The following is a 72,089-nucleotide window of genomic DNA, read 5'->3' on the forward strand; positions in this document are numbered from 1 at the left end:
TTCTTTTTCTCATTTGTCTTTGTACTGTGTCCATTAAATTTGGTACAGTTAATGGCAACCACCTTGCCCATAAAGCCAAAATATTCTCTCATCAGCTCTGCTATACCAATTTCGTGAGTATTCAGCTCCTCAGCCCAGAATACCAATTGTGTAAAAAGTGTAGTGAATTACAATTTACTTTTGATTGCAATGATCTGAACCAAACACTAAACCTAGTTGATCCAAGATGATTTGGGCTTTACAATTTTGTGCATTATGTATGTGGTCTGCACGTTCAAAACAGGAGTATCTTTGAATTTAACATATTCTTCTTTTCAGAAAACAGAATTCTTTTAATTAAAAACGTTTTTAAAAATTTCAGTATGTGTAATTGTTAACACCTGCTATGTGTTACCAACAGATGTTTCTTACTTACCTAAGGGAACTGTTATAATTATTCTATAAGCTTATTGGAATGGCATTTACCAAGATAGTTGGGAAACTTTAGTTGGTGACTTTGTATGCAATATTTGGCATTTCTTTTCATCTCTTCCCCTATTGCTGTCAATCTCCACACCCCCGCCCCCAAGCTGGATCTTCCAAAAGCAAAAACGTCCTTTTGGGGTACCAAAACTTTTATACGACTGGTTATGCGTATTTTAGTCTTTGTTAAAAGTTACCAAAATTATGTGTATTCTAAAGCACTGTAAATTTTACTTTTAAGTGTTTTGGAAGCTAATATTTAATGTTCAGCATGGAAGTCTTTTAAATGTAAAAGTATACCTTTTAGATAGATAATGTCCTTCTAATAGCTTGGCCTCAAAGGAAGCTATAGTATAAATGAGAGTTGTCTTTATTTTTCTGACCATTTCTAAGGCCATAAACAATACACTTTTTGAATTCTTCATTTATGATACTAATCACACAATTACCTACAGGCCTGTGTTAAATATGACACTGGTTTCAGCCAAATAATGGGCCAATTGCAAACAATGAACAGAGGCAGCTCCATTTATAACCGCTGTTTCAACAGAGCTCTATTGTAATCATAGTGATCTGAGGGTGACTCATTAATTAATTGATGTTCTTTTTTATTATGTGCTATTGAGTTAATGAGTAATTTGTGTGAGATAATTCTCTGAACACATTGATTACTTGAGATATTTTCTGGGTCCTTCATACCAATGACATGCTGAATACGTAGAAGACGGTGTTCGCTTTTCTGTGCTCATTATTCGTAGATTTGAGATGAGCCCAGACCAGCGCAGAGATGCACTAAGATGTTCTGACGTCTGGAGGACCCCAAGTCAGCCCAGTAAGAAGCTCTCTGAATGCTCAGGGCAAAGCCCGTCACATGGTAGGTACTCAATAAATGTCAATTAAAATAATGCCTATATTAACATTTTGCTCTCGATTGCCTTAACTTGCATTAAAATCACATTTAAGGAATATCTATAATGGTGTATTTAAGAAACAGTAGTAATCAAAAGGCTTTTGCTAAAATTGTATTCTGCGCTAATGGCCTATTACAATGAACATGCAGATTGTTTTTGCAACTTGCTGAAGTGAACGCTAAACATGTTTGGCCTGTATCATTTCTATGAAATCGTTTAGTGTCTATGGTGAGAGGAGCTTGCTTTAAGTGATAGTTAAAAGGAAACTACTTGTACATGGTATGTTTTACCACAGATAGAATTTTCAGCCCCGTTTCATTGCAGGCACAACATCTCTTCCCTGTAAATGTAGGATTTAGTTGTTTTTTGTTTTGTTTTGTTTTAATTCATTATGAAGAAAATAGGAAATTTGAAATTGATCTGACGACAGCAACAGAGTTGCTTTCAGGCAGATCACTAGAAATTTGTGTAAATGTATAAAATTACACCCAGCGATTGTTACCTTCATTTTTGACAGTTTTATTTTCCCCACAGAAGTAAATAACAATAAACTACCTAGCTCGAAGATCTTAAATATAACATATGGAGAAAGCGCTTGAGGTACTTTGTCTATGCTTGTTATGATTTACCTTTGAAAGTAAGTGTCCTTGCACACTTTATTCTTTTTTTTCAAGTGGACTGACTCAACGTACGCTTTCTAGATATAGTCTTAGATTTTGCCAATTAAGCGCAATCAAAGAGTATAATACCCCTTTTATTAAAAACATAAATCCAAATATAAAAAAATGAATGAAAGAATCCAGCAGATATTTATTAAGCAAGATGAAAGTGAAATTACAAACACAGGTCAGCTTTTAAACTCAGCCAGCACTCTGGGGGAGTGGAGGTGCGCTGTCCTTCATCATAGGCAGCCTCTCTGAGATGCATGTTAGGAAGGGAGGTTTCACGGCTTGAGAAATCAAAGCTCTTTTGGAGGTGTCCTACTGGAGGCGTCGGGGCAACAAGCTAAGTGACGTCAGGGCTACACAACACAAAGAGGAAAGGTGATGACAATTCAGGGACTTTGCGTAGTCAAGACAATTAGCTTAGTACTTCAGGTCAAAAATGCTACTGTTTATGGGCTATTAGCTATAAAATGACCCATTTCTGTCTGGTTTCACAATTTCATGGAGATTAGAGATAATCTAAAGAGATTAAGGCCTTAATCTTTAATCCAGGTAATTTTGCTTGTAGTAAAAAGCATAAGCATTAATTCCCGAAGGATTTGAGAAAAGAAAAGGCGATAAAAACTTGTTTGGTCTTTGGGTGGCAAGAATAATTGAACAGCTTCCAGGAGCTAAGAGAAGTTGGTTCCCAATTTACAAGTATTTTGACATATTGATAAACATAGGCAAAACCATTTAAATCTAAAAATGATAATTTGAAAAAGATACTGGCAATTATAATTTGACATCCACATGAATTTCAGACACCCTCTAATGGGGACTCACTGGGCTGCTTGAGAAAAACCACTTTTCACAGATGCCCGCACCCCACCGCCTTTTGTTTGGCTTGGGTTTTGGTTTTGGCTATGTGAGTCTTACCATGAAACAAATGTAAGACCCCAAGGCTAAAATAGTAATTTCATGGGCCCCAAATAGCTATTTTTGAAAATTTTTTTCAATATATCTCAAATCTGGGGGACAAGTGACTTGAACACTCTTAACCATGAAGTATTTGTAAAAATACATATCATTCACTTTTCACAGAACCATTTCTTAAAAATGAGAGGCAATAGCCAGATTCACATGCATGTTCATAATAAAGCTTTGTTTTAAAACAAAAATCCACACCAGCATTACTTTCAGTTTAATATTTTGGCCCCAAACCAAGAATTCAGGTATCACATTTCATTTTCATCTGCAATGCATCTATTGGCAGGACAAAGTATGTATGCAAATAACACCGGGAAATATTGTTTCCTATACAAGTGATAAAAAGGAAAAAGAAAAGAAAAAAGAAAACCCACAGCACTAAATTTGCTCTAGCAAAAATATGCTTCACTGTGCCTGTGTCAAATTAGATTTGTTGAAAAGTAGTTCTCTTGCCGGGAGCAGAAGCAAAGAAGCAAAGTGTGAGCAACCCAGAAGAAGGGATCATAGTCTTATTTTTATTTCCTTAATTGTAATTGAAATAATCGGTCTCCGTAATTTGTTTCTAGAAAGCTTTCTTCTTTATCATCTATCATGTTAGTAAGGGAAATTTTTCAGCTTTATAAAATGGAATGACAGATTTCAGCCTTAAGTGTGATATATTCTGAGCAGGTTAACTACTTAAAGAAAGCAGTAAGACATGTCAAACTTTTAAAGTCTTCACTTTTGAACACTAAAATAATTGTCAGGTAAATACAGAAAAATATATAATCACCAGTTCTCAGCTCTTTGACAATCCCTTTGTTTCTCTTCTTCTAGAAGATTCTGTGAGCACTATGTTGCTCTGATCAAAAAAGTAAGCTCACTAGTCAAATATCATCACAGCTTCAGTGTGTATTATCATGGTTTCAGTAGATTTGCACTCAAATCCTTCCAGTGCCAGAAATTTATCAAGCCATAAAGTTATTAAACCTTTAGCTCTTAGGGAGAAATCTGGGCAAAATTTTACAAGAAATTTATCGTTTTAAAATTACCTCATAATTGTGGTAACACTTGTCTCAAGTAACCCTTTGGAAAAATTTTACATGATACCTAAAGGCACTAGTTTACATAAGGGGTAAGTGGCTAAAAAAACAAAAAACAAAAAATTAAAAAAAAAGCCAAAGCCTTTGTGTAGGCAAAGAACACACACACACACACACACACAGGACATCAAAAGGATAACTGCTAAGCTTTAAAGTTATTCTAAAAATGGCACTTTTCACGTTGGTATAAAATGAAAGTGCTTTAAGATGAAATTCTTATGCATTTTTTAAAGCTGATCTTTAACCCCCTGAAAATCGGGGGTTATAATGACAACACTGATAGACTCTAAATCATCATGGTAATGATAGTGGAATAGTGGATGTTGCTAAAATGCTTTGTGTGTGTCTTCATTTCTTCTTCTTTTTTAAAGTATTTTAATGCTGATAGACTTGCTTTATATGTGTATCATCAGTGAAATTTGCTCTTCAATCCTTTACTAGAAAGTTACAGCTCATTTAAAATAGCTGGTAGATACAGAAAGCATAAATATACAGTAAGTTTAAACACTGATTGTACTGAATGCAACCATACAAAGAAGCAAACAGAACACAAATGGTAACACAATAAAACTGTATTACATTTGTGCTTCAAATATTACAATACATTATATACAATAGTCGAAAATAAACATCTCATGCCAAGTGACACAAAAACGAATAGCAAGCAAAAAAATCCAGCAATATGTACAGTACTTTTTTCTTTAATAATAAACATTCAACTCTGAACTGGGGCAATTTCACTACGTACAGGTGCAGTCCGCCTTTTATTCCATATAACCATCCTGCTTTCCTATATCTACGCTATTCAGTAGGTTCCTGTGTCAATTCTTATATACATGTGGAGCAAAAAAGATAAAAGAATGTAGTGCTTTGTATTCTTAATGGGGTGATGTTGATAGATCAGCGAACCTGGGGTGCATAACCTTCTTTCATTAAACCTTCTTCGTAGTCCGTCTGGCAAAGGATCATGTTATTCTTTAGGAAAAATTTGTCTCCAACGCAAAATCTGAAAACATTAAAAAAATAAAATGTGTTAAGATCATTTCACTCCCATCTATAGATTTGAAGATTTCTTTTCCTTGTAATAATGTTACATGGTAATTCCCTGAATTTGAAAGCTTGGTTTAGAAATTTGCCTTCATTGTCAAAATTAAACGATGTAGATCATTTAATGAAACACTGCACACAAAATTTGATATCCTACAGTTATATATAAAAAGCATAGGAAAACCGAGGAAAACACCTCGGGCAGCAGAAGTGATTTTTATCATCACTTTGGAAAGAAAAAAAAAAAGAACTGATCTATATTTACAGACATTAAAATAAATGAAAGAATGATAATAGTATTTCACTGCAGTGATTATGGAAGATTTCACGAGTGGCCATTTATTCACTTTATTAAAAAAAAAAAAAGTAAAAGGCATTAAAATGTATCAAATAATTAGAAAGTGGCCCATTTTTAAGCTTCCCATTTAAAGTTCCTTTTGCTCTGTTTTATTAAAATGTGATTAAATTCTGGTATTCTGGAAGTGATTGTTTTGAAGGAAAAGTTGTTTTAGCATCAGACTCTGATGCTGGGCCATAATCTTTTATTTGTGGCAAGTTCACCAACTATGAAATATTAAATGTCATTTCTTAGCTCACTCCCAATTAAACCAAAGGGAGTAACCTGAATGAACTTCTTAATATTGATGTGATAAATAAACTAGTTTCCAGTAGCTAATTATGTATTTTATTCTATAAAACATTGTTTAATATACAAGATTGTAATGTTTTTAATAAGTGCCCTTTTGTATAATTTCCCAGCGGTGACACTTTGGACGCAATTAAGGTCAGAAATAAATGCTTGTGCTGTTTCCAGTACATTTAACAATAAAGTAACTCTGGGGAGATCTGTATATATTTTTAATTGTAACAATTTAACCTTCAAACAGCAGTGTCTAGTAGAGTTGACCCAGTAAAACTACTTGTAATTATACAAGTTGACCTCACTGACCTTTGATAGTGGTCTCTCTTTATCAGATAGTCAATTTCGAATGATGTTCAAGCAGAAATCTTAGTGGATAGATTAAATTGTGTAGTGAAAGCAACCCTTTAATGTTTTGTGAAGTTGAAGGTTTAAATGAGGAGCAGTTGGACTGATTTACATTTGCAAAGATTGGAATGCTAGACAAACAGTGAACCTATTTATTTTCCAACTGGGTAGCTTTGGAAATTTATCCTTATTCTAGCTAAGTAGATAGAGGGGAAAATAGTGTAATAAAAAAAGTAGATTGAAAAGAATTAGCTTTCCTCTTAAAGGAAGATTGGTCTGTTTATTTGTGGAATTTACTTTTTTTCCCCAGGATTACTGCCTGCTGATGATGTTGATTGAAAGTACAGACTAAGCACTGATCTTGAAATCCTGGAGTTTGCTGTCAAGGCTATTGGATAGAATGAACATTCAAGTTTGAACCTTAAGTATATCTTCTTTTTATTAGTTGAAAACTATAAACTTAAATATTGTGCTTAAAAAGTGGCGTGAGAGTCAACGAGGTTTTGTACATTATCCTGATCATTAAGATCCGTTGAATAAAAGGAACTATTTCTTCTGTTGGGCAGACCCAAGTAGTCAAATTAGATACTTATCTTTCATGTGAGATTACATAAAATAGCATGTAGGATATATCTGATTACTGCTCAAAACTTTCAGTTCATATTACTGTTGAAATTAATTTGAATAAGCTAATGACAGAATAGCACATCAAAATAAATAAATTCAACTAATACTCCTGTGTTCTAGCTAATATCACTGAATTTGTTTTTTTCCTAAAAACCAACTGAATTGGAAATACTCTTTCAACTCTATATTGACTAAAACCTTGCTTCAATTTTCTAACAAGCCCCCAAATTCTATTCACTATCAAACTTTTTTTTTTTTTAAATATGTTCTACTTAGGACATGAGCTCAGAACCCAGAGGTAGTCACATGCTCTACCGACTGAGCCAGCCAGCCACCCCCCAAAAACCATTTTTTGTTTTTGTCATGTGAAGTTATGTCATTCTTACCTTCAGAAGCCTTGAAATTTAGGTAATTTTTGTTTGTGGATTAATAAATTTGGGGTAATGATCATGAGAAAAGCACTGAACCAAAAGCCTGGAGACCTAGTCCTGAGCCCTGATGCTACCCAGTGCAAGTTATAGGGTCATTTCATACTCTCTGAGTCAACTCTGTGTGGTTATGATAAAAGAGCTGCAGCACTGAATTATGTTAAAATAAGAAATATATGAGCAGCAGAGAGGTATATTGCAACAAAAAGAGTTCAAATCCCAACCTTCCACTTATGATATTGAAGATGAAACTTTATTTTCTCTTATCTTTAATATAACTGACTATTTAAAGTGTGTGTTAAGAATAGAATGAAGTAGGCAAAGCATTGACTCAGTGTTTGGAGTGTAGATAATTAAAATAGTCACCTTCTATAAAGTACTTACTATGTGCTAATGCTGAGTATGTATATGTACGATTATTTCTATTTATGTTCAACTGAGAAAGTACTTATTGCCTTTTTCAAATGAAAAACCTAAGGCTTCCTCCCAGAATTTTAAAACACCTGCCAGTGCTCCATAGCTAGAATGTGTATGTTGGAGGAAGGAAACTGACTCTGGTCTCTTTGGGCTCAAGACCCATGCTTTACCTGGAAACAGTAAAGCATAAGGCTTTGAAATTAATATGGGTTTTTTGTATCGCTATTATTCCTTTGCATAGCATTAAAAAAAGTCTACCTACCATTCAACATCAATGAGATGTTGGTAATATAAATGGAATTCATCTAAAATAGTCCTACCTAAAATATTTTGTTGCTAATGTTGTCAACTGGACAAAGTACCTTTTTTTTTTAACCTTTTATGTGCATTTCAGTTTATGCTGAAAAGTCAAAACAAAACAGGATGTGGGTGAGAAACGTCACACTTACACATATAACTTAAAACAGCTTTGAAAGCTATGGCTAAAGCAGATTATAATTGCTTTGTGATTAGGATTGGTATACTCCTTTTTAAAAAAAAGATTGATTGATTGATCAATTTGAAAGAGAGAGAGAAAGACAATGTTGGTGGGGGGCAGAGGAAAAGGGAGAGAGAAACCCTAGAAGACTCTACCCTAAGCACAGAACCCAGTGCGGGGCTCGATCTCATGACCTTGAGATCAGGACCTGAACAGAAACCAAGTTGGACATTTAACTCACTGCACCATCCAGGTGCCCCTGGATTGGTATACTCCTTTAAAATGTTCCATATATAAACATGAAGAAATTAGAGAAACAGCAATGCAGATGTTAGATATTTAACAAAATAGTCTATAACTGATTTTGTGAGAAAGGCTAGTTTTCCAATGTTATGAGCTCCTTTTGAGATTTAGCACTGGCAGAAAAAATATTATAGAAGCAGTGATGGCCAGAGAATACTGTAAGTATATTAATAGGTCAGGCTAAAATTCCTGAAAATAAGCTGATAATCTTCCTTGTAATCTAATCCTAATTGCTTGTGGTATAGTCAGTTCAATTAATTTTGCCTTCATTACAAAAAAAAAAAAGTATGTTAAGGAATAAAAAGATGCTCAATCAGATTACTCATTAATCTTGATGTTATGGAGTTAATAATAAATTTAATTTCCAGATATTTTGGAATGATTCTAATCGTACTCACATGCAGTTTTAGAGACTTGGGAAGTACAGAAAATAAATATAATTAATTAATCACCCTTCTATGGGGCTTAGCATAGTTTTAAGCAGTTATCAGAAGACTGCAAAGAAGCCTCCATTTGTAACCTTTTCACATCCTTTCTAAGATTGAAAACGTTAACTTAGTCATCTTATTTCCCTAAGGGCAGTGGCTATCAATTATAATTAGTTCCCAACTCCACAGTACTTTAAAAAGGGTGGGGGATCCAGTCCATATTTCAAATGTCTCTATTTTCTATGTAGCACCCTCCATTACTACAGATGGAGACTTTGATGCTGTACTTTGTTTTCAGTGAGAGGTACTGATTATATACCCATCGTCACACCACTATACACCGTGAACAAATTTACTCTCTTCTCCCAAAGACTGTCCCATTGTCATTACATACTTCATTCCTGATCAGCTTTTCTGCACCAACTTACAACACCCATATCCCAAATCATTCAAAGTCTACCTTGCTTGAATTTCACTATATCTATTCCCATTTATAGTTATTCAGTCAGAAAATAAAATACCTCTCTTGAAGGAGTCCAGGGCTTATATCAGATCTGAGTTGAAAGACTAAAACCAGACCCTCTGGGTTCAGATTTTGAGTCTACCATTTTCTATCATTGTTTTCTAGGGCAAGTTACTTAAATTTTCTGTACTTCAGTTATTCATCTATAAAATGAGGGCAATAATAGTATCTCACTTTATTGAGTATTAAATGAGCACATGTAAAGCAGAACAGTGTCTAGTGTATGATGGGCGCTATAGAAGAATTCTGGTATCATTATTTGTTAATGACAATTTTTTTTTCACCTCTGCTTAAGCTGTTCCCTAACCATGACTATTTCTTCCTGTTTTTTCATCTGTTTAAATTCTTTTAAAAAAATTCTTTAGTTTCCATTCCCTCCATCAATACATTCCCTGGCCATGCCAACTCATTCTGATCTTTCCCAAGGCACTTATTTATTGCCATATCATTTACTTTGGCATTTCAGATTTCCTCCTGAATGGGTAACAAGTTTCCCAATGTGCGCTGCAGTGCTGGGGTAAGTGCCCATGAGTTATAGCTCTTTTGAACCCTCTGAAATACCACCATAAATTACATGACCACTTGAGGTGGGTGGTCAGTAAATACAGGTTAAGACAGATTCATCCCCGAACCAAATAGTTTTAAATAACAAAGGTATTTTTAGATGGATAATATAAATTCGTGTTCATTTTGACTCATTCGTTGACTTCCTACCTTTAAATTTCACCTCCTCCTGATCCTCATGCCATTCCCTCCTTCTCCATATCCTGAGTAAACTCCCTCTAATCTCTGAGCATTCTGAGCTCTTTTCATTTCCTGCACACATTAAATGCTTTCACACTTCCATGACTTGCATGATGCTTCCATCTGTCTGGAAAACCCTTTCCTCATTGCTCCTTGGCTTCCTCATCCTCCCCAACCCCCACCAGACACAATACCTACATTCCAACCAGTCCTAGGGAGTTCCGTTTTTAAAACCCAGCACATCAACCCTTTGATGCTTCTCTAAGACTTCAAGAAGGACAGACCTCTCTTTCCTCAGTATAGATCTGTTTAGCATCGATTACACTCTTCTGTGAGTCTTTGATGTCCTGTCTCTCCCATAGCTTTGAATACCTCTAAGAGAGAAACTGGTTTTTCTTCACCTTTCTTTCCAGAGCCTAGCATAGCGCTTTTATTCTTTAGTGTTAAACAACTCTACGTCTTTGAGGCAGTTTCATTACAAACAAACATGTTCTTTCCTTTTCTTGTAAAATCATCGTTTAGTTTTATAGAATTGTCTAAGGAGGAGGGGCTTGGTCACCTTTAAAAAATTAACCTATTACACAGAATTCTTCAATTCTGAGTGAGATACAGTTATCATCTAAGATGCTCAAAATAACATTCCTCTGCTTCTGTTAATAAAGAAAAACAAACAATCAAACAAACACCTTAGATGCTTAATTCAGGATTCACATCTTTAGCCATACCCCCCTCTCAAAAGAGCGAAGAGGGTATACACGAGAAACAACCAATCCTGAAAAGTTATTTTTACTACCATTTTGCAAACACTGAGAAATGCTTTCGATCTAAATGATCTTTTGATTTAAAAGTTAGGATGAAATGACTGCTAAATAAAATTCATAAGCATTTATAATACCACAGTCTCAGATGCCAATAAAGTTTGCTTAAAGGAAAGTGCCTATAAATTACCTGTTTGCTTTGTGTTTCACTTGAAAAAGTACAATGCTATAATAATAGTTTGGCTACTGAAAGTATAGGCTCATGTGGCATATGGCTTTATTGGAGAGGATTTCCCCAGCAAATGTCAAAGTAGAAAGAAAATCTCCTATGTTGAAAACCTTCTGTATTCAGAGTAACAAAATTTGTCTGCTTTGCTTGACTGATGAAGATTAGCTGACTTCTTGCATTAAAGAAGTTTGTCTTGTAGGGGCTGAAGTGACAAGACAATAACTAAGTGCTAATTGTGCATAACCAGCACTAAAGATATGCAGTCCCATTATGGCATGTAATAAATGAAGCGAACATGGAAATATATTAGGTACTTTAATAATGATACTAGAATAGTATTTTGCAGCAATAAGAATGTGAACAGTTTTAGAGTCAAAATTTAGGAGTGTTTGTCTTACTTGACTGAGTTCTACTGAGGAGATAGACTTAATTGTGAATGCAACTTTTTATTTCAATGGTCAAATAAAATTGATATATGCTTTGTAAATAGCATTAACAACCTACAATTACTTTGCATCATAATAGAATTTAGGCTGGATTTAGCCCTTGAATGATGTTTTAATTTTCTGTGTAGAACATGGATAAAATAGGGGAGACTGCCCTAAAGGAAAAATGGACATGGGGCATAAACAGGCCATTCCCTAAAAGAAGAAATAGCAAAGGACCACTAGAAATCAAATAAATACTAATTAAAAATTATAATGGGATACCATCTTTCATCCCTCGGGTGACAAGGGTTTCTTTTTAAATAATAACTCCCAATGCTAGAGTGAATGGAAGGGAATACATAGCTTTTACATTTCTGGTGTGAGAATAATTGGTATAACTGTTGGGGAGAGCATCTTAACAATATATAACATTTTAACAATACATAACATAAACCTTTAAAAGGGTTATATACTTTGTCCAGTGCTCCTGTGAATTTATCCTGACACATACTTGAATATTGTTTGTTTGTAAATATTATGTTGATAATATTATGTCGATAATATTGGTAATATATCAAGTTGAAGAAATAGCTTATACATCTGACAAGAGAAGACTGATTTAACAATGAAACTCTACTCATAAAATAAAACACAAGAAGGCTTAAGATATCTTAAAGAATTTGAAAAGCATGCTATCATAAATGAAAAAGTCCAAATATCAAACACTAGTATTCTTCCCTGTTCTTTTTCTTTAAGCTGCTCAAATGTATCATAAAATATATGCTATATAACACCCATCATATATGCATAAGAAAACATATGGCTAGCTATACACCAAAATATTAAAATGCCTTTTTTTTTAGAATAGTAAGACATGGGGCAACATGATTCTTTATCCCTTTTTATTTTCCAAAATTTCTACTATGAATATGTAACCTTTCATAAAGTAGAAAAGAAGTTAAGTGTTATTGTTGCATGAAGATAACTGTATTTGCATGGATGCTGTTAGTGGATCAATAGGGCAAGGAAACGGAAGTATACTAATGCACCTTTAAAATATATACACATACATGTATACGTGCATATAAATGTCTGTATAAATGTGTAGATATTTATATTCATGTGCCTATATCTTTACACACATACTTGTCAATTTATTTTTGGCTAAAGGTCACCATGGACTGAATTAATCAGCTTTGATTCCAAAAGTTTGTACAGACTTAAAGTGCCTATAAGATGACTTTTTGAATTATTTCCTGGATAAATTAGATATTCAGGTATACTGGCTTAGGTATACTGGCAAGGTATACTGTGCACTACTCTGAACATCTCCATTTAGCAGGAAGTATCATTGAGATATATCTTTTTTTTTTTTTTTTTAGATACATATCCTGTATATAAACCAAGTTAGTGGCATATGATTTGGTAAAAGTAAATTGTAAATATCAAGATAAAAAAGCCTATTTTTTAGGACCAATTGTGCTCTGGTATTTTTAATATAAATTATTTCATTTAATTTTCAAAATCTGTAAGATAGGTGTTAGTGTCTTCATTGTCAGGGGGTAGAAACAAATCTCAGAGATGAAGTAACAAGACTCAGGATGTCGTATCTAATATACAATGGGGCTGGAATTTGAATCCATTTCTTCCTGTAAAAATCATGTCCTCTGTGCCGTTCTACACAGGGCCTCATAAAAAGACGCTGCATTGAACAGTAAAGTAGTACAAATCACAGTAACTGAGAACATGATATAATAAATGTGGCCTGATTATATAGTATGTCCAGGTGTTGTCACTCTTGTCTTGAATATATTTTCATTAATATCCATCAAGTGTAGTAAATTTTTAAATATATTTTAATGATAGATACAGTTTCATATTCTAATATCCTCTGCATATATCATATAAAACAGGCATCAGTAGTGTATGGGTCCCACTGGAAATAAAAGTTACAACTTTCAGAGGGAAAAATGGAATAAAGTGATAATACTTTTAGATGAAAGAGTTCTCTGATACTGGCTAATCCAGCTCCTTTTTGTTGTAAATGAGAAAACCAAGATCCAGAGAGCTAAAATGCTTGAAGGATGGTTATACATCTTGTGAGGGGCGAAGCCCAGCCTAGAATTTAGGTTTCTAGATTCCTTGTGCAATACTCTTCCCCTTTGCCTATGCTGCCCATCCAATGCTGATAAGTGTTAAATTATTAGCTATTTCTGGCCTCATTCCCAAGGAAACTTAAAGCAACTTAAAAAGTACATATAAAACAAGGTTAAAATTCAAGATGAGAAATCAAGAGACAGGGCAACCAAAAATAGGAAAACTAAGATAAGACACATCACCTCCTACAAATTCCTGTATATTTGACTCAGGGCAAATGTGTTGGGTCACAGAACAAAAAAGTGAAGATTTTAAGCCTACTTTTAAAAGAATATTTTCAAGATACTTTTAAAGTTTTAAAGTAAATTTTAGGGATATTCTAAACCTACTTTTTAAAATGACAGAAAAATAATAAAGAATGAATAAGAAGAAAACTAAAATAGCAGTGTCTTCATTGCTTCTCACATTCTGCTATAGGTTGCTCTTTCTGCGGGTAGAAGCACAGTTTTAAGACCTTTCCTCCTCAGTGCTTTCTTCCTGGCACCCGATGAATGTTTGCAGAAAACAAAATGCTGAGATTAATAGCCTTAAGTAATATATATAATTCCCATCAATTAAGTAAATAACTAGCAACTAGAGGTTTGCCACTTTTTAGACACGGGAATGAAACCTGCTTACCTCTGATTACAAAGCTGACATGCAAAGCAGTCCAGGTGGTAAACGTTGTCCTTGGCTCGCATCACCATCTCAAAGGCAGGGATGAGCTTACTGCAGGCAGCGCAGTTCCCCGTTACACCAAAGAGCCTGGAACAATAAACATTTTTCTCAAACTCTTACAGGGAGATCTGAGATGATGACTAGAGAAGGTGCCAGCACACCCTGCAAAGCTATCAACAGGCAATGCCTTATGATGTACACAAGCACGTTTTATCCTCGGCAGATACATAAGTATTCCTCTCTGATACATACTCCGTTGACCTTTCTTGATGAAAATCACATCTCGTTTGAGAAGGAAAGGAAAAGACAAATACATCAGGAAGCTTACATAACCACACACAAACAAGTCAATGGAGGTGAATTCGTAGCAAAAAAAATCTTCCACTTGATAGAATATGCAGTAAATAGAAATGCAACGTAACTTTGATCTCACTGACACGTAGTAGCCGTTTTCATTGGAGAAGAAACCCATTTGAAGGACTCACTGTTTTCTGACATCTAGTTACTAGGAGGTTTGCCATTATTATTAAAAGAACATTTATGTACAAGCCATTTAAATAGTCAAAAAACATCAGAGGTGCGTGCACCTTATGGCCCCATACCATAGTTATAGCTCTGATTATGTTATTCAAGTAGCACATTAAAGTAAATGAGGCTGTAAACTACACAGAGCTGGACCAGGAGTTGAAACATAATATATTGAAAGAACCAGTGGAACTGTCCAGGGAAAAGGTATTTTTTAAAAATCCTATTTGCGATAGATTCCTGAAAATAGTTATTGTAATGACCTAAAAAAATAGTACAAATTAAAGTGTCTCTATAGTTTCATAATGGGAGGAAATAAAATATTTTACCCATTTGCACTGGCAATATTTAAACCAAGTTTTTTTAAAGTTCTTAATGGTGGTGAAGAGTTATTATAAATAATATTCCAGGCATAGCAGTTAATGCACTTTTTAACTAGGAAGCAAACTAGATGAAAAACACCACATCTGCCAGTTTTCTTTTTTCTCCAGCATCAGGCTGACAGGAGAAAAATATAATGGTTCTCATGGGAAAGACCAAATTAAAAGCAGTTCTAAACTAATGAATTCAAAGGTGCTAGGGAGAAAACTCATTTTATTTATAAAAGTGTACTTTAAAAAACTTAGTCTTTCATTTTATTGAATTTAAGGATTACGCGCAAATGTGCTGAAGTTTCTCTTCTTGTAGTTTCTAAATACTCCAAAGACAGGTCTTTGCTTAAGGCATGCATATTCATTCTCAAGTTCATAACCATTTCCTCTTACCAGCCTAATGACAACTGTTGGAAAGAGCTGTGAGAATGGTTTTCAGGATCTGGCAAAACATGTAATAAATGTTCATGCTTATGTTTTTCTTAGATTGTCTCTTGAAGAACATAAGCGCCTTGAGGGGAGAAGGTGTAAACGCTTTGCAAACAGCTTGCCTGTATAATCCGTGCCCTTGATAAGAGGGGAAGGAAGGTTTATATTCAAGAAGACTAAATTCAGGATTGTTAGACGCTGTTTTCCTGCAGGAATTAAAAAAAAAAAATTCTAATAAGGAGTCTAACTCTAATCACCTTTGTGTTCCTGGTGTACAATCCCTATTTCAGGAAATGATTTTTCTCTAAAAACAGCTTCATTGAAAACAAGTATCTCACACACAGCTCCTCCTGGCGTCATTGCAAACGAAACCAACCCAAGGTAAAGCTTTCGTCCTGTTCTTCTGGAAGCAGAAATTTCCCGTCCCTCCTACCATTTCACGTTCACTTTTCAGGGCACTTCACGTGACCCACTCAAGAGTCACGACCCTGACGCGTGCCATTTGTTCCTTCCATTCTTTCATTATTATTATTATTTTTTTTTGGAAACATAAGGAAGTCTTAAAAAGTTCTTTATTCTACGAATATAGATGCACTGTGGGTTAGAAAATGTGGCCGGTAGGCGAGGACGCGGTTTTTGAGAACTACTCCCTCTGCTTACACCTCATAAACATACCCACACAATGCCATTTTGAAATTCTGGACATAGTTTCCCCCAATTTCAATTGCTCTCGCTAGCTGAGCATTTATCAGCTACCTGATTAGAATTTGTTTCCACACAAACCATTGATCATCAGCCTATTACTAGGCAAATGACAGTTAATTACCCACTACATTAACCACTGGGACCTGAGACCTGCTTCTGCTGCCATCAGTCAACATGATAAATGTGGCAAGTTCAGTAATGCATGGCCAGCCCCGAGCTGCCTGCTATACTGCGAACAACCCTCAATCTCACTTCCAGGCCCAGGAAAATCTATGGCAATCTGCATAATTACAAGCTCTGGGTTAATAACAGACAAATGATTTGTTGCATCTAAACAAAGTCCTTGGAATGGTCCTGGACTCTGGTGGCTGGCCGTCCAGCGTGCCGCCTCCAGTGTACTTTCCAGCGCGATGTGCACAAAACCGTTCTCTGACGCTACAGCCTTCCAATTTGTTGCCCTCCAATTTATGGATTCTGCATATGTGATTTTTAATCATTAAAGGACTCTTGAAGCAATATTATCTTAATTATTCTCTGCTGTAACCAGGGAATTAGGCTTCAGATAAAATTTTCTTCTTCCACGCACTCTCCCTGCCTCGCTGGAGGCCCCATCAGTTTCCATCTACACCTGGACTCTGAAATCCTAATGATGAATTATTGCCCCTTTTCCTAAGAGGGCGAACCTTACAAGGGAACATTTTACTGAACTGTCAGCTCACAGACTGAGTGCGGAGATGCGGAAATCTGATCTAATTTACTGCAAAACGATGCATTTGTTAGACTTTTTCCTCAGTTTTGTCCAAGGATCAAGAGATCATTCTATAGCCACATTCGTGTTCTTTTTTGCAGTTGGACGAACCCAAGATTCTCTGAGAAAGGAAACGAAATCCTATTTTACAAAATCGGGTTTTTTTCAAAGCCTATAATGTTATCCTTTGGTTTTCAAACATGACATTTGGATTCTCAGGCAAAAATAATTGCCATATAATGTATCAATTAAGCTTAAGGCATGCATAGTACTCATTTGTAAGACTTTTTTTTTTTTTCAGATATGTCTAGGATATATTCAAGAAGAGTCTCTTAATTATCTAATTCATTTAGACTATTCATAATCCTGGAAATTCTTGTAACCCCTTCCTCTCCACTCCTCACTCCCAGATTCATTTACAGGGATGTTAACACGGATCCACTTTTCTGTTTAAGTGAGAGACCTCTGTAATCTCTTGTTTCCAGTGCTTATAAGATCTCATCCTAACAGAAGAGGAGGGCCTAAGTGTACTTAGCAAATAGTACACTGAGACAGACAAAGCTTTATTTTCAAAAGGAGTAATTTTGAAACTCTGACCTAGATTCAAAATAGAGTATCAGCTCATAAATTTATGGTAAGGAAAACAAAATTGATCCATTTTGCTCAGCTTAAAACGTCTTACAGATTATTAAAGCATGGCAAGGGTTAATTTGCCAATTTATGGGCTAGATTTTTCTCTACCATTTATGCTCATAATAGGCTTTAAGCAATATGACTTTTGTCTTGTTTCTGACACACTACAAAAAGTGGACTTACGAGATACAAGGTGGCAACTACCATCTATACAATATCAATGCAAGTAACTATCTGTAGGAATCCCAAAGGGTGTTCCTGTCCTCTTCATTCTGTTTTCCTTTCACTACCTGGCACTGACAATCTAAACACAGACACGAAGGTAAAAAACAAAACAAAAAACAAACAAACAAACAAACAAACAAACAAAAAAACCCCAAAACCAACAGACAACCTATGGGTTAGAACTCGGTCTATCTGTATGCTATATAACACTCCACACACTGTGGTGCGCATGCAGAGAACTAGTGTTTTTTGTGTGTATGGGTGACAAAGCAAGAACTGAGACTAAACACATATTTTTTTAAAGGTACTCAGAAAATTTTGCATTTTTACTAAATGTTCAACAGCTTTTGCAACATAGTCATAAATCAGGTGAATTCTGTATAAGTTAGTATATATCCATTACTAAAGTTCCTGGAGGTGGGGGTTGAGAAAAACTCAAGACATATAATCATTTAACATAGCAATAATGAATATGGTTTACTACAGGCATCCGGGGGAAAATGAGTGTTCATTGTATTAGTGTCTTTTATTTCACAGCACCAGATGTTTCTATAGATTTTTTACCAGGTCAGTGGCTCAAGTCACTAAATCAAATTCCCCCAAGCCATGGAAAGCATAGTATTTGACTCAAATTAATTTATTATTTGGGGGGAAATGCATAAATAAATATCACCGCAGTAAACCTTAATTCTGAGCAAAGATCAAGTGTTCTCTCATATTCAGGCAACCCTCATTTAGCAACTTGAATATAACTTGAACACAGTAAATTCAACAGTAATTTTTTTTCAATACCGCAGAGAAGACTTAGTTATCATCCTATGTGTAAAAAAATAAAAGAACACCTCTGTATGGAGAATAACTAGAGATGAACAGAGAAAGAAAAGTTTAGTTTTCTAAGAATATGAGGTTGTAATCAAAGGAAAAGATCTTTAACTTTACTGCTGGATGGTGAAGTTTTATTGAACATGTTATGTGAGAAGGAATAGAACATTTTCACAGATCGAGAAGGGCAATTGCTTTTTTTGTCTATTACAAATACACTTCTCATCTCCTTTCCTATTTCACTTTTTAAACTAAGGAATGTAGTGATAGAAAATGAAAACACTTTAAACTTCCAATTCTTTTGTTTTAAATGTAAAAAGCTCACCCATTACAAGGGTGAAGAGAGTTGAACCTATTGTTTTCTTCCCCGGTGGGTCTTAGCATGTGCTCCACTGTCACAGAGATAAAGAAATTGTGGGAGTTCAAAGAGGGAAAAAAGGCAACATTGAACATTTGTAAATGTACAAAGGAGAATATAAAAAATGTTTAACATTAATTTGAACCATACTTCTAATTGTTACGGTTAGACTTAACATATATTTTTAGTATACATTGTGCGAATAGATGAAGTTGGAATTTTTCAAAAGTTAAGCTAAAAAAAGTTGGCCATGTTTTAAAGGCACTAGATACATCACCTGTTAAAGGGACCTCAGAGATTATTCCTTTCAGAGTTAAGTAGTTTTATTCTATGAAATTAACTCTAATTTGGGCTGTTAAGTTCAGTCTTTGCATATATTTTTACTAACAAATACAGATCATGTCAAACAGACATAAAAGCCATTTGATGAATGTCAAGTTTAATATAAATATTAATATATACCTATATAGTATGTATGTATATTCTCTCTATATGCATGTGTATATTCTCTCTGTATAAAATCTTATATATAAGATAGAAAAGATAGGTATCTCCTATGTAAGATCTCTAGATAGATAGATAGATGTCTTTATATAGATAGATCTACAGGGAATACACACATACTCTGCCCACTAAGTAAGCAGATGTTACAGGGTGAGTGGGAAATTTAAGTCAAACTTGTTAATGCCTAACTATAATTTCATAAAACCTGCTAAGGGCCATGCCATAGAGCTGTGTACATGTTAAAATATGCAACTTACTACCTAAAATCACAGAGATAGCTTATGGTACGGACAGAAAGCTCAGGTTCAATGAACCCTTGCTAATGACAGTGGAGGCCTACTATGTGCGTGGTACTGGGGACAATACGATGAATATCAGCGGGGCGTGTGCTGTCAAGGAACTAGTGAGAAGAGCAGTCCAGGGGCGGGATGTGAGAACCGCCATGTACAGAGGGGGGCGTCACTGGGTAGGCCTGTGTCAGTACCAGGGAAGACATGTCATCTGAAGCAGGACCTGAAATGACAGTTGGCTTTTCAAAAGGTAGAAAACTGGTGGGAGCTTGAAAGAAGGATTTCACGGGTTGGTATTAGAATATAAACAGAAGTCTGGAGATGGTCAAAATCAGAGTTATTTAAGGCATGTTTAAAAAGTGGCAAATTTGCTACCAGTCAGATAGGCTGAGGGTACGGTGGGTAGGAAGAGAAGCCCAGACAGACCACATAGGTGACTCTGGCCTGGATGACTAAGGCTTCATGTTTGGTACAGTAATATTTTAAGAGTATCTTCAGAATGTGTCCTTCTCTATGCTCAGGCAAAACTCCCCTCTTCCTTGAATCAGACAGAATAGCCCTTGGCTGTTGGGTGCTGAGATCCAACCCAGATGGCTAATTCCTGAGTATCTGCCAACCACCAGTTGGACTAACTGAATATCAGCTCATGATCCAACCCATTCAAACAACAATATGGTGGGGATAATAAAATTATAGGTAAAAAGTTATCCCTGAAGAGGAAGGAGAAAGATTTCACTTCTGGGTTTTTGTAATTCCTGTTGTCTGTACTTAATACTACATTCAGACTAATAGAAATATAAAAGATTCTAACGGTGAAGAAACAGATTTTGGTGGAAGCCACTGTCATCCATCTCTCTGGGGAGTACATTTTGGGCAAAAGAAAGACTAAGGAAACATTCTAGGAAGACTTTTTTCCCAGAAAACTGTACTTGACTTATAGGAACCTATCATTCTAGAAGAACCAAGTCAAGACCCATGAATGATCAGTTAGGTGTCTGTGCCCTAAAGAATCACAAAATCTACTCCAATTTGAAGATGGTGATTCAGATTGCTGTAGACTATCTCAAGATGGTCCAGGAAAACAGGACAAAACAGCCAACACTGTCCACGCCTTGAAGGCGGACCTTTAATTTCACCATAGAGCTGGTTCTTTTCCCCACCTTCACTCAACTTATAAGCCACACTAACTTTATTTTTACTCATAGTCTATCACTATGCTGTCCAATATGGTTATCATTAGTGGTTACTGACCACTTAACATGTGGTTCGTCTGTATGGAAATATGCTTTAAGTGTAATATACACACCAGATTTCAAAGCACAGGACAGTAAAATATGCCATGAATAACTTTTAAAATATTGTGTTTGGAAATGATAATCTTTTGAATACATTGGGTTGAAGAAAATATGTTTTCAAGTTAATTTCACCTTGGGGCACCTGGGTGGCTCAGTGGGTTCAGCCTCTGCCTTCAGCTCAGGTCATGATCTTAGGGTCCTGGGGTCGAGCCCCACATCAGGCCCTCTACTCAGTGGGGAGCCTGCTTCCCTCTCTCTGTCTGCCTGCCTCTCTGCCTACTTGTGATCTCTCTCTCTGTCAAATAAATAAACAAAATCTTTAAAAATAATTAATTTTACCTTAAAGAAAACTTGCCTCTTAATGAGGCTACTAGAAAAATTAAAATTAATATGTGAATCAAATTATATTTCTATTAGACAGTGCTGGTCTATTTTCCTTGTACCCCTGGATACACAAGGCCTATCACAGTTAAATGCAAAGAAACCTAGAATTTTCTAATTGCAGCTCATCCTAGAAATCTTTCTTCCAGTGTTCTATGCCTACAGATAGAGAAAAGTAAAGGCCAGAGATATTTTCTTCTAACTTCAGACTTAAATGCATGTATGCTAACAGTGTGACTCACTATAGCACCCCATCGATGACAATGTCCCACCAGTTCTAGGCTAACGGGGTCATCTCCTTTCAAAACTTACCACTTTCTCCTCCGTGCAGTCAGCAGCAGGGTAAGATATAAAGAAAAAGGAACCAATGCCTGGCCTTTCTGGTCCCTATCCTAGCTCTGCCACGAAGGGTAGGAGATACCCCATGTCTACATACAGAAGCCTAAACCATTATTTATTATCTGCCCTTCATGATGACCTAGACCTCCTTATCCACATATGGTCTCTTCCTCACTATACTTCTCTGGTTTGCCCCATCAAAACGGAGCAAGAAGAGGCTGCACTGGATAAAAGTCTCTAGCTTGCTGAACTGAGAGAGAATCGATTTACTTAGAATTATCATCTGTCTCCACATCCAACCCAGTCAAAAGTTACAAACAGCATTTCAATACTATACTTTCACTTTCAACAAATCACTGTCAATTTCTCCTATACCCATTTTCCAAAGCCTTCCAAGCAGGTGTTACCGCTACTTACAGCGACCTATTGGGAGAAGTGATTCAGAGAAAAGTAAAATTGAGTATTTTTCCTTCCACATTTGATGAGGATAATACTTCTGGGAAAATATGGCAATTGTACCAACATTTCATAGAATCATAAAATCTTAGTCCTCAAAAGAATCTTCCGTATCTAAAACAAAAGAAATGTATCAAACTTGCTATTTATTGTCGGGATATTAAAAGACAAGTTTTTTCAAAAATTTAGAGATAGCTATGGAAAAAGCTAGATTAAGAGGATGTAGAGAAAAGCAAGAGACAGTGAAATAAGGGAAAACATAAAATGATCTGAAACTAGAAATACACATTTTTAAATAATTGAGGTAGATATTTCATCTAGTCACTATAGTGACCCTGCTCTAAGTTTCAGGTAAGTTTTTAATGGAGGAGAGAACAAATCAGTCACAATTATATGACTATCAATATCTATGACTATTTTTACAGATATTGTGGGCAATTTAGTTACTGTCTATCCCTCCCTTGATATAACTGAGGAAGTTGTTGGTAGATCAAAATAAAGGATTTTAGAATTAGAATCAGAATAAAGGTTTTAGCCAAAGTACAATAAATGCTAATTAGAATATGCTATGTACAACTGTATAATAAAAGGCTTTTAAGACGTTCTTAAAGCAATAACCTGTCCTATTGTAAGTTTCAACAAACTTCATCTACTTACAATTATACAGGTTTTTAAGGGTGGAAACTTTTTTTTTTAAGATTTTATTTATTTATTTGACAGAGATCACAAGTAGGCAGAGAGGCAGGCACAGAGAGAGAGAGGTGGAAGCAGGCTCCCCACTGAGCAGAGACACCCCCCACCCCAGATGCAGGGCTTGATCCCAGGACCCTGGGATGGTGACCTGAGCCGAAGACAGAGGCTTTAACCCACTGAGCCACCCAGGCGCCCTGGGTGGAAACTTTTGAAATACTTAGTATTTTCCTAAAAATCAGCCTTACAGTCTTTTGCTATCTTTACAGACTTCTTGAGGCCTATAATTACCTTTTCTTTCATCTTTCATTTTCACACTTGTGTAGTATACACTCTATATAAAAGTGAGCAAGAAAGTGGAGAGGTATCTTATTTGAAAATATGATTTTTACCCATCTCATAACTGATGAAGTACTGAAATGTTTCAACAGAAAAAAAAATTAATAAAGAGAAGGGGGGAAAAAAAAGCTTTTATGGGAAGGCGATGGAGGTCATTTTGGAAACAATTATTTGAGACCTAATCATGGGAAAGACCTTTTCTTTGATCTTTTTCAAATAAGCCACTTAATATCTTCACGTGTCAATTTCACCCTATTTGCAAATGCCACTCACTCATTCATTCAGGCACTAACTAAGACTCACTAGAACTCCACTGGGGAACACTGACTCCCTGACGACAGTGTAACGGGGCCACAGTGCAAACGTATCTGTTCTGATCTAGAGTGCTTCTCTCATACCCAGAGGTTATGATTTTGTGACAGTGATTGCCAGAGTATTTATAAAAAGTAAACAAATCACTTACATAGAGTTAGGTAAGGCCTTTATTTATTCTTGCAACTAGCCAGTAAAATTTCCACACAAATTTTTCTTCTAGGATTAATTATTATGGCTTACTTCAGAGGAGGAAAAGTGCTTTGTAGGAGTCCAGTGACAACCCATATAAGGACCTGTAATCTTCAATGTAGTTTCAAATTTTATTTAAATCTTTTACCTTACTTCTTTGAAGAAATTACCTAATTACAGTATTTCTTTTTAAGGTAGATGGCAGGATTTAGGACACTGTGTAATTCATATGTTTAATTTACTAAAAATAAGATGCGCAGAAAATGTTACCAGAGACAGTCATCCTTGTTTTCTTTTAATTAATTAATTAATTAATTTCAGAGAGAAAGAAAGCACGAGGGGGAGGGAGAGCAGAGGGAGAGGGAGAAGCAGGCTCCCCACTGAGAAGGAAGCCCACCTGGGGCTCGATCCCAGGACTCCTCTGGGATCATGACCCGAGCTGAAGGCGGATGCTTAACCCACTGGAGCCACCCAGGTGCCCCAGGCATCCTCATTTTTCACCAAGGATCATTTATTATGAAAGCATCAAAATATATCCTAGCTCCAAATTCCATGAATGTTATCACCAAAGATTCATGGAAGGTATCTTATTAGTTCTCTTTTTAAAATGTATTTTCTGCAAAGCAAATTGGACCTCTGACATCATTTGTCTTGAGGATTTTAATGGACAATTGTTCTTTAAATCTTCTAAGAAAGTACTCTCAAAACTACCATTTTAAAAAATTCACATGTGGGTTACTCTCTGTTATTATAGAGAGGGTATTTCCATGTCATGGTGTGTGTAGAACAATCCTACATACGTACCCGTGGCACAGGATAATTATTAGCAGTGCTTTCTTTGTCAAAGTGCTCTGGGTTGGGTAGAAAATTATATGGCAAATATAGCAATGGCCAAATATCAATTAGAATTCAGACATTTCAAACTGTTCTTCAGTTCCTTTTTTTTGACCCAAATAGGCAGATTGAACTAAATATCCTTTAAGGGCTTTTGTATAATTTTAACATTCAGTGATTTTTCATTCTAGCTGCAGTGTAACTGGATGATTCAGGTAGAAGCTAATTTGGAGAATTTGATTTCTATTTGTCACATGGAATTTGTAACATTCTCTTAAAACCATGTTAAAAGGGAATGTATACAACTTTTATTCAGTACAAGTTGGTATTTTATATCTCTATATATGTATGTATGTGTAAATAAATATATATATATGTATGCATATATTTAACTTGAAGTTTAACTTGAGAATATTTTCAGAAATTTTTGAATTACTTTAAGTTGGATTTAGAAGAATTACCAAAATAAACCCATGAAAACAATTATCTGTAGGATGAGACAACTTCAATTTTTGGAAAAAGAAATCAACAAAATGTAGAAAACTCAAAAGGAAAATAGTTTTGTGGAAAGAAGAAGTATAATTCTTTAGTATTAATTAGTCTAAGCTCAATGCTCTCCATAATAGATTTGTACAACATTAATACAATGCTATGGAAAAACACTGAAGTTGAATTTCTGTGTAGTGAAACTATACAAAAAGAATTCTAAACAGACCTATAGATTATATTTTTGTATCTACACATATAAGGCCATTCATACACATGATGCACAAATAGTATCATATGAACATGATGTTTCTGTGTAGGTTTTAAAACATTTTCTTCTGTAAAATGTTATTTCCATTGCACTGAGTTTAAGTCAAGACTTCATTTTTGGAATGTATATGAATTTTCTTTATAAAAAGGAAACGTTACTGAGAAAGTTCCTTGTTATATCACCTCTAGGACTTATTATCTGAAGTACTTCTTAGAAATTGCTAAGCCACAGTGTCCAGAATTTTAACTATTCCTTAAACGCTTCTAAAACTGGATGTCAACCCTTCATAAACAGAAAGTGTATTGGGGTGTGTAACATCAATATATATCCCACTTCCAATTTTATAAAATACACTGAGTTATCTCTAGAAACATGCATATATTATTAACCATAAAAGCTCAGCTCAGTGTCAATAAAGTAAATATTTTCGTAAGAAACCCAAGCAGACCACTTTGGGAAAACCTGTTCATGGAATATATGTTACAATAATTTGCTCCAAGAATATTACCTTAAGGCAGAATCTGCTAAAATACTTGATATTAATTCATTCACCTACTTTTCTAACACTGTGATAATACCAAGTGGACATAAAAATAGGTTATCAAAATGGAAGTTACAAATACAAATCCTATCCTCAAAAGGACAGATATTTTCCAAGTAATTAGTACAATTCTCAAAAATACTTTTCTGCGCTTCTATTGCATGTGTTTTCTTATCCAGATCCATTTTGTGAACAACAACAAAAAAATGCTCAAAAAATCACTTGAAATTTTAATTGTTAAAGTAAATGTATTAAAGTTAGGAATCAGCCATTGAGTCAAATCATAGAGGGAAAAATCATATTAAAAAAGTCTGTTTCAATATCTGTTCATAAATGCCCATTGCGTAAACCTCATAGTAACCTCTATTACTCATATAAATATTATCTGGGGTCAAGAGAGAAAATACTGAAGCAGGCAAAATCTAAAATCGTTAGTGAACAAAATCAGACATAGCAGAAATAAAGATTTTGAACTCCGACACACTGAATATAGAAAAATGAGGCACTGGCATCATTGACAGCTGATGTTACTGGTAACCACAGGCCCCGAAAAGACAACTTAAAAGATATTTGAACTTAACGTGCAAGCGTCTGTGTGCTTGTGTGTCCACATGTATAAATAAAGTACTAACCTACTAGTTATCTCTTTTTACTCTCAGCCTGTCAAAAAAACCTGTCAGCGGCAAAGGCGATAAGGGGGCAGTTTAAAGAAGATACTGGAGCCTTAAGCTTCTTAATGTGCCAAGAATCAATCCCATGAAAGCAAACAACTTGAAAAAGGGTTCTATGTATTTAGGAAAGCTCTCGGGCTCCCTTCCCGCACGGCTCCAGCCGGAGCCAGTGTTCAAGTTTTCTCACCCTAATGACCCCTCAAGCAGCCCTGAGGGATTGCAAAACAAGGCCGTTACACAAGGCAGCTTGCTAATTGAGAAGTTGATCGGGGGTAGAGAAATCCTGCTCTACCACGTTAAGTGTCGAAATCAAGCATGACTAGATTGACGTCGCCAAATCACCGTCTGGAGGCCACTCCACGCCAGGAGCAGCCGGGCTTTTCACACCTGATAGGCCCTCACTCTATCTACATCAAGTCACATTAAGAAAGGAATGGATTACGGAACCGGAGCTGGCGCCCCGAAGAGCATTACTCCACTGCCTAATTGCTGCTTCTCCGCTCCCCCCAAGAAACAGACCCGTCGGGCAGCTCACCTGTTCCCTTTGGAGAGCCCGCCCTTCCTCCACCCACCCTGCCTAGGGTTGCTACTGTAACAAGGTCAGAGCCAGACCCCAGGACGGGTTGGAGGGAGACAGCAGGCTCAGACGTTTCATACTACACATCTCAATGACACAGATTCAAGCTCCAGAACCCCCCGAACAGTGTTATGAACAATGTCCCCTTAAAGCTTTCTTTCCTCCTTCCTTCCTTCCTTCCTTCTGTCCTTCCTTTATCAATGAAGCTGCAGATTCACGGTGTATGGTCAGTGAAATGCCTGAAAACAGAGAGTGACTTAGATGCCAGGCAGTAGGCGGAAGAGAGGGGAGACCTTCTGCTTTTGAACTCTGAGTCCCCAGTCACGGATTTGCTGCTCTCCAACCTAAAATCCCCTGTGACAGATGGCATAATAGATATTCCCGACAGCCCACACTGGCAGGCTCATGGTACTTGGTATTTTTTCCTACACTCTGTTTCTGACAGGTTCAAAGCACTTAACCAACAACGTGGGTTAGGTGGAGGGGGGCGTGCAGTGAGAAACTGAATTAGGAAACCCCCCCCCCCTTATTTCTATTACTTTTAAGTTAAACTTCTTCTTATTATTATTATTATTTTATCACTTTTCAAATTTAAATCTCATTTTATTTACTGAGACAGTGGAGTTAATTTCAATCCATCCTCCACTAACTACAGGGCATAGATGGAAATAAATAGCTTTCTTTCCAACTGCAAAGATTTTTGGGGGGGGGGGTCATTAAAAAAACAATTCTTATATAAATTTGTGCTATGAAAATTAACCTTGACCATACCTATTGGTGAGGTGGTAGGTGACAGTCATTTTACAGAGGAAACTGAGGTACAGAGGTAACAGTGACTCACCTCAGATCTTACAGTCAATTAGTAGTAGTGATGGAAACCAGGGAGTTTATTATCTTTCTGATACCCAGACTGGTGATCATTCCGTATCAGACTTCTGGCCCTTAATCCAAGTATGATGGATAAGATAGTGTGACAAACTGGTAACAAAGAAACAAACAGAAAACATACAAGGGGAAAAGGTATTTTCTTACCTTCCCAAAGATGACAGGGCAGTCTCCTATACTCTACAACCCAGTCCTGACTTCCAAGGTATAATCTAAATTTATTATGATATTTGTCACGGATTTATAAAAAGCACAACACTCTTTTGGAGCTAAAAATTAGCAAACAAACCTGCAAGAATAAAACCCCACCAATATTGAGGCTTTATTCATTTTAGAAGCCACAAACATAAGATAAATTTCCATGCAATAACGATAATGCTATCCACAAAAGAATTTGTAATGGAAAAAGCAACTAAAAGTCTAACCCCTCTCTGAAAATAATACCTCATCAAATTAGACAAATCAGTCAAAAGATTTTCCTGTGCTTACACAGAAGAGAAACACCTCAAATCAACATTAATATAAAATTGGTCCATTATGGAGGGGCTTAGCCTATAGGGTGAAAGTTTCTTGAGCCCTGGATCTGTACCCAACACCATTGCGAGCATCTAACATGGGTTGTCTTATTTCCTCCTCACAACAGCTGAATTAGCAGGTGGCAGTTTATTCCCCCAGTTTATGGATGAGGAAAAGGAAGCATTCAGAATTATGTCATATGCCCAGAGGAGCACAGGTAGTTCTTGGAGAGGTGAACCCCCCAGATTCCTGCTCCTGCCTCAGCAGAACAGAAGGAACCTCAGAGGCAATTTACCACTTCTTAAAGATCGCTTTTCACTTCCTGACCTCTCAGAAGTGCTTATATTTAAAGCCAAAAATCTGTGTTTCGAGACCTTCCACTTGCAGTAGCCATACAGTGCAAGTCTAGGTCCCTTTACACAGAACATGCCTGTCTTCTGCAGACTACACAGCCACACCCCTTCATGGTCCATGCTGACACGCCAGGACAATCTGCAAGTCCCTCAAACCAGAAGTCTCACATTCATCTCTGACCGCTCCTCCCCTCCCCAAACCCTCCAAGTCGATCTTGCCAGTTCTCTCTAATGCTCTATGGACATGTTCCTTTTCACTTCCATCTCAGAGACCCAACTCTAGCATGCGTGTTTTCTCCCCTGGACTCACGCTATGACCTCCTAGCTGAACATCTTTCCTACCATCCCGCCCTGCCCTGACCCTCGCTCTCGATGCTGCAGCCTGTTACCCGCTGTAGTTCCCACCACATGAAGGACAAAGGCATGAAGGCATGAAAGGGCCAACCCATTTGGCCCCAGTCTTCCTTTCTGTCTTCTCTTCCACGACGGTGCCTTGTGCCCAAAACTGCTCTCTTCTCTCTCAATTTGCCATCTCTTTTCATGCCTGATATCCTATCGGTCCTGAGTGGTAAGCCTCTACTACATCTACTACCCCCTTTGGGGCTCGTGCTTCTCCCTCTCTCTCAAATAAACAAATAAAATCATTAAAAGAGATAGTCTGTGCACATCTGGAAGAAGATTTTTCTTTAAAGCACTATGTCTTCTTTTTATCTGTTCAGTGATCTACAATTGCTCCGTATTACTCACATAATAATATTCATTCTGTCCAGTATGCCTCTCTAGACGGATTCTATTGGATCACAATTCTCTCTTTCTTCTAAATGAGCCACCTAATTAGAGTGGCCAGATTTAGGACTCCCAAATATTGCATGGGGGCATACTTATATTAAAAAAATTACCCATTACTTACCGAAATTTAAATTTAATGGGGATCCTGTATTTTGCCTAGCAACTCTACACTTAATTTGACCAGCCCATTTGCCTTACTGTTAAGGTTACAATGGTCTGCAGTGCTCAGGTAGGCAGCTACTTGCCTCTGAAATGCGTTTTATTCTCATCTCTCACGCCAATCTCATCTCTTATCAAAAGTCTAAGTTACTTAAACTTATGGAAAATATTAAACATATTAAATAATCACCTAAAGTGACAGTACTGAAATTTTCTCAGATTCATTGACATTGGTCATTTAGGAAACTAAGAGGACTTATTTTTCTTCCAACATTCACATAAACTACTCAAGTTTGAAAAATACTGTTTTGCTTAGTCCACTTGAACAATATAATTTCAAAATAACTTCCCACCTCTTTAAATGTTAAATGGGTTGGGGAAAGAGGGGAAGGAGTTGGGTAGAAAGGGGGACAAGTGGAGAAGGGGAAGAAGTAATATTCTGTTTGGTACAGACCTATCTCAGCCTGGCCCAGGCTCACGTCTGCTTCTAAAAATTTCAAAGAACTACAGCAATCACATTAATTCATGAAAAGAATGTATCCAAAAAGAAATAATTCATAGCTCTATAGTTAATAAAGTCTCAATTTGAAATAAAAAGGAAAAAAAAAGGTCTCTTATTCCAATGAAATATATTGCATTGTTAAGGTCTAGTATATTACACTTATACACACTCTTGACAGAATATATCATTGCAAATAGGTGACCTTTTCCAACCCAAACACTCTCTAGAGCCCAGTTTTTAAAAAAGGCATTGATTACAAAGGTCATAAACTTCCAAAGGGATTTTTTTTTAAAGAGAACAAAATGTCTTTTCAAGCATTAAATTATATATATATATATATATATATATATATATATATATATATATATATAATTCCCTTACATACACGTTATTAATATATTTAGGGGGACCATTGTGAAATGGCTTGGCTGTTTTCCAACAGGCTTAAGAAACCAAAGAACAAAGAACTGCCTAAATTTCTCTATTCATTCACAAAATTATTACCTGAAAGGCAACGGGTAGGCTTCGCAGGGACCCGTTTTGTGAGCCTCAGAAGAAAATAAAAATTGGGTGCGTCTGATGTTACTACTAAGAAACAAGCTTCCTGGGAGGTAGGTACTTCACATCCTACCAAGTATGTATTTAATTGACTGACAATTTAGCAGTGGTATACCAGTAGCTTACAAAGATAACACAGATAGGTAAGGGAATAGCTCCCTTTGTTCATACTGGCAACATTATGGCGTTCTGTGACCCATGATCACTGCACACTAATGCACAGCCAGTGAGAATGGGCTCTGGAGACACTGTCTGGATTTGAATCGTAGCCTGACCACTTGCACCTTGGGAACTCTGAGCACATAACTTAATCATCCAGTGCCTCAGTGTCTCTAAGGTAAGGGTAATAATAGTTTCCAAAGACTGAGTGCAATTACATTTGTAAAGTGCTTATCATTGGGGGCACCTGGGTGGCTCAGTGGGTTAAGCCTCTGCCTTCGGCTCAGGTCATGATCCCAGGGTCCTGGGATCGAGCCCCACATCGGGCTTTCTGCTCTGCAGGTAGCCTGCTTCCTCCTCTCTCTCTGCCTGCCTCTCTGCCTACTTGTGATCTCTGTCAGATAAATAAAGAAAAAATCTTTAAAAAAAAAATGCTTATCATTGTTCCTTGCTCAAGGAAAATATTTCATAAATAGTACTAAAATATAAGATACACAGGGACAAAGATTTTTGTCTGTCTTCTCACCGCTGTGGCCCCAGTCCTCAGAAGATGTGTCTGGAAGATAGTAGGTCCTAAAAAAATCTTTGCTACCATCTAAGTCTCACTTTGGTTGATTTCATTTCACAATGTTAAAATCAATCCTCATAATTTCATTGCTATTGTAACAGCTCTCAGTTTAGCTGAAATTTTTTCTGTATTTATCCAGTAAGTATAAACAGAAAAATGGAAGACAATTTTTTTAAGCATTTTTCCTTTAAAAATATTTCTCATATGAATGCTGGAATCTACAACCTATGTAGTTTTAGTGGTTTTTTTTTTTTTTTTTAACCATTCAATTAACTTCTTTTATTTCTAAATAAAAGAAGAGTAAAAAAATTTGCAATAAAACTACAAATTCTATTTACCTTGTCTTTTGTTTAGCTACTCTGACAAATTTTCTTATTGATTCTTGAGTTTTCCCAATTATCTGCAAAGCAAATAATTTGCTTTTTAATATTTATACTGATTACTTCATTTTCTAATGTTATATTAGCTAGAACCTTTAAAACAACATTAAAGAAAAGTGACAATAGTGGATATCCCTGGCTTTTTCCTGATTTTAATGGAAATGACTTTGGTATTTAACTAATGTTAAATACTAAAAACTTGTATTTGCTATTAAGTTTCAGTAAATATTCTGAACTTATTTAACTGTTTTCCTTCTGTTCTCTTTAGCTAGAAGGTTGGAGTGGTGCTGAATTTTATCCATTGTCTTTTTGTCACATGTTGTTATCGCCATGCTATTTCCCTTTTAGTTTGATAATGTAATGAATTGGGTTGAAGCATGTTCTTGAATTCTACAAATAATCTTACCAGTTCATTCCTTGCATTCTAGAAATGACCTTACCTGCTCCTAGTATATCATTTATTTTACACATTGATAGACTAGTTGTTAAAAACTTCTAAGTTTTCAAATCTGTAATCATAAATAAAGTTTGTTTCTACGTATTTTAATATTCTCTTGATCAGGGGAAGGCACTCTCTTAGCATTACGTTCATTTCTTCTAAGTTGAGTTTTAGATATTCTGAGCTTGTATTTCCTATGGAACGTTCAATTGCAGATGCCAAGTGAGTTGCTAGGCCTGGTGGTGTGTAATGGAAGGTAGGAGCAGAATTAACCGCCACTGCAATATGACCAGGAATTACAACCACGAAGACCACTATCTACTAGAGAAAAGAAGCTATACCTCAATACCTCAATAACTCAGTCTGCCTTTACTTTTCTAAGCATCTGATGAGGATGGGGCACCCAGAAAAAACTTGAACTATGTAGGATCATGGCCTGCCAGATAGTAAGAAGCTTTTAAAAGGGTGATCGGCACAATTAAAAGAGAAAAGAAAGGGGTGCCTGGGTGGCTCAGTGGGTTAAAGCCTCTGCCTTCGGATCAGGTCATGATCCCGGAGTCCTGAGATCAAGCCCTGCATCAGGCTCTCTGCTCAGCAGGGAGCCTGCTTCCTCCTCTCTCTCTGCCTACTTGTGATCTCTGTCTGTCAAATAAATAAAATCTTTAAAAAAAGAGAGAGAGAGAGAAAAGAAAATATAAGATGATCCATGAGAAAATATCTACTTGGTTTTAGCAATAATTAGGTAGCAGAGATGGCAACTGCAGGAAAGGTCCAAGCCCAGTGGCAAGTGGATGACACAATGAGGCTAGGGAAGTTTAGATGAGGAGGCTAGATTAGTTTTTAAAAAATTGGACATTAAAAGAATTGGAGAATACCAATTTTTTTCTCCAAGAATGGGAAAGTCTATAGTATATGCAGGTGTCAAGATTTTCTAGAAGTTACTAAAGATACCAAAAAGGAGATACTTCATAAAAAAGACCCACAGGCTGTTGTAAGGAATGGAGCCCAAGGCCATAGGATTGGTCTTAAAAGGAACAGGGAGACCACCCACACAGATGAGATAAAATAATTATAAAATAAATGGAAAAGTAGATGAAATGTAAATAATGGAAAGAAACTGATTCATTTCAAGCCTAATGTCTTCAATTTTGAAGGAGGCAGCAAAGACATCTGCTGAGAATGAGGAGACAAGACAATTGTCCGAAGAAAGGGCCTTAAGGGGAGCTGTAAATGTTTAGCAGAGCTTTAGAAGGTCATGGGTACAGACAGTGGCCAAGGACAAATAAATGATTCATCCCTAGAGGCCAGGTGACAGGGGAAACCAATTATTTGTGGGAGCATCAATCTGTATGCTATTTGTTTCCAGCAATGCCCAGCCATGCTATTGGAATAGGAAAAAAAAAAAAAAAAAAAGTGCTTTCCCAATGCCAAGTTGCCAGATTAGAGCCTTGGTGAGCCCTGCACTAGAAGGACAGGCACAGTAGAAGAGGATGGAAAGGAGGCTCAGATGATCAACAGTGGGATTCAGTGCTGGGCTGGGAAGGACAGAAGTGTGACAGACTTGACCAAATCAGGAGAAAAAAGACATACTGGGAGAGCTGAATGTCTGAAATCAAACAGCAGTTGGATTGCAAGTGAGAAAAGACAAAATCCTGGAGTTTAGGATTCCTGAGATGTAATATTTTAAGGACAAGAGCCTGTTTGCAAACCTGGGAATGGAGGGCTGATGTTCGGTAGTAGAGAGAAAGAAGTTCCATAAGTTAGGGCTAGGGTTCAGATGAATCAGCTATAAACTTTTATAATCTCCCCCAAATTATGGCAAGAGAGAAATGACAGGAATGAAAGAAAGGGTAACAGATCATGTCACCAGATTGTATGCATTTTATTGGACAATGCATTTTTATTAATGAGTGGTGATGGCCGTGTGTTTTCTTCTTGGCTTCCGGAAGCGCGAGATTTCAGAGTAAGGAGTTCTGTGCCCTATTGACAGCTGAAAGGAAAATCACCCCTCTAAAGGAGAGGGAGGTTTCAGTTAAAGCAATAGATGAAACTCAGTTAATAAATGCTTTGATGGAAAAAACATCTTGCTAAAGACTGTGGATATAGCAAAGATTATTGATGGAGACATGAGGTTTCCAGAGGACTCAGCAGAAAAATGTTGAATCAAGGTAATGGTAGGAATATCCAGCAAGCGAGGAAAAGAATGGAGATAAGAGGACTAGAATTAATGTTAGCAGGTGACAGGGCGGTGGTAGTGAATTTACCTTGCACCGGGTGATGAGTAACTACAGGGTTGAATTATAGGGCCGATTTAGAAGTAGATGGACTCAAATATCTTAACTCTAGCCCACTGAGGGTTCCAGAATGTATCTTGCTTAATATCAGGGAAATTATAATGGCCATGAGGTTCAAGAAGAGGCAAAAGAGCTCTTTGTTCAGGAGGGGCGGCCTCCCATCTCCCAGATCAGGGATTTTTCCACTGTTGCTCCTCCATTCCAGTTATTTAAAGTATTTCACTTTGGGGATGTCCAAAATCACCATCACAATGAAATATGTAGCTCCAGATGTCATCATAAAAGTATGGTAAGAGAATAGAAAAGTCTGTAGAAGATATTAACACGTCACGCAGTCCTAACAGTTGTTAGAAAGTAAATTTGGAGTTGAGCTTCCCAGAAGACAAAGAAAAGAGGGAAAATGTAAACAATACGTGATTCCCAAGACCCAGGAAAAACACCATTTAATCAGTTAGAACCCAGGAACTTTTCTTACTCCAAGATGGAGAGACACTTCAGCAGTGAGTCTGCAGGACATTGTGTGGTACAGTAAACAACATCCGCAAGAGCATCCCTAAGACACTGACAATTCTGCAGCCGCTTATTAAAATGTTCTTCAACACAGGATAATGGCAAAACCCTGAGGTACAATCCTGTGAAAAATTTTGAGGTGTCAAGGTCAAGTGCAATAGCTCTCTAGAATGATCCAAATGATCCTTTCAAAACTATCAGAAGAAATAGCTTAACATCCAGTTTTTTCAGGTAATCTACCATAAATACTATTTTCTTCAGACAAGAAATGAGAATTGAGAAAAGAAGCATTTGAAGTTAGAACCTCTAGCAAGAACAGAGTATGGAGACACCATGATATAAGAAAACCTACATATGGAATTTTAGAAATATACCTAAAGCTCACACGCAGGTGGAGAGCTGCTGCGTGACTGTGGCAAACACAGCCAAGGGTCAGGTCACAGTGCTCCTCAGCAAGCATTTCTGGGTTTTCTTCAACACAGCTGAGTCACAGAGGCCCTGGACAATGTGTTTGGACAAATTTCACAATAGCCATTACCTTCTATATTCAGAGAAAAAATCTGTTGTATAATATTCAGATTCAGGCCAACTGAATTCTAGAGGACATCTGCAAAGGCACCGTGTTTCGTCTTCGGTTATCCTTTCTTGGCAGGACCAAGGGCCCAAAGCCCAGTCCGGAGTGTAGCACACAGACTGTACCATTGGGATAAGGAATGTAAGATGACATCTGTGACTCTCCAGAGTGGGGGACAATGTTTTTCTATTTCTCCGATACCCAAGTTAAGCTCCTTGAAGCTCAGATTATTTATTGCATTACTTGTGTAACCTTTCTCCCAAAGGAACATGTAATCCGTACACAGTTGGCATCAAATACTACTGGATGGCAGATTTGTTTTTAAAATGGTAAAATTAGATAATACATCTCATTTAAATTCATGGAATTTTCTCCCCTAATAATAGAGCCATGTGATAGCTTAAAAACACATGCTCTATCATCATTCAGTAGCAGTTTATTCATTAGAACATTCCGCGCTCTTCTGAAATTCAGCATATTTCATCTCATCTCCTATTTGGTTATTTTCCTTCTCAAAAGGCCTTGTTACAAATCCAATGCATTTAGCTACCAAACTATGCCCATAAGGGTACTTGGACAATAGCTTACATTTTAAATTGTAGTAATTGTGGGTGCTGCTGACCTGTCAATCTCAAATATATTTATAAGCTGCACACACAAAAATGAAATGAACAAAGTGATTCAGATTAACCAGCTCTGACTACACATTTTAAGAAAATCACTGGGTGTGCCTGGGATCCAATGCTAACAATTTGTTACGCATCACAGTGTTACAGCTTTCTAAATGGTAAGTAACTGTTTAAAAATTCCGAAGCATTCTTAAAATGTTTCACTTAAACATTTCTGCAATAAAATCTTATTGAACTGTTGCTTTCATTAATTTTCTACAGACTAGAGAGCAAGGAATTCAAGTTCGATTTTTTTTTTCTTTTAACTTTGCCTACTACCAGCAAATAAACTGTGCCTCTTTTTTAAATAAACCCCTGGCCTTGAGTTTTGGCCCCTTAATAGTAGCCTACATGGTTGACTACCCTTGGTGTTAAATTTTCTTAAATTGTATTTCTGTCAGTGTATCATTTTTTTAAGCAATGGACCCTATAATAGCAAGCACTGGTCTGTCAGGAGTGCATTTTAACAGCACGACACAAGTATTTTTCACTACAGGAGACAAACAATGATATGTATTACATGCAGTAAACACTGCCTTTGGTACATAGGGTTCTCTCAGCATTTATCTGTCTAAAATCTCACTGTGTTCCTGAATAGGGGGCTTGCGGGGGAGGGGGTGAAACCCTGCCTCATATTAATGTTGCCAGTGGCTACGGGTACAGCATTAGGAAGAGTCCACTGCCTTGCCACATTTCTCATGAAAGAAAACCTTGATTTAATATTAGAACAGAACAAGGCATATTAGCTCACGCTTGCAGAATCCCTTCCTTTCAACAACTACCACATCTTTCTTGTACAACTCTTTCCCCAGGTATCCATACTTGTCCCCTCGTAGCCACGAGTATGCGTATCACTCCCAAACAACTTTCAATCAAGCTTAAAAAGCTTTTAAGAAAGAACAGTGCTCTCCAAATTGGGCGTGCATAAATCCCAGGGATGCTTAAGCAATGATCAGCGTTTCTATTTCTATTTATTGTATATCTTATCCTTTAAAAGCGTTTTTTTAATTGAAAAATTGTGCAATGGAGTATTTATGATTTGTAAATATACATTTTAAAGTGAAGGTATATACTTAAACTTCTTTAGGGATAAAGGTACATAATCAAAATGCTTAGAGAGCACTGCGAAAAAGAACCTCAGTAAGAAGGTACTAGCATTCGGCTGTCCTTGCCACCTGAGGAAAAAGATACAAACATCAAGACTGTGCAGGAAAACTAAAGCAAACTGAAATTTTATGTAAAATTCTTCTCTAGGGGATAGTTAATGTAATGCTTCACAAGACCATAGAACTTTCTCATGCTAATACATGGAGAGCATGGGCAAGTTAGATATTTCAGAAACCTACATTCTCAGGGACGAAGAAAACCGCACATTCCATAACTCCCCCAAAGATTCCAATTCATCCTCATTTATGTAAAATAGATTATAATCCTAATTTAACAAATTCTAATAATCTCCACTGTGAAATATTTTTTTCCCATATGGCTTCAGATGCACATGGCATTTCGGCATTTCTTCCTCCCTCTTCTTTGTAATTGAAAAGTTGGTAAAAGATCTTAGAACAGTGGTAGCTTTTCATATTGTTGATTACTAATCATTCTTAAACAACATAACTTAATCCATTTCCTTAATCTTCTCCTAATGTTTAGTTTTCTAACTATTTTATCTTCAGAACTCAGTGCTATTCTTTCTTCGTAAGAACAGAAATTCATAGTGGAGGGTCCATCAGTGTGTTCACATCTTTCCCTGTTGGTGTTCCCTTGACACTCCCTGACAATTCTATGAATCGGTATATTGCTCCTATTTACAGATGAGTAGACTGAGGCTTGGAGAGGTTAAGTAACTCGTCTAGGAATATACAGCCGGGATGTAGCAGAATAGGGCAGATTTCAAATCTGGACTCAGCACCATTATGCTATTTGACACATCAAAAATCGAAGGATTAGATCTAACCTCACCTAGTTTGGGAGATGCTAAGGGAATTAAGAAGAACTGGTGTGACTTTTATCCTTTTATAAAGTGACATAGAAAGTAAGAACCAGCAGATGAATGCATCAAAATAGCAACAGATAACTAATTTGCCATTAATGATAGTTGGTGGGGGAGGGGCAACACCCAATGTGGTAGAACAATAAGAAATACACAGCAAAATGATTTAAAATACACTGGCTGTGTTAAAAGGAATGCAGGATAAGCTCGTGACTATAAAAACTGAGTTGTGGTTAAAAATGAAAGGCTTTGTTTACTACCCAGCAGATAAATCCTCAAAGGAAAATAATAAATATTTTTTTCAACTTAAAATCTTCTGAAAACATATAACTTTTTCCTCAGGTCACTGCAGAAATCTACCACTGATCAAGAACACAAGTCATTTAACACCTTTAGCCAAAAAAAGTAAGTGATCTTTATGGCAAAGATAATTGCTAGTTTAATAACTACTATTAACAACATTATTTAAATACCAAGCAAATTGCCAGGTCAAGATCGAGCAACTCTTCCTTAAAATCAAACTCAAACTGATGCGCTCTGGTAGGTGAGAATCACAAAATGATTAGGAATACAGGTCATCAACTCAACCAGGACAAGATGTCAGGGACTACAGACGTCCCATCTACCAAAAAAATAGGAAGGTTGCTTAAAATTGTAACAAAAAGAAGCACTCTGGAGGTACGAGATGACAGTAGAAATTAAGACTTGTAAAGCCATTTGGCTACCACCTTCTTCTTGCTTTCTGAGAAGTCGGTTTTGGATTTCTTTGTGATGAAGTGTATATGGCCTAGCCACTGTTCTGAAAGCTCACCCATTCACGCCTTGCCTCTTTGCAAGATTTCAAGGCAAATTAGTCCATCTTCTCAGTCAATACTCATGATGCAACCTGGTCCATTTTATAAACATAAATACAGGCTCAAGTACTTTGATTTGTATTTAAAATTTAAAGTTTTTTTTTTCATTTTTCAAAGTAAAGACAGTTTGTACATAAAAATCCCACTCTCACAAATAGAAATGCATATTCATCTCTTAGTTTTAAAGATGAATCCTTAGGACTTCTTGATGTGAAACTAAAATTAGTGAACTGGGGTTAGGTTAGGAATGGGAAATAGGAGTATAAACAGAACACTTATGTAACAGTTGTCCTATCTCATCAAGAATACAATTAAATAAGTTTTAAGTAATGATAGGACTTTGATGCATTTTCTCTCCATGCTGGATTTGGAAACATTTATGATAATTAAATATATTATTTTAAATATTTTATACTAGAAAATAATTTAATAAGGCTTGGCTTGACTTTAAAATAATGAAAGTAATCACCTGTCAGCCTTGAAAAATCCACCTCTTTGCAATTTTTATTGCCCAAGTTTTCAAAAAATATCAAATACATGCATATGTCCTGTAATCAGGACAGAGCTTAACAACACCTTTGGCCATGGTGTTGCACTCCCACATGTTGTGTTATGACATTCCTTTGCATTTCACCTTGAAGTACTACCATGTATACATTGTCCTGATGAGTTCTGTAATCCCAAATGGAACTCAGTCTGGAACAGCCTATCTGAATGTGCTTTACAGCAATTCTCAAATAGAAGTATTATCGCTTCCTTCTGGAATATTTAGAAAAGAATAGGGGCATCTTGGTCATTAACAGCAATAGGGAATACCGTAGGACCACCTACTGGTTGTTTCTAATCCTGTCTCTTCTGCTTTTATACATTCCAACCATACTAACATTGTTGTATGTTCCTCAAACACAACAGAAAAGCTCCCATGGCAAGGACTTCGTAGGGGCTGTTCCCTATGCCTGCAATGTCCTTCATCTACAACCCTATGGCTGACTCCTTCACCTTCTCAGTTCTTTATGCAAGTCACCACCTCAACAAGAACAATGTTGAATGAGAAAATGGGGACAGATGACGCTAAGCGTTTTACAAGGGGTGTCAATTGTACCTCTGTTGATTGTACCAATACCTGTGATAAGAGAAGAAAACAGTGCAAATTGCATGAACGTTAACAGAGCTAAGTCTATCTTACCCTGCATCCGGAATATAACCAGGAAGCTCAAAGCTCAGCTTCTGTAATAGGACTACTGGCTTACAAAAGGATTTTTACAGAGTCCAATTTTTACATATTATTTATAGCCTCTCTTCCTCTAGAATTCTTCTAATCTCTTGACTATATCTCTTTTCATTCTCTATATTGCTTCCTTGGGACATAACTAGGCTATACATCTTTACATATTTTACTTAGTTATTGAACAACAAAAAGTGACTATGTCAATTGTAGAAAATTTGAAAAATAATTTGCTCTTAAGTTCTTCCCAAATTTCTCCTACTGTCTTTACATAGTAAAATATTAATAACTTTATGTTTATATATTATATAAAATCAATTAGAAGTATAATATTCCACATTTATTATTTATAGGAATGAGGTATTGGCACTCCAATATTTGTTAAGTAACTAAATGGTTTCATTTTTTAAATGTTAGAGGGACAGCAAAGCATGTAATCACAAACACAAACTACCCACTCAGCAAGGACGTGCTGTGGAAAGAAGGGAATCTTGTAGCTCAGAAATTTCCCCCAATTTTTGCTAATAAATATCTACAGAAAATACCAGTTTATGAGTTTTAAGGCAATTGAATAACTTATAATTTCTTTGTATCTCCCAAAGCACAAATGATCGCTCAGTGGAAATTCACATGCAATACTTACAGGCTTTAAAATTATGTTCACAGTATAGTTGAACTTCTCACCTGGAGCATGCAAATAAACCTGCCTACTGAAACTAAGACTCCTATTTAGTGTTAGAAGTTATGACTGCTTTTTCCATTCACCCCTCTTACACCTTCTCCCATTCATCTAAGCAAAGAAACAAGTATTAATCACTCATCTCACCCAGTCTCATCTGCAGCAATTGGTCAGAATATAATTTTATTGAGTAGTTGATATATACAAAATAAGCATCATGTTTGCTGCCGTAAGTATTCTGGAACCTAACAGCCCCGAACCTGCTATTTTGGGGGAAATGCGAGCCATCTATTAAGGGACATCACTTAAAGAGATTTTGAAATGTTGTAAAAACAAGCGAACAAAATAATTTCAAAAACAGTAGGCACCTCTGTTAGAATTTTAAACTGAAAACATAGTATTGTTCTGAAAGTTTTAGAACATGAGCATAAACTAGCAAGTCCAAAATGTTCTTTTTCCTCCTGAAGTTGCCTGTTGGGATCCCACATCATAAATGAGATGGGAATTTATTTTTTCTCAGTGGTATTTCGATTACTGTACAGTGTTCGCATTAGCACATTTTATGAAGTTTCCTTCCCCTTTACTAGTCCTTGTCATATTTGATATTTATGTTTACTAAAGCGGATTTTCTGTTTTTATTAGTAGAATGGGTTTAATGCAGACGATGCTTTACTGCATTAGTAATAACAATTTTATTTAAATATGGCTTTGTTGTACTCCTCTGCAAATAATCTTTAAACTCCTAAGAGTCTTTTATTTTCCCTGTAGCCCAGTTGGAGAGTTTTTAATATTAAATTGAATCATAACAACACATGCTGATTAGAGTCTAACTTAATACACGCAGCTTAATGTTAATTTTCCAACTTCAAATCAGAGATCTGACTATTCCAAGATGATTATTTATCTCAAGTGTGATTTTGTTTTAAACTAGTGAAGTCCACAGCTAGAGATTTTTGCATCCTCAAAAACTGGCACTCTGAAAGAAAAAAAATCTGCAAAAGATTTAGAATCTTTATATAACTCAAAACTATCATTGAGGCAAAGAAAGTCTATCCAGAAGTTATGATAATAGAAGGAGAAGGCAAAAAAGGCACAGGTGACTGATGTGGCTAGTTTGTGAATATAGTAAATATTTTTGATGAATATAATAAAAAGGTATGCTCAGGTCCTAATTCCTTTAGAGGAAATTCATCAAGTAATATCAATAATAAGGGGCAAAACCTTCAACAAACTTTAAAGTAAGAAATAAAAATCTAAATGCACATTCCTTGCTTCACAATGTAAACTTCTACTTCAAAATAAATTTCATATAAATAGCTTGAAAAGGGAAATACATGTTAATCATTAAAACAAGTATGATATAATGGTAGAAACAGATACAGGACAGACAGTACCCAACTCCATCAGAGCTGAGAAAATCAGAATTCGGTGATAAAAATTGCAAGGGAATATTCTTGGGCATGCCATAGTATTCTAAAACTTGTCCTTCCTCTTAGGATGGTGAACACCCTTTAAGAATAAGTCTGTGCTATAGTCACAATACTAAGAAATTAGCCGGCATCAAGAATCTAATTTTACAAGTTTCAAAGCCTGATCTAGTGAAAGTGAATTATGACAAAAGTTAATGTTCATTCTAAGGTCATAGAGTCCAATATGTATATGTGAAGCTTGCATAGACCTATCTACACCTCTTTACTGCTTAAAAAGGGGAAATTCAATGAATCTGTAGGAGTAATCACTTGTATAGGCCAACAAAAAATTAAAATGAAAGAAATATGCCTTTGTGAGGAAACATGACTAATGCAAACGCCATTTAAAAAATACCGGGTCAATTGAATAGAAAGAATATTGCTGCTGTTTTTATTTTTACTTTCCTTGTTTTCAAGATCTTCTCCTGCATTAAAGGATACTGCTGCTGTCTTTATTTTTACTTTCCTTGTTTTCAAGATCTTCTGCATTAACAACTCTTATATCGATTGAAGGGAGAGATGTTAGTTAATTTATTTTGGAAGACAGGATGAGGGTGCAGTATATACTTTTGAGTAGTAGAAGACATTCTCATAGAAACAGGAAAGTGTTTTCAAACCAGATGCAAAAAATAAGATTTCAATGCCTCACAGGGTAATGAAGGAAACTATAACGGTTGCTAAAGGTCGGTGCAATTCCTCTTTTAGGTTATATAATTTTTATGTGAGGCAAAAACCTGAACTCCCTAATACATTTCTACAATGCATATATTCATCAAAACCATTTACAAAATTACCACTTTCAGCATATTTTTAAAATGAGATTCCTTAATAAATTATGTTTATGCAATCAAAACACAACATTAAAATTTATTATTAGTCACTTAATGGAAGTTAATGGTGAGTTTATAAATGAAGTGCTGGCTTACTTTGATATACTCTAAGAGCAACCAAAAATAGAGATTCTTTCCCAGAGTTCTATGTATTTATAAAGTGCCAAATAAGCAATTTTAGCAATTCTCAAATGTAGTTCTTCCAGATGCATTTAATCCTAAATATACTTGTAGAAACAGAATATTTTTCTGCTAAGTCAGGTATGTCTAACTTATCCATCTTACATGTAAAAACTATCCTGACTGAAGTATTCCATGCTTTATAAAGAGATTTAAAAAAAAAAAACAGTAAAAATATAGAAACAGCGTGAAGTACTTTCATATTTTCAATTTCATATTTTCAATATACCTCTTGACGAAGGTATTTTCAGTGAAAATATCTCATCTATAAAACAAGCCAAAACAAAACTCACAAAACTAAAATATTTCGTTATGTTAAATACTCATTTGCTGAAAATGGATGCATTACAGAATAAGGACAGAGAGATATTGTAGATAAATTTATAAATGAGACATTCTATATGAAGATGAAATATTTTGAACATAGATTGTTGCAGAGGAGTTGTCACTTATAAAGTCCACTGATTTTTCCTAAAATGAAAGGCACTTCCTCAAAGTATTGTACAAAACAAAATGATCACTCCTGATTTGTACTGGTCTTTGAATAGTAGACAGTTTAAAATGTTTGAAATAGAATTTTGTAATGCTTTCATATAATAAAACAAAAAAGTAGACTTAAAATTACAACTCCTTATAAAGCTATAAATAAGGTAACATCATTTACAAGGAATATAACAATATTTTTTAACAGGCCGTGGAGTCTAATAGACTCAGGTGCTAAAATATTTCATAATACTAAGATTAGGTTATATATTTAAATATAATAAAAATTGCAATTATAATGAAGTATTAAGAAAACTCAAAGTTTATAGAAAAAATTCATTTTGGAGGAGTTTAATTCAGTGTAAAAGCTTAAACTTTCAGAATTTACAACAATAAAAAGTGATTTTTCAGATAATAATAATGCAGTGATTGCTGGGGAAGTTATTTTCAACTGCCTAATTTAAAAAGAGGACAGTGAAGGAAGAAAAAGAATAAACACTTCATCCAACACAAAAAAGTAACTATGCAGTGAGTTGTCAGATAAAATAATATAAACAACACATCCGTGCTTATTTTTAAGGTTGTAATTATGTGCTAATATAAATTTAACCTTATATAAAAATTGAGAGGCACCAGATTTGATTAGTGTGAAATAGAGTTATATAGCCAGATTAATACTCTATGTAGCATTTAATTTTAATTTTCTATTTGAAGGTTATTATATTATTATATTAAAGCATGTAAAATTTGTAGTCAGCATAACAGTTTCAAATCCTTTTTGTTAATTGATAACGATGGTGGCACAGGAAGCATTGTTCTCTCCTGGCAGTTTCATTTTAAACAAATCATTCTCAGATATAAAAATAGCAAATTACATTAAGTTTTATATAAAGCATTTTCAGCTTCTCCTATAGGAAGAGCTATATAAGCAGCTTCCATGCCACACAGCACAGCAAATGGCTTTGAATACATTCTCTGCGAAGACCCCATTCAGAGATACAAGCTCCAGGCTATAGTGACTTGATGCTTAAAATATGCAAAAAGTTTTAGGTTTAACAAAACAACAAGCAAGAATTGCCCAAACTCTTGAGTGGTAAATTCTGATATTCTTTACTGCCTCCAAGTTGAAAAGTCAAGTAGTTTGTTATTTCTCCTGGTTCTGACTTCTTAACACTTGCCCTGACATTTTAATTCTAAAACTCCAATTACACATTAACTACGTTTTTCATATTTTCCAGAATGAAACAAGGATGATAGCAGTGACTAGAGTCCTGTAAACATCATTACTAAATCTGCTGTATTTACACAATAATTATTAATCTACTTTGGGCAATTTATTAGGTGTAAGCTCTAGTTCAAGGTGTAAATAAAGATGCTTCCCTGTCTAATTTGTCATAAGTTCAACTTTAAATATAAAAAAGTTACAAATGTTCTGGATACATTTGTTAACATACACATTTCTAGGTCTTGGCGTATAAATATTGATGGGCTAATTGGCTTCATAGTTTAAGGCAGAAAGTATGTTAACAGAGGAAGTTTTAAAAGTCAATCCTTCTCAAGAGAAGTGAGTTGGGGGAAACTGGAAGGGGAGACAAACCATAAGAGACTGTGCTCTGAGAAACAGACTGAGGGTTTTGGGGGAGTGGGGGGTAGGGTGAGGCTGGTGGTGGGTATTATGGAGGGCACAGGGCACGCATTACATGGAACACTCGGTGTGGTGCATAAACAATGAATTTTGGAACACTGAAAAAAATAAAATTAAATTTTAAAAAAAGTCAATCCTTCTGTTTCTTTATCTAATGAATTTCTGAAGGCAGTGAACAATCCTACGAACTGGTAAATTCTCTCTCATCAGATATGTGCATTGTAGATTCTACAGAAAAATAAAAGATATTATACCAGACCCGTTATAGAAAATGAATTGTTAAGATCTGGAATTCAGTACATAAATGGTAAAATAATCTTTCTTTTTCTTAAATATAGCTAATGGTGCCATAAAGAAGGAAAAAAATTGAGAGAAATCATCTTTACCATAATAATCATTTCTATAACTCTAAGAAAATATCTTATGATTTAAATTCTTGTATTCACTATTCAAAGAACTTGAGAAAACATGTCATCACTATCACTACTCAAAGTAATACAAAATGTAGTAACTTCAGGACTCATTGTTCAGCACTAGAAGCATTCTTTGTCCTCTTTTTTGAAAGAAGTTAATTAGGAAGTTAAATACAATTGGCAAAAATATTTCACTCTTCTCTAGATTTGAAAAAGTTTTCTGGCCCAAGATATTAATACCTATAGTCACTACTTTACCAGTAGAGATGAAACTAGTTTTTTCTTGATCATTTTCCATATTCTTATTTGCTGATGCCTACTGATTTAGACAGAGAAATACAAACCTGTAAGTTATTTATGGCTTGTTTGGTATCTTAAAGAAATTACATACTTTCCAAACACCAAAAACAAAACAAAACCACTTCTGAGTAGGATTTAAATGGTTAAGCATCGACTGTGCAAAATACAAAAAGGAAATGTGAACTAAGGGAAATGAAAAAAATTATTTTTAAAAGTTTAAAAGACAGCCACGGAATATTACTTGCTCACCAATTACAATACAATACAGATTTTGTGTAATTAATAAACAATTAGATAGTAACTATTTTATGTACACCTTTATTTTTCTCAATTTCATCTATTACCTAAAATTATGTCTTTTACACAGCAGGCACCCAATAAACATTTTTGAATGACTATACCATTCAAAGAAATTAATTTATAAATAAAGTTTGCCTAATTGTATTTGTCTGACATACAGAATTAGACTATTAATTTTCCAGTAAGAGACACGCTGCTGAATGTCGACACAATTTCACTGAGATACACACTTCTTACCTAAAACTACATACCACATCTGCAGCCTGATCTACAACACTTAACAAAGTGTTTTACACACATTCCAATCCCCCATTGCACCTTTACAATTTTTAAGTATTGATGAATTACCCCCTGCCAAAGAAGTCACATTATATACAACAAACCTTCAGTTTAAATAAGGAATAAGCTTGCTGTTAACAACTTAGTTTGAAATGTTAACAATCTTTAGGTTGTTAACATAACAACTGGCTATTAATGTGGTAATGACCAATTTAAGAGGAAATTATACTCTGAGAAATGAATATATTGGCAGTCAGGACCAGGGTTTTGATTTGAAACAGTTTTTTTTTTTTTGTTGTTGTTGTTGTTTTTTAACAAGTTAACAAACATTAGAAGCTTGAGCCTAAGAGAAATTAACTAAGTTATGTCACGAAAAAACATCTTTCCCTTAGATTTTTCTTAGCATTTCTGATATGGAGACTATTTTGATCAATTGTTTTCAATAAAACACTTACTTGGACTATCAAATGGCAATTTAACATCATATTTTTATTACTGTAAAGAATAGCAACACAAAACAAGTCCCATATTTCTTTCTGTGCTTACTACTATATTCACAATTGCAAGAAACAGTTTAACTCACAATACAGGTAGTTCACTGGCAGGGTATAAATTTTAAAAATCCGGCTATGTCAACATGCTTTCCATAAATCTTACTTAATTTTAATCTTTACTGCTTATTAGAACACCTTAATCTTGCCCAGATTATATAAACTCCTTGTTTTGGAATCGCTGTTACATAAATCCACTTGACACACTGCAGTTGTAAACAAATGTAAAAGTAAAAAAAAAAAAAAAAAAAAAGAGTCAAAAAGCCATGACTATTGGTTAGTAAAGATAAAGCAAAACTAGGAAGCACTGTTAAATCACTGAAAGCAAATGCAAACGCTTTATGTGGAAATGAGGCTCTAATTCACAGTGAGAAGAGGAAAAAATTTTTTATTTCAAAGAAAAAGTTCAAAGGCTGAAGTTCTAAGAGAATTCACGGAATAAGTTAATTCTGATTAGTTGTGCCGCCACAACAAGGGAAATCCTGGCTATAGAGTCACTTCCCATCGTTGGCACCTGCGTGTATTTTGTGCCCTTGGAACACAGAGGACCAGTAACAAGTGGTCATATATTAGCCAGGAGGCTGTCAGAAGAGGCAGTCGTCGGAGGGGGAAAGAGAAGAATCTGATAAACAGTACTGGATTCACTCTTTTAAACTACCTCTAAGCTAATGATAGGTATTTTTAGTTAAAGACGAAATCAAACCAAGAAATCACGGAATCATATACAGGGAAGCACCAGGTTCCCTAGAAAACACTTCTCCAAATAACCAAGATGGTTAAGGAGCTACGGCTGATTGATAAATTTTGTGTCATAAAGGAAAAAAAAAATCAAAATAAATCGCTTAATGTCAGGCTAGAAAAATGATTAATTGTATCAAATATGAAAACCCAAATGATGCCATATATCATTTCTCTAATTTGATAGGTCCTACTTTATTAATATATGTAATTTTACAGCTGATTCAAGACACAAAGTTCCCTGAAAAGCAAAATAATTTTTCTTAAACAGAAGTTCATGTGTTGAGTGGGAAACAAGTCTAGTGGACTTCATGATTTTTTAAACAAGAGCATAAGAATTGTCCTCAAACTGCCCAGATGTTTACAGTTTGGAGAGTAGCTATCATCTCCTCATAATGATGGAGATCTTTATTGTGTGTTAATTTCCCTAACACTACTGGCAAGTCCGAGGTTGTTAATGCTCAGTGATATCTTTGCAATGACCACCTGGAATGCCATGGAGGGTGGGGGAATGTATTCACACTTGGGGAAAGTTCTCAAAAACTGTATAATAAACGTGCTAATAAATGGCAGCTACTTTCAACTGCCTTTCCTTGGCAAATCAGAAAGATCAGAAGACAGCTGAATAATTCTTGGGTCAAGCTAAGCCTACCTTGTCGGTGGGGGCGTAATACAACACTTAACATGCTGATTTCTACCAAATACATCTTTGCCATGAGCTGGTGGTTTCCTCCTGGGTAGCGGAATCACCTATTTCTAAATGGGAGCCTCCGGGCAGGCCAAATGGAAACACTTCAGAAAGGAGGCTTTCTTGGCCATTCCTTAAAGCAAGAATTTGCATACGAGGCACCTGGCAACATTCTGAAGGCTGACAGGTGAACATCTTTCAGGAATGTAAGCTGGTAGTAAGGAAATGAAACAAGCAAATAAACAAACAAACAAAAAAAAAAACAAAAAACCAAAAACCAAAACACTTACAAACGTATTTTTAAAAGGAATCCAGTCATCACTGGTGTGCAAGGATAATTCCTACCTCAGGTAGTCTCTGCGACAAAGGATAAGATTAGCTTTAGTGTACAGGGTGGAGCCCACCTCTCCCAAGCGACAGTCACAGCAGGCACACTTCAAGCAGTCTTCATGCCAGTATTTGTCCAGGGCCTTTAGAAGATACCGGTCCTTGATCTTTCGGTTGCAGCCAGCACAACCTTTCGGCTTGGTGTCTGGCTGGACTGAGAGCATTTGTATACCTAAAGGAAGAGACAAAAGCAAAAAAAAAAAAAAAAAATAGAGCTGGGATTACAAGAAAGAAGCCGAAGATGTCGAAGGACCTTACACAAGTTGAATGTTTCATCCTGTGTTTCTGGAGGAGCGGTAGACTTTCTTCGGGAGGGGCATACCAAAATCACACAGAATTTCGGAAACAAAAGGCTCCAACATTGTGAAGTCCTTGTCAGACCGTTTAGAAGGTCACACATACAAAGTGCTGAAAATAACACACTCATGTTGTATAGAGTTAGTTAGCACAGGATACACCAAGTTAAGCAACACTAGATAATTTGGTGGTGTCCCTCATTCTCCACATAGGGGGTTCCTTTGGGAAGAAAACGCGAGTGAATGGCTAACAATCTTAAAGCTATTTAACAAACTAGTCCGTGCACAGTCTATAAGAGTCAAGAACGAGTTTTTCTTTATTGCTCAGATATTCGCTTGCTGTGTGCTTGCTGGTGGAAGAGAGGGCACCTTCTGGGATTACACTAACCTGACTTTAGCAGTGGGGATGTTTATAGCTAAACACACAGCACAGTCATCCAAAAAGCTCACCAGTACTATGTTGCTTGTTGGCATCCAAATACTTCCTTCTGCGCTCTTGATATTTCAAAATCATTCCTTATGTTAAAATTTCAAAAATGAATTTATATTCACAAAAACATCAATCAGTGCCTCTGTTAATGGCAGCTTCCGTCACTGTATACTACAGACTTTGATGTAAAACTAAAGTACAAGATTAATTTATTACCATAAACACACACTTATTTATTTTATAAGAGAAAGAAAAAACAACAGAAGGTAAAATCTAAATATATATAAATTACATAAACATACATACATAAATATATTATATGCATATATCTCTAGTGCACTAGACATAGGGTGTTTATGTATTTTAGACACCTATCTCTGTCATAAATAAGGAGTCTAGCTGGGTTCTGTAGGTTTTACAACTTGGCTGAAATTTGTTCAATGAAAGGCTATTCCCCCTTGAGTTTCTTCTTCTTTCCCAGGTGTCAAACACCCAGCTTAAAAGAAAAAAAAAAAGCTGGATCAACTATTCAGAACTTCATATTTATCAAATAACTCATTCTAAGCACTATAAAATACTGCAGACATCACGGATTGCTAACTCCCTCATTTTACAAATTGTGATGCAGGGGCCTAAGAGAGTTTAAGGACTTGCTCAAAACAGAACAACAGTCAAGTACTAGATCTGGTGGTCTTCTTACAGTCCAGAGGTCCTGTTCCTATAGGATGCTTCCTCTCCTAGGCAGAAAGTTTGAAACTACACGAAACACCAAATGTGGATGCACTTAAAACAGTTTCAAGAAAAGAAATGCCAAACTAAGATCTTAGAGTCTTCCCCGACTCCAAAGGAGCTAACCCTCCTTTAGTTTCCTCTGATGCCCTCTGATGAAGGCTTCATGTCCATAACCTTCACGATCTTTTTTTTTTCTTTTCTAAATCACACTGATAAGAGACAACCAGGCACTGTACCCTCAGAGCCGAATAACTTTTCTTGCTACAAATAATACATGGGTTGCACAGAATACCGTTATGATGCTGAACTTCCAACAGAAAAGAACTTCTCTGGCAGAGGAATGGAAGAGAGGATGGCAGGGAAGAACGCAGGGTGGCTGTTCTTCCTGCATGACACGCACAGCCGTGGTAGTCAGAGCTGCAGACGAGCAGCTGGATTTGTACGGAAGAGCAGGTGGTGTTCCTCTAGCCTGCTTTCTGTTCCTTTTCTTTGAAGGAGCTGAGGGTCTAGTGTAGATTAATCATAACCCTTGATAGCTCTGCTAAATCTCACTCTCCAGAACTTCTAACAAATGAAGTTTCTTTGATCAGAACTAGTTACCATCTTCCAGCAAGGTTCCACAAGGAATAAATCCCATTAATTACAGTACAGAACATATCCAAGTGCCTCTTAACCATCTACCTGGGGGGAGGGGGCAATTTGGATTTACGAAATAACATTCTGTATTTCGCTGGTGAAGACATCAAGAGATATGAGTGGCTATTCTAATTAGCCAATTTCTAAGGCTATTATTTTTTCCCATCACAAAGCCGACAAATTTTAAAATCCTTTACAGTTGTAGCTCAGCTCTATTTCCCTCAGTTGAGTTACTACCATCAGGCGTAGAAGGTCAGCTATCTTTATTCAAAACACTTTGCAACCAAGACAGGGAATACCAACATTTGGCACAAGTAACACTACCCTGCTTGTCTTCACAAAATGTTTTTGTTGTGTTGACATTTTCATTTACCACTCAGAGGCCAATTAATATTGGAAACTCTTACTTTTTGTTTGGCCTTGGGCTTGAAGGAGTTTGGTATTTTGCATGCCATCCTGGTGCCTTCTTTTAGAGAACATCATCACACTGCTCTTGGAGAGGAAATCTTTTCAGTATGAGGATGCAAGTTAACAGTTGTAGAAAAAAGAACTATTTAGTGGTCGCTGCATTGCCATGTACCTAGAAGGCACAAAGCATCAGCAGCAGCACCCCTCCTCCCCCCCAACCGCCACCGTCCAGAGGAGCACGACTGGGTAGAGTTATGCGTTTGGAGCCGAGAAACATTTCACAAGTTGCTCATAGCATATCAGGACTCATAACTAGTTTTAGATTGGCATGTAAATTGTTCTGAGGGAAATTCTTATTGCCTCTGAGACCCTGCCATTCTGAGTTATTTGACAGTTTAAGGGAAATCATAATTAAAAAAAAGACATAAATAATAGCCTGTGCAGTGTGGTGTGCAGAAATAAGTAGAACCATTTCATTTAAACTCTGGTGAGCTTTTAATTGCCTGGATTGCATTGTGAGGCGGCCTAACGGTTGATTGCCTCCATTATGTTCCCTTGTTCTGTGCCATTCATCCGCACAGTCTCAGCTTCAGTAGCTAACACAACAAAGTAACCACAACTCCACAACACACAGGGGCTTAAAAAAAAATAATCATAATCAAAGATTTGCAGCACTTAGACACAGTCTTTTATATTTTTGGACTAACTACACATAGTGAATGGAAAACATTTTGTCCCTGTCGGAAGATTCACAGAGAACAATTTGGGAGAAGGAACAGGAAGAGGGAATACATAAAGGGGTTTGGCAGAGATGAGGTGCCTTAGGAAGATGCTAAAATGGGAATGCAGGTTCTGCAGCTGGGAGCAGTGACACAGATTAAAAGAATTTGGCCAACGTGGCCATTCGATTGCCAAGAGGTACCAAACAAAAGATTTTCTCTCCTCCTGCCCATCTTCATCCTCTCCCCAACCCCCAGACCTGACTGGAGAACTGGATTGGGCCTAAAAGCTTGTTTCTCTCTGTTCACTGGCCCAGAGCATCCCTACAAGCTGCAGCCCCCTAAGGGACAACAATGCAAATAGATGTCCCCAGATCTCAGGCACTGGAGCTGCTTAACTCCGTTCTGCCCCTTCAACTCCCAACCCCCTCCCCATCCTTCCACCACCCCCTCCCCTTTTTGAGCAATGGAGCTGGGAACCAATTTGATTCCCTTTTTCTCCAATGCAGCTGCAAGGCTCAGAGATACTGACATTTTTCCACTCTTATCAGTTTAATTACAGTTACCATGGCAGCAAAGTGCTAGTGCTTGGCAAAGGCCAACAAGAGATTTGCAAGACTGAGTTCAATTTTGATGCAGCTCACATGCAAAAAAAAAAATAATAATAATAATAAAAATAATAATAATAATAATAAAAATAATAATAATAAAAAAATAAGAAACATACATACACTCTAACAAATCCCTTGCGGAGTTTATGCTCTAGCCTTTTGTGGTTGTGTCTTTGCAGCCACACAGGGCTGATTTGCAAAGAATGTAGCAGTATTTGTTGCACCTAGCAAGATTAATTGGGTTAAGCAGCAGTCTTTCAAAGCAGTTACAACAATAATATTTCGGATCTTTTAAAAAGACACAAAAGCAGAAGAGCAGGAAAGCTTGTGAGCAGCCAAGAGTGCTGAGCGCCCGGCAAAGTGCATCTATGATAGATTGTAACCTTACCAAAACTTTTCTCCTTTTTCTGCATGAGTTGACTTAGGCGTGCCTGAGTTGCAGCAGCTTCGCATTGAGCACCAAGCCCAAGGTAGAAGTGGAAGGGGGTCTCCTGGATTTAGCTCAAGTGTGGACCTGGTGCGCAGCCTACACCGCCAAGGACCGACTATTGTGAAGCCACTTTGGGAGCGGGTCGGAGTGGCGGCAGGGGGTGGGGGAAGGGACAAGGGACGAGGGCGGCCAGAGGAGACAGAGCGCACACACAGAGCCCCTCGCAGTGTGGCAGTGTGCAAAATGATGGCGAATGACAAAGCCACATGCTTCCCTAACTCTGCCCGTAATCCTAAAATCCCAGCGGTCCCTTTTAGCTTCGTGGTAACAAATGGATTTGATTAAACTGTCACATGCAGCGTTAGCATAGCATATCATGTTCAATATGAAAAAGATCATAAATCTGACTTGTATTTCATAACAGCAATCTGGGTAGCCCCCGTAAAAATGTGCTGCATCAGTCTGAATCTCAGCCTCGTAGGACATAGGCACCTTCTTTCACGGAACCTCTCTCTTGTGGCCACTTCTCCCCACCCCTCCCCTCCCTGACCCCCGACCCCCTACGAAAATAGTCACTTTTCCAGCTCGCAGGAGCAACATTTTCTTAATATAGAAAAGTGGGGAGAGGCAGAGTGTCCACATGAACCCAAAGATTGCAATTCCAACTCTTGGGGGAGGGGGGCTGTGAATTCCAGCAAGTACAAGGAGTGGGTCCGGAACCCACCTAAGCGCTGCATCCCCTTCCAACGGGCCAGGCCAGAGCGAACCTCCCCTAATCCCAAACTCTGCCTGCCCCTCTCTTCCCAGGAGTCAGGGGTGTGGAAATGCTGCGGCTCATCCTGAACTTTGACTATTATCCACTCGAGTCGTACTTGAGACATTCCGCGCCGCAGCCGCTCTGCCTCCTTCCATCAACATCTTCCGCCTGCATTTATTTCATGTCTCATCATAAAAATAATGAAGCCTCACATGATTTAAACAAAACCGTCTCAGCAGAGCTGCAGCCCGAGTGAAAGTTGCAGTGCGGAGCTGGGCTGCAGCTCCAGTTTATGCCTCATTAGGAGAGGCTGGGGAAGAAAAAAATACCCACATCCGCACACGCACGCGCGCACCCGCAGACACACACACCACAAATAAGCCGACGCGTGTGTACACAGTTGCTGCACTTACCTTCTCAATTAAGCGATACAGGGGGAGGCCGTTCAGAAAGCACCGTGGCTGCTTTGTAGTGCTTCTCCTTGGGAAAGGTCAAAAAGAAGCATTGTTTGAAAAAAAAAAAAAAAAAAAAAGAGGGGGAGGGAAATCTCTATTTTTTAAGTTTAAAATAATGAGGTCCTCAAGGATCCGCCAAGTAATGGTGTTGACCGCATCTGAGCCACAGGTGTCCTCCTTTTAGGCAACTGCAGTCCGAGACTGTCTCTCTCCGTCCTGGCTCAAAACAACTTACCCCAGCAGCACGCGAGGAGCCGAGCTGAAGGAAGCCCCGGCTCTCAGCTGCAAAATACAACCCCTTCCCAGCCAGACATAATACAGCCAAAGAAAAGGTCACTCAGTTATTACTGAGCCGGCGGAGCCCAGGCAGCGCTTGTCAAGACCACAGAGAAGCAGCTCCCTTCCGATTTAAGACTATTTACCTCTCGCCCCCACCCCTCCCCTCTTCTCTCCTTTTCCTTCTCTCCCTCCCTCTCCGCTCGCTCGCTCGCTCTCGTGTGCCTGTTCTGCAGCTCAGTCAAGTACAGCCGCCCTCGGAAAGTGCAAAGCAGCCACGAGACAGATCGGGCTTTGTTGCTAATTTCCCAGGGTGAAAATTTACAAGCCTGCGAGTGCCGTCAGCACAGCCACGCGCATATGCTACTCACAAACGCTGGGGACGACCCCGGCGCACAAAAAGTGACCTCTGCAGGAGCCGACTGGAGAAGACCCTACCTCCTGGACCCGTCCAAAAGAAGTCCTGCCAAAGAGCTCCGGAGGAAAGGGATCGGATTCCTAAAATAACCAGGGCATTTTGGAATAGGTGGCCACATTTACAACAAACTGTCTTCCAAAGCCATTTCGGAAGCTACCAATTATGGAAATTAAAATAAAGCAAGAGAATCAGACTGCTACTAGAACACACTGGAAAAACACACAACCCTCCTCTTTAAGAAATATCGGTGGGGGCCAGGGGGAGGGGGGCAGCAGTTGCCCCGTGTCTGACTTCCATTAATGAACTCTCAAAAGTCGCTGCTCAGCAAGGCTGTTATGCCACACAAGCTGGAGCCAGAGCAATGGCACACTCCCCTTCCTCCCTTCCTCCAGTGGAGCAAGAACCAAACTGTGAACTTGTTTCCCATTAACCATTATGGAACCCCCTTCCATCCCCACCCAGACACTTCTTGCAATTACTCGAATTCCTTACAATTTAAAGTTCAGGCGCTAGAATGAAAAACACACAAGAGCCCAAGAAACATGTTTTCCCAACTAACTTGATCAGAGCCATGGAGTTTCTTCACCATTTCTGCCCCCTCTTCCTAGGCTTCTTTTAGAGGCCTTGACAGGGTGGTGGTAGCCGTGGTGGTGGTGGTTTTTTAAATTGAAATTGGTTCTGTTCTCCCCAATCTCTGCTCCTCTTAACTTTACATCTATAAAGGCTACTAAAATATTTTAGTTTTTCTCTAAGTTTTCAAACTTCAAAGTCATCCTCTCCTTTTGGCTATTTATCATAGCATCCCACCAGATTTTATAAAGCCCTGTCAAAGGTCAAGTTTAAAAATAGTCCAAATTTGAGTGACACTGCATGAAATGTCTTAAGGGCCAAGAAAGAGTCAGCTGTTGAACTCCAAAAAAACTTTTATACTTCTCAGCACCATCAGTTTTAATGTAGTTCTGTTAAAAAAAAAAAAAATCAAAGCATCCCCTCCCCATGTATAGTTAGGCCAAATTATGCATCTCTTCATAAGGAAAATGACACCACACTTGTAACTTATTTTTTTTTTTATCCCTTCCCTTTTTTAAAAGCTCATCATCAAATAGTATGTAGTTTGTTTTCCTCTCCCTTTAAAAGGCAAAGAAACTCAGAACTAACCTGAAAAATAACGAAAGTCACAGCCGGCGGATTAATAAGAACCCCTTCAGTTGATGTGTTCTGTACATAGGCAGATTTCATAAGTTTGGCTTTTCTGGCCCGTCTAAGGAGGCAAACATGCACCTCACCCATCCGCACAGCTCCCGCTGCTCTACCCCACCTCTCTGTTCAAGCCACTCCGAAAACACCCCCGAGTGTGTGTGTGTGTGTGTCTCCTGTGTGTGCTCTCTCTCAGCCAATGCACTGAGAAGAAGAAAAGAGGGAGGGAGGGAGAAGTATGTGTGGGGAAAGGGAGAAATAAAATCAAAACAAATGGTACAGCTAATGAGGACAATTAAATTAATTATGTTCAAGGAGATGAGATTTTTTTTCCCTCCAACTGTATGATCTGTTACCCCTCGCTGGCAACTGCTGCTCTGTAATTCATGGCAACTGATTAGTGCATCTATGCAAATCTTTGTTTAAATCATTCAACTAATTAAATGATGGGATTATTCCTCTGCCTACGGTGACATCATTCGCAGTAATTAGTACTCTATTTGGACTGTGGCAGTAAGATTCCTGATATCAACACCAACCTGCAAGACATTAACCACTTTGTCACCTTATTTTTTTTTTAAGGGACAAACATCCAGATCTCTAATTGCATTTCCCACCCCCCTCCTTTTCCCCCAATCTTCTTTTTCCTCTCAATTTTGCCATCTCCCCCACACTTGTACTGGCAAGCCAGAAGAGAGAGAGAGAGAGAGAGGGAGAGAGAGAGAGAGAGAGAAGGAGGAACTTAGTGAATAATATGCCAAACCACATGTGTAAAGGAATAAAATGGAATAGTTAACATTCAGCTCCATGCCATTCATTTTCCCCTAAAATGTAATGATAATTAGATGGGTCATAAAATGCTCTTCTTTTCATTATGACTGATGAAATGCATTAAAGCTGACAGGGTATTACCTGACAGTAATTAGGTTTTGTCATGAATTAAATTATTTGAAAGCAGGCTATCTCCCCAATCACGCAATTTACAGCAAGATTTTTTTTTTAATCTGTGCTACAGAAGAGAGAGAGAGATAGAAAATAGCAGTTTTTCTCTTCATAATCATATGAATTATTCACAGAAAAAAATCATCAGAAAAACCCCGCGCAGATGAAGAGGCTTGCCACTTAATGTACGGCACAGATGTGATCATCAGCGGCTGCCGACAATGAAATATACAAGTGCACACAAAGTGATCTGGTGAACAAGAGGTGGAATTTAATCATCTTCTGCTGACACTTTGCGAAAAACACCATTAACCCTCAGCAAACCCCCTGTTTTCCTGGCTCCCCCCCAGCCCCAAAGTCTCACCCCTCCCGTGAGAGAAAAAGTGAAAGAAGAATTTGTGCTTTTGTTTACTCAGCCAAGCTAAAGGTTGGATCCAGCCAGGCAAGCAGTTTCTTCATTTCCTGAGAGTAAACTGCCCAGTTTAATTACAGATCCTTCGGAAATCTTTGCAAAAGGATTGCCATAAAGAGCTAGATCTTCTTGGTCCGATTACCTTTCTCCTGTGCCCTGTTTCTGCAACTCATCATACATCTGATGAGAGAATTTACTTAATCCACTCCCCACCCCAATCCTTATTAAAGAGGGAAAAAAAAAAAACAGATTGTCTTTTTCAGGGGTCTTATACTGTGATACCTTGATGAGGGGAAAAGGGAAGAGGAATGACAGAATGGGGTGGAGGGGGGTGTCGAGGGGGTGATTAGATATATACTACTTACCTTTGCTCAAAGGAGATCTCCCACAAGAAAACAGTATGTATGTGTGTATATTTCTAAATACGTCTTCAAGTTTTCAGCTGTCTCTTGCTTTAAAACACACCTCACAGATTACTTTTGTGTGCGGGTGTTCAATAATGATTTCTGTGGCGTCCCAAGGATGCTTCTGTTATGTTGTCGTCTTTTTTTGGGGGGGGGGCAGCAGACAGGTTGTGAGGGGAGGCAAAGGAGAGCCCAACCCTGAGAGTCCAGGTGCTGTAAAAAGGTCTCAGTCAAGGGAAGGCTGAAGTGGATATCGCCCCCACCGCACACACTCCCACCATCACTCCTCGAAATTCAGCAACACAAATGAAAAGAAGCCTCTCTGCCTCTGCCTTCCTGTCTTTCTTATGTGCCTCTCTTTCTCACTTTCTTCCCGAACTGCATACAAAACCTGAGTGGGCCAGCGCTGCTCCTCCAGTATTTAAACACCTCGCCAGGTCCCTAGTTAGCAGCTTCCTTCAGCTCATCCAAGAAGCTGACAAGTACTGTTAGAGGAGGCTGTACATGTTGCTCTAATGGACCTCATTAAGTTCTACTTACAGATGTTCTCTTAACATAATTGATCTGCGGTGAGTTGAGAGGACTGCAACTTATTCCCTAGCCCCCAATTATGGTTGGGTAATTAGATCCCCAACCTCCAATTTTTCACATTCACCCTTCTAACATTCCAAAATATCAAAGTATCTCTCTCTCACCAAAGCTCCCCCTTACCGGACTCCACTCTACTCACTGTATTGACAGTTAGATCTGCTCTAACCTTTGTAGTGACGCCAGTTTTAATGGCGCATTCAGTCCATTGACAGAGCTGTATTTTTTCCCCCAGCCTCTCCTCTCCTCTCCTCCCCACACTACCACCCCCCATCCCCTTAACCCTCAGAAACAAAAGGGTAAAAAAAAAAAAAATCCTCTAACTTGTATAGTTTGTACTTTTGATAAAAGGTTTCGGTGATGAGCTCTGGCAGTGGCGCTTCTTTTCTAATGTCTTTTTATCTGTATTAATTCCTCAGATGAAAACTTTAAGGAACAATGAAGGAGAGAGGTAGTGCTCTGAAACGGTGAGAAGAAAAAATTACACAGCACACCTGGGACAGATGAAGCCAAACTAGTGCTTTTATAATGCCAATCAGCAGGGCTGTTATCATCCCTCTAATTAGGAAAGCAGCCTAAAACAGAGAGCACTTGGGGAAATGGTAATGTTATGGTTTTGCACTTAAAAGGAGAGACATTTCCTGCACTGTAAGAATCTAGGATTGGGGCTGACAAGTCCTTTAATTAATGGGCAGGATTCCCTGTGTGTGCAAGTGTGTGTGCATGTTTTAATTCATAAAAGTGGACAAAGGGTGCTATGCGGAAGGGGGGGGAGAAGAGTGATGGGGGAGGGAGGGTGAGTCCATTAGTTTGAAGATGAACAGAGTTCATAGCTACATTCATCTTCTTTTTTAACCCCCAAAGGACTGAGGTGCAGAAGTGCAGTGAGCTGGTGTTTTTTGCTTTTGTTTTTGTTTTAGTTTTTTTCCAGGAATTTGAATGTTTAACTGAATAAAAGCCCAAGGCCAAAAGCAAAGCAAACACAAAGTTTGAGCGGACCCGTGTTTCAAGTTGGCGAACCCTTGTGTTCTGGTTTCCCCCTTTCACTGTGTCTTTGGACTGCTGTTTCACACAGTTAAGCTGGGGCTTTAGTCTGGACTGTCTTCCCACTCACAGGTGACTAGGTTCTCTTTCATTTTGCTGTGTTAAAGAAATACACAAGTTAAATAATTCCAGGAACAAGATTACTTACTGTTTTAAAGAAACATATATATATATATATGGCCTAGTATCCTAAGAAAAAGAGTTAATATTTGTCTTTTGGAGGGTCTTGAAACTGAACACTTTGAAAGTGGCAGCATCGGGTTCTCAATACTGTTTTAAATGGCTTAGGAAAAATTCTCCAATAACTCTGAAAGATATTTCTACATTTTTTCTTTCTCTTTCCCTCTCTCTGTAATTAGTGCCAAACATGCATATTTCCATATATCTGCATTCATAACAGCATATGCGGTATATTAGTTCGTGGGGTAATTGACATACAATTTAGTAAGATCTTACCTAATTTACAAATTTTCCCCCAATCCAAAATGCTTGATGGCCACCTCCAATCTATATACCAGTGTGTTGCCTAAAAACTGCTACTGCAGTCACACAGACAAACCAAAGGATTTTACAGAAGTTGCAATTAAATAACTTTATCTTACTTTGAACTAGTGCTTGATTTATACATTTCACTAGGTAAAATAAATAAGCTTCTTAAGAACATAGCTTATTCATTTTTTTTTTAAATCATAGTATCAGTGTCTTTTTAAGGGAAATGGAACCTCTGCTCTCCAAATATTACTAAATTTAGATTCCCTAAATATAACCTGATAAGAAGAGAGGACCTTTACAACAGTGTTTATTTTATTTTAACGTTTTGTAAACAAATTGGAGGTAAGAATAATCCTTAAAGAGATTAATGGTGTTAGCAGTTCTCATACAGAGTTGAAATGGAAAAACAGACTCCTTCTAATTCAAAGGAAGCAGAAAGTGAAACCAAATTGTCTAATTCTCAATAGCTCAATACGATGAAAAGAACAAACCAAGAGGAGCTTCCAAGATTATTTTTACAATTTTTCAAGGTTATTTTCAGTAGAATTTAAGACAAAAGAAATATCACATTGTTAGTAATCATTTGAAAGAAAATTTTCTTCTTTTTAAAGAAAATCACTTCTTAAACACAATAGTATTCTCCATTTTCATGTTCCTCCAACAGCTGGGGGGGGTGTAATATTTTAAATGTCCTCTCCCAATTACTTTAACTATTAAACAACCACACCAAGCTTTAATTCACTGATTTTTTCCCATGGAAAATCTTTTTTTAAGAAGGACAAGTGACACCTTTAGAAGGAAATGGAAATGAACTTTGACTCAGAGTGACCTGCAGTGGGTAATAAACCTGAGAAATGATATCATAATAGGCAATATTTTATTTCAGTAAGGAAAAACAAACACACCTAAACAGAAACACAGGCTTGATACATTTCTTCTGAATCAGTCCATAATAGCAATTTGCTCTCCTCTTAAATTACACTCCATGACAAAACTAAACTTTTCAATGTTGGCCATATTCTAAAATGATCTTCCGAAATATTAGGTAATTTTTTACTTATCTAGGTATCACAACAGACTTGTTCTTATGTAATCAAGAACTAAGGGATCAACTCTCTGCCCCACTTGCAAGTTTTGTAAGTTTGTATCCTAGATCAAATTTCTCCTTTCCAACTGCATACTTCTGTTTCAGTTTTCCACATATGGAACAGAATCATCATCCACTGCTAAGAGAATCTGAGGCTTATCTGAGGTTTTAAAATGATAGTGTCTTTTAGGAATCTGAACCAACCACAATTCTGGCCATTACTAGTATCTCTTCAGTTGGTTGAGTTGTTTTTGTTGTTGTTGTTGTTGTTTTTAAGTTATATTTTTAATTCTTACATGGAATACATTTGTCAACTTTATATTTTAGAGACAAATTTAATATGTTTATCTTGGTTAAATTCTTTTAGAGATAAGATGTATACAATTCAGGAGAGGATTACACTTCATTTACAGTCCTCAAACTATTTCTTCATGACTTTGCAGACTGGTTGGAAAGTTTATGTCTATATGTGGCTATGAGCCAAGAAGATAGGCAATGCAATCCGTGGAAGGAGCTAAATTTAATGCAGATCGTGGTCCTTCCTGTCTTTCTCTCAGTACTGAATCACCTAACATTACCCACCTCCCTCGCCCCACTGCCAAGAAATGGGCATAAAGATTTTCAAGCAAAGTTTCAAATACATGTCATTGAATTTCTGATAGGACCTCTGAACTGATATAGATAATGGGAAGTTAAAAATATTTTCATTTTCCAAGATTAGAGATAATGTACAGAGAATATTATGTTATAATAACTAGCATATAGAAATTTCTCAATAAGATACTGATTATTATCATATCTAATATGGCCCAACTGAATATTTTTACTCTTTAATGAAGGGTCATTCTTATTGTAATTTCTGTGCTACTGTACTTCTCTAACACTTTGAGGGCTTCATTGAAAATGGATTATAGTTAGTCTGTATTGCCCCCTGCTATGTTCTAAATGTCTGTGTCCCAATAAAATGTTGAAACCCTAACATTTCAGGAATTGGGGTTCTTATAAAAGAGATTCCACAGACATTCCTTGCCCTATATGAAAACACCAGCTATGATTTGAAAAGCGGGTCCTCACCAAAATGTAACCATGCTGGTATCTTGTCCTTGGACTTCCAGCCTCCAGAACCATAAGAGATAAGTTTCTGTTATTTATAAGCTACCTAGTCTGTAATACTTTGTTATAGCAGGTTGAAAAGACTAAGACTTCACTAGGCTAAATACTCTGAAGATTCAAGTTTTAACCTAATTAGTTTTACATTCTATACCTTGCCGAGTGTGGTAACTTGCTCACAGTGGATATTTGTTAAATGCTGATTAAAGTGATTTGAATTAAACAAAGTAGCCACAGAAGATAATGCTCAAAGTGAAATTTTGGATAAAAATAACAACCTACGCATACTAAAACAAAATGCTAGTTGATACTACTATTTAGATATTTTCACAAGATGTATACCTTCAGAAAGATTTATTACAGCACAGTGCAAAGATTTGTTTTGTCATCTGTCTTCATGATTACATCATAAGTTCTTGGAGGCAGTATCTGCAGGGTCTATCACAGTGCCTAGCATATAATAACAACTTAATAAATGTTTACTGCATGAGTAACTCAATGGAAGAATAATAAATGAATATACTCAAAGGATAGTTGATCTAAATGAAATTATCATGACTGAAAAGTGCTAGGTTTCTGAAAAAAGTAAAGAAGTAGACAAAAAATGGAGGTCAATAGAATTTTCAATACAAACTAGAATCATAGAAGTATCTTGTGCTGTGTAGAAACATTAAGATTTTGGAAGGTTTATGGTATTGAGCATGTTTACCAGATGATGTTTATTAGTTATTACTATGAGGGAAATGTCTTAAAAACTTTTATGAGGCTATTAGTAGTGAAAAAATATCTCAAGTAACTTATTCAAAGTAGTCCTAATATACACCACTTTTGCTAGTTTGTCTTAAACTACTTAAGAAAACACTAAAAAGACAAAACATGGGATCAAAGCTCAAAAAATACAAGGATAGATCTGGGAGGAACTTCATTAACCAATAATAGGTCAATTTCCTTGGCATTTTCAGTTTTCATTTCACACCTGAAAAAGGTAGGAAGACACTTTATGGTTTCCTTGTGTTTCTTCCCATGGGTCTATATCCAGAGTATATACCAACCAATGAAAAAGATGATTCATATGCTGATTTTTGATGTATTTAAAGCTTATTTGCAAATCTCCCCCACTTTCCCATTTGCCATCTTTCTCACCTTCAGAAAAAGCATCTTTCAGAAACAGCTGGGCAAGACCTATGGAGGAGACCCCTGATTGCTTATTGTATACTGGCTGCTTTTTTCTTCAAAAACAAAGCTCTGAAGACAGTGACAGAAATATTCTGGATACAGTGGATGGAGGGACTCTGGTTGCTGTCTATTATATCTTCCAGTTTCAGAGGCCCAAGCAGGAAGTAAAAGAGAAATCACCACCTCAGTTGAATGAATACCTGCTAGAAACTGAGAGTCATATTACAATCTGGACACATCAATTTTGTAAGTGTGAATTTCATGAAGATTTTGTTGTCACTGATTTATCAGAATGTGATTTAGGGTAATTGAGCCCCTATATGCTGAGAATCAATGAATTCAAGAAATGCCCATTCAATAATTTGTAACAGGGAAAACAAAAACAAAAACAAAAAAACAAAGCAGAACACTAAATAACCAAAACCTATTATGGAATACCACTCTGAAGACCCAAGGGAAGAATATATCTCTAAAATTAATGTCTTACAAGACTCAAGAGAACATTCTGGAATGTACTTACTATTCTCAATAAAATCCAAGAAGAATGAGCCTCCATCAGGCAGGACTAGTCAGGAGTAAAGAATACAAATTGAATTATAAACAGAGATAGACAAGCTAAAGAAAAATTTCAATAAAACTAAATGTATAACAGGAAAATTCAAGCCCATGTTTTACAAGGCTCTGAGGATACTGAACTATAGTAATGATAACACAGAAGCATGAATCAGTGACATGGAAGATGGATTTGAGATGCTCTTTTAAAATGTGCAAGAAGAGGGTAAAGAGATTAAAATTATGAAAGAGAACATGATAGTTCATAAGACCTAAAGGGGAGCTTTAATATGTGACTAATTTATATTCCTAAAGAAGGAACTAAAACACAATGCAGGAGCAGTAAATAAAGATATAATAGACAAAAATCTGACTGACCTGAATATGCAGATTTGAGTGACATGACTAAATTCAAAATGTACATAAAAATGTAACCTACAAAATTCATATCAAAAAAGTTTTGAATTCCAAGGTAATTAACTAATAATTTAAAAACTGTCAAGTACATGTACTCTGAAAACTGTAAAACATTGATGAAAGAAATTAAAGACAACACAAATGGAACAATATTCCATGCTCCCGATTAGAAGAACAAATATTGTTAAAATGTCTATATGACCCAAAGCAATCTACACATTTAATGCAATCCCTATCAAAATAAACAACAGTATTTTTCACAGAACTAGAATAATCATAAAATTTGTATAGAACCACAAAAGAGACTGAAAAGCCAAAACAATCTCAAAAACAAAAAACAAAGCTCGAGGTATCACAATTCCAGATTGAAGTTATACTACAAAGCTGTAGTAATCAAAATGGTATGTACTGGCACACAAACAGACACTTAGATCAATGGAATAAGGTAGAAAGCCCAGAAACAAACCCACGATCATATGGGTAATCTCCAACAAAAGAGTTAAGAGTATGTAATGGGAAAAAGTTTCAACAAATAGTGTTGGGAAAACTGGATGGCTACTTGCAAAAGAATGAAACTGGACCTCTTTCTTAAACCATACACAAAAATAAATTCAAAATGGATTAAAGACCTAAATGTGGTTCACTTCTGTGTCACAGACACTGAAATTGGAATGATACACAGAAGATTATCACAGCCCTTGCACAAAGATGACACAAAAATTTGTGAAGGGTTTCATAAGGAAAAAAAAAAAAAAGACCTAAAAAGACCTAAATGTGAGACAAAATAAAAATCCTAAAAGAGAGCACAGGCAGTAATTTCCTTGACATTGACCATGGCAACATTTTTCTAGATGTCTCCTGAGGCAAAGGAAACTAAAGTAAAAATAAACTATTGGGGCTACATCAAAACAAAAAGTTCTGCACAGCAAAGGAAACAACAGATCTAAGAAATAACCTACTAACTGGGAAAAGATGATGTATCATATAAAGGGTAGTATCCAAAATATATAAAGAATGTATACAAACTCAACACCCCCAAAACAAATAATCCCAATTAAAAATGGGCAGAAGACATGAACAGACATTTCTCTAAGGAAGACATATAGGTGGTCAAGAGACACATGAAAGGATGCTCAATATCATTCCTCATCAGGGAAATGCACATCCAAACTACAGTTAGATACCACCTCACACCTGTCCCAATGGCTACACATAAAAACACACAAAAAACACATGTTGGAGAGGATGTGGAGAAACAGGAGTCCTTGTGCACTGTTGGTGGGAATGCAAACTGGTACAGCCACTGTGGAAAGCAGAATGGAGGTTCCCTTTAAAAAGTTAAAAACAGAACTACCCTCTGATCAGTAATTGCTCTGTTTGGTATTTACCCAAAGAATACAAAAACACTAATTCACAAGAATATATGCACCCCTCTGTTTATGGCAGCATTATTTATAATAGCTAAATTATGGAAGCAGCCCAAGTGTCCAGTGATGGATGAATCAATAAAGAAGATGTGTGTGCGTGAGTGTGTGTGTGTGTGTGTGTGTGTGTGTGTGTGGTGAAATATTATTCAGCCATAAAAAAGAATGAAATCTTGCCATTGCACAGACATGGATGGAGCTAGAGAGTATATTGCTAAGGAAAATAAGTCAGAGAAAGACAAATATCCTATGCTTTCCCTCATAAATGGAATTTAAGAAACAAAAAAATGAACAGAGGAAAAAAGGAGAGAGACAAACCAAGAAACAGACTCTCATCTGTAGAGAACAAACTGATGGTTACCAGAAGGGAGCTGAGTGGGGGGGGGGGGGGTAAAATAGGTGACGGAGATTAAAGAATACATTTATCATGATAAGCAGTGATCAATCTATAGAACTGTTAAGTCACTATATTGTACACCTGAAACATGACACTGTATGTTAACTACTAACTACACTGGAATTAAAAAAAATAAATAAAAAAACAAAAAACAAAACAAAAACCTGTTAAGTATCCAAATAAGTGGAAAGGGAAAAGAAAAGATTATTCACAAAGGAAAAATGTATCTAGATAGCTTCGGATATTGTTCCTGCAAATATTCTGAAACAGTGAAAAATATCTAAGAATTTTGAAAGGATAACATTGTGATCTAAGGATTTCACATCGCAACAACTTGTATTTCTTGTGTAAAAGCCATTAAAGGACGGTTTCAGATGCATAAAGTAGTCAGAAAAAGAACATTTACGTAATTTTACAAAATGTATGATCTGAAATGTTGCTCCAAATTAATCTCAAGGGATAAGATTTTAAAAATCCAAAGACAGGAGGGTCATGGCACAAAAAGATGTTTAGGTCAAAATATCTGGAATCCTTATTGATAATTCTTTGGTAGGACGATCCTATGAACTAGAACTTCTTTCACTTGTTTCTCTTCACCTCTCACACCACCCTCATCACCAGGAAACATATTTCTCATGCTTCATTTTTCGCCTCACAGTTTATAAAGAATCTCTTGTTAGGTCCAACAACTTGGGAACTAACCAGCATGTATGAGATGGCTAGAACATGATATTTGCATGGCTGAGATACTATGCTTGAGAGAGTTTCTGTTTGTTCCACATAAGGCAATGTGTCATCAATTTTCTTTTTTTACTAACTTTTTTCTCATTAATGGGGCTAGTATTATGAGTAGATGTTTTTTTACAGATTAGGAAACTGTTGCTCAGGAAGGCTAGTTGACTCAATACCCCCACATCTGTGGGAAATAAATTTGAATTTGTGTCTTCTGACTTCAGATCACATACTTACTTCTTATGTATCTTGAATTTATGACCTCTTTGTGGATTTTCAAAAATGGTACTTTATATGTTTTCTTGGTTTTATTTCATCAAAAAAGAAATAATCTTTATGTCACTGAATATTTGTAATTGGTCTAACCTATACTGTTCAACTCTCAAGTGTATAATTACCATCCATAAAGATATTTATATCTAAAAAATTGGCATAATAGATTCCAAATCTTTTTTTTTTTAACATATATTGTCTTGATTACTCTGAATCAGATTATAGCCCAGCATTACATTTTTGGTGAGAAATTTGAGAACACTTAGTTTTAGCTACAGTGAGACTTTAAAAAATACATTTTGATATAGTTTCAAAATTATGAGGATTTACTAGAATAGTGTAAAGAACCCCTATACAACATATACCTAAATTTCCCAATTACTTTTGTTGCCCCATTTAGTTTATCAATCTCTTCTATTTCTCTCTATATTTATACATACATGCATATTTTCCTTCAAGTATTTGAAAATACATTGAAATTGTGCCCTTTCATCCTTAAATAATTTAGTGTGTGTTCTGAGTCTCCAAATCAGAAAATTTAACTCAATGACATATTATTATCTAATCCACAGTCCCTGTATTATATACGGTTATAAAGGGGGCTCCTGGCTGGCTCAGTCAGTAAAACATGAAAGAGAGTCTTGATCTCAAGCCAAAGTTGCTTCCCAATTTCCACTCTGATTCACAATGTGATCAAATGTTATAACAATAAAATCTTAAAAGTATAAAGATGTGTTTGTTTTCCTTAAGCTACAGTTCTGAAGATAATCTGGGATGCCAACTCCATATTTTTTAATGGCTCTGTTCCTTAGTTTCACTAGAAGGACAACTCTGATATTTCCTATTGGAGGTGAAATAAAGATAGAATGTTTCTTCTTTGAACCAACTAGTACTTTCAGGCTTTATTGGATTTTTTTTTAACATTTATGGAATTTAAAAAATTAAAGAAACTCAAAAGGGACTTAGATAGAACTTTCAATAAATATTTACCCCTAAAGTACAGCTGAAAAAGATAATTTTGCTAGAATAAAATAAAGAGGTCCACTTGACTTTTACAATTTTAAGATCCCTGAAAACACATTGTTTGTTGAACAATTATGAGCTAGGGTGCAAAAAATACCCAATTCTATAGCCATGTAAATTTGAACAAAATTAATATGGTTTCTTCATCAGAGTCTTGAATATATATTAATCTTAAATCTATAGAATACAGAGCATTTCTCCAATTTGCTTGACCACATAATCCTTTTTGGAAGATTGCCTATAATAGTTTCATTGTCTAAATCACTTTAGAAGTTGCCTTAAATTCTGAAAAACAACATAATATAACTCACATCAGATATCTTTAAGGCTTTAATAAGAGCAAAATTATAAAGAAATATCATTTTTAAAAATTTTTTAAAAGAGATTTTATTTATTTATTTGACAGAGAGAGATGACAAGCAGGCAGAGAGGCAGGCAGAGAGAGAGGAGAAAGCAGGCTCCCTGCTGAGCAGAGAGCCAGATGTGGGGCTCAATCCCAGGACCCTGAGATCATGACCTGAGCCGAAGGCAGCGGCTTAACCCACTGAGCCACCCAGGCGCCCCAAGAAATATTATCTTTTATTTCCCTGTTCTTAGTTTGGGATTACATATAAGTAAAGGACAACTAAAACAATGAAGCCATATAGAGAAGAAAATGATGAACAGAACTGTACATGAGCAATTCAAATGACTATGGAAGAACCATACAAATGACTACTAATAATGAAAGTGATGATTAGCCAGATGGAATATAGTGTATTCTGAGGCAAAAAGTACATGTATTGAGACTTTTGCTCCTCAAGATCATTCTCCCCTAGATGTCCATCAACAGATGAATGGATCAAGAAGATGTGGTATATATATACAACGGAATACTATGCAGCCATCAAAAGAAATGAAATCTTGCCATTTGTGACGACATGGATGGAACTAGAGGATATTATGCTTAGTGAAATAAGTCAATCAGAGAAAGACAATTATCATATGATCTCCCTGATATGAAGAAGTTGAGATACAATGTGGGGGGTTTGGGAGGTAGGAAAAGAATAAATGAAACAAGATGGGATCAGGAGGGAGACAAACCATAAGAGGCTCTTAATCTCAGAAAACAAACTGAGGGTTGCCGGGGGTAGGGGGGTAGGGAGAGGGTGGTGGGATTATGGACATTGGGGAAGGTATGTGCTATGGTGAGTGCTGTGAAATCTGTAAACCTGGTGATTCACAGACCTGTACCCCTGGAGCTAATAATACATTATATGTTAATTTAAAAAAAAGATCATTCTTCTTTTCTTCACTAGAATATAGAGGCTAATGTTAACTTTTAAAAATGTTTATTAAAGGCTCTAAGTCCCTTTTGAGTTCCTATAATTCTTAAAATTCCATAAAGTTTAAAAAATCCAATAAAGTCCGAAAGTACTAGTTGGTTCAAAGAAACATTCTATCTCTATTTCTCCTTCAATAGGAAATATCAGAGTTGTCCTTCTAGTGAAACTAAGGAACAGAGCCATTAAAAAATACGGAGTTGGCATTCTGGATTGTCTTCAGAACTGTAGTTTAGGAAAACAAACACTTCTTTATACTATTAAGATTTTATCATGATAACATTTGATCACATTGTGAGTCAGGGTGCAGCAACTTTGGCTTGACTGTGCTCAGCTGGGTAGTCTTCTTTTCTTAACTCTTCTGAAGAATGGTTACCAAGATCAAGTAATTAACATACCCATCACTTCACATAGTTAAAGTAGTAAACTTTTTTTTTCTTTTTGTGGTAAATGCTTAAGATCTATAAGGTTACTCGTGTGACTGTATTCAATTAGGAGTTTGCTAGGGCTGGAACATCCAAGATGGCTCCTCATCTCCCAGGGTCTTTCCTCCAACAGTCTTCCCTCTAGCTTGGGTTTCATCACACTTCTGATTGTGTCACACTTACCATTGGGTTATTGGCTAAACCAAATCACATGGCCAAGCCTAGAGTGGGAAAGGACGATACCCAAGCATGTACATGTTATGAGCTGTGATGTTTTAGGGGCCACCAGTAAAACAGCCTGCCCCAAGGGGAAGAATTTAGATCTATTTTTGTCTGTGTTGGCCAATCATTTGCATCTGATCATCCATCCTTAAATTTTGCTTCTCTAGATAAAGACAGAAACTAAAAAAAATGAGCATGGATTTATAAAAATGCTTGGTAGTATTTTGGGACACATAAACATTTTGTTGCTAAAAAAATTTGACAACTCTAACTGGGGTCACACATAATTTAAATAGCCAAGATTACACCTGAGAGTTGAACTGTTTCTAATGTATTGGCTACTAAAATTAATATCATTGGTAATATCACAGTAAAGTAAAATAGGACTTTTGGGCAAGGAAGTAGGATACACAGAGCTGCCATTGAGCTGCCTTTTGGGAAGTCACTTAAATTTTTTAGGCCTCGGCTCTTTATATATTAAAATTAGTATCTTGAGCTAAATTGTACCTTCACACTCTTTGAGCTCTAAAATTTGTCATATTCTTAAAAGTTCTTTAAGTAGCATTAGAAACATGCAAAAAACAAAATGTAACCCAAATTCCCTCATCAGTCATCTGTTCCAGGGATTGTGATGAATATGTAAACATTGATTTACGGTTGTGAAGATTCTAATTCAACCAATTGGGCCTTGTATTTGCCTTTTTTTTTTTTTTAAGATTTTTTTTTTTTTTTTTTTTTTTTTTTTTGGACAGAGGTCACAAGTAAGCAGAAAGGCAGGCAAAGAGGGAAGGGGAAGCAGGCTCCCTGCTAAGCAGAAAGCCCAATGTGGGGCCCAATCCCAGGACCCTGAGATCATGACCTGAGCTGAAGGCAGAGGCTTAACTCACTGAGCCACCCAGGTACCCCTTGTAGTTGCCTTTTAAAACTGCAGTCACTACAGAAAACATGGTCAGGGGGTGTTTCCAGGATCTACGTGCTCTTGGATATTCCAGGATAGCATCATGATTAGAACTCAGTAATAA

At 36.7% G+C, this 72,089-nt stretch overlaps 1 protein-coding gene and 1 non-coding gene across 10 annotated transcripts; one reads left to right on the forward strand and one right to left on the reverse strand.

Annotated features, from left to right (window-relative positions):
- Nucleotides 1–1,933: 1,933 nt before the first annotated feature.
- LMO3 (LIM domain only 3) lies at nt 1,934–57,151 on the reverse strand. Of its 9 annotated transcripts, none has more exons than XM_059402678.1 (5): nt 56,987–57,151; nt 55,093–55,159; nt 49,619–49,832; nt 14,263–14,388; nt 1,934–5,095 (listed from the first exon to the last, which is right to left on the reverse strand). In XM_059402678.1, the coding sequence occupies exons 3-5, from the start codon at nt 49,822–49,824 to the stop codon at nt 4,990–4,992; spliced, it is 438 nt and encodes a 145-aa protein (XP_059258661.1). In that variant the 5' UTR covers nt 49,825–49,832; nt 55,093–55,159; nt 56,987–57,151; the 3' UTR covers nt 1,934–4,989. The 9 variants fall into 9 exon arrangements, with proteins under 9 accessions (XP_059258661.1, XP_059258664.1, XP_059258659.1 ...); XM_059402681.1 differs by lacking the exon at nt 56,987–57,151 and adding an exon at nt 56,388–56,464; XM_059402676.1 differs by lacking the exon at nt 56,987–57,151 and adding an exon at nt 55,849–56,068.
- Nucleotides 57,152–65,884: 8,733 nt separating this feature from the next.
- Nucleotides 65,885–65,992, forward strand: LOC132021009 (U6 spliceosomal RNA). The gene has a single exon (XR_009405195.1). It is a non-coding gene; the product is annotated as a U6 spliceosomal RNA (small nuclear RNA).
- Nucleotides 65,993–72,089: the final 6,097 nt, after the last annotated feature.

Source organism: Mustela nigripes, chromosome 6, assembly GCF_022355385.1.
Source record: "Mustela nigripes isolate SB6536 chromosome 6, MUSNIG.SB6536, whole genome shotgun sequence".
Taxonomy (NCBI): Eukaryota; Metazoa; Chordata; class Mammalia; order Carnivora; family Mustelidae; genus Mustela; species Mustela nigripes.

Bases quoted from the DNA above. Each gene is read 5' to 3' on its own strand.
- LMO3 (XM_059402673.1), bottom strand. From the start codon at position 53,905: ATGCAGAAAAAGGAGAAAAGTTTTG. The intron at 14,389-49,618 runs GTAGGAATTATC...TTATTGTTCCAG, and splicing joins TGTCGCAGAGACTACCTGAG to GCTCTTTGGTGTAACGGGGA. The intron at 5,096-14,262 runs GTAAGCAGGTTT...TAATGTTTTCAG, and splicing joins TGTCAGCTTTGTAATCAGAG to ATTTTGCGTTGGAGACAAAT.